The following is a 60,948-nucleotide window of genomic DNA, read 5'->3' on the forward strand; positions in this document are numbered from 1 at the left end:
TCGATGGTTTGACGCCATTCAAAATTATCATCCTCTCCCCTACCAGATGAACGGTTTCAGGAAGGTGTGGCCATCTTTGCTAGTGACTGAATCAAAATGAAAATTTTTCCCACAGACGGCGCCAATGTTGATACCTCGCGCTCTTGGTGTTCCACGTAGCTGCCAAATGGATGGATGCGCGACCTCAACCAAAATAGGTTCTTGATTTAGTCGTTATACCTGCAAAAAGGGCATCCGGATGGGGTGTCCGGATGCACCCTCCGATGGTTTTGTTAGCCATGGTTTTGGGAGAGAGACAAATCAGTTGGCCTTTTACTAGGTATAACAAGCTTACCTTCTTCTTTGTGTGAAGGTTGATAAATATAGTTCCAGGAGCACTGTTCCTCTCATTAATGGTGGGGAGATATTTTATGTTGTCATGATGACATTAGGTGGCAGTATGACCATCATCACCTTACGGGCGGCTAACAGGGATCGTGGTAGGTGATGCGGCTGTCAAAGATCGTGGGAAGACTTGTTGTCACTTCATCCTGTCCTCTCACCCTGCAGGCGGCGGAACGTGGGCCATGACAGGCTGTTGTGGTAACGTGTGAGACTTGCTTACTTCAGTCAATGATCCGGACCATTGTATCCGGATGGCATATGCTAATCATCCGGATGTATTGTGTAAGCCGTCCGGATGATATGTTTATAAGTGTTGTTTGATCTTCCTTGAGGTAGTCCGGAAAAGCGTGCCATGCGTGCTTTATAGGAAGATCCGGATGAGGGTGACTCGGATGACAATGCGTGTCATGTGTCACTGTAAGATGCGTGCCACGTGTTCTCGGAGGGAGGGGTCCCTACAATATAGTTTGTAAATTAAAATAAAGCTTGAACTCTCTTTGCCACTTTCAAGCATTATTTTTTTTCATTCAACAACACTTTTTGCACGTTACAAGACAAAATATATAAAAAACACATTTTGTTATTTGGTGTTCCAATAACTTTATCCATTTAGCAAAATTATTACATGTGCATAGCACATGCATTAGCAATAGTTGATTTTAAAGTGTAAGTTTTGATTTATCAAAAATTAAAATTAATATAAATTTTTTTATATTAAATATAAAATTTTATTTTTCATAATTTTTTTGGAAGCATTCTAGTGAAAATGATCCATATTAAAGGTACTTTCACCTCTAGATAATTTAGCCCATTAACTTTTTCTTTTAGTAATATATTATGAACCCTTTTAAGCAATATAAATACTAGACAATGATCAAATGTGGAATAATTGTTTCTATAGAAGATTTCAATTAAAAATAAACTAAAAAATTCATATGACAAATATGTGCACTTTACACATGATTTAAAAAATTAATAAGAATTGTTTTTAATGTACTTGTCATCTAGTTTCTATGTCCATTTCCAAAAAAAAAAAAAAAAAAAAAAAAAATTAACACAAAAACTTATTTGATATTTGGATATGATTTAAGGTTGACATTACTTTAAAAAAGCTTATAGCATGTTTGATAATATATATTTTTTTTAATAGTTTGTAACCTAGAGCCTATTCTCTATATTCTCGTAATTTTATATGAATAAAATTTTATTTGAAAACTCAATTTTTTTTAAAATTATCCATTTAATACCTAATTAAGGCGAGACAATGAAAAAAAAGAAGTGAAACTTATAACCAATATATTTTCTTAATTTTTATAATATTATATAAAAAAATTAAGTGAAAATACTTGTGATTTAGGATTTAAAATTATGATATTTTGTTAATAAGTCTCCTAAATATTGTTTTTTTTTAAAAAATTATCCCATATATTTTTGAAGTTGGGAAAATTGAGCCATGTTTGATGGCTTTTTTCAAAAATAGTTTTTCACTCCATAAAAAAAATAAAATTAAGAGGACATGTTTGAAAAAAAAAAAAATTTTTATATTCTTAAAAACGTAAAATATGATGTTTTTAGAAAATATATTTTAATTAATTTTAGTTATTTTTATTTATTTTAGGAGAATTATTTAAAAAATGATTATACTAATATGAAGAATAATTAAAACATTGATTACATATAAAAGTTATTTTTAAAATATATTTAAAAATATAAAAAAATAGATTAGAACTATTTTAGATTCATAAACAAATTTTTATTCCACAAAACATTTTAGAATAATTTTAAAAAATTATGCTAAAATGCCTTTTTTTTTAGGAGAAACACTTCCCAAACAAAGCCTTAAAACCCTATTCCTAGAAAATTTCATTTTTGCTTCGAAGTGTTTTCCAGGCAAACAGAACCTATGAAAGGGTAGTATATGTGATTAACAGAATGTGCAAGGGCAATTACAATTGCCACCTCTTTGCCCTAATAGGCTGGAAAAATCAAAGAGTATAGTGTGGCATGACTCTTCGTTCCCGAGTCCTCTGCGACTCTCTCTAAACTGAAGAAAACCATACCAATCAGGGAAAAAAGCCAAAGCCGCCGTTTTCACGGTATCACAAACCCTAATACCTAACAATGACGGATCCCTCAAACGACGCCGCACATGGTCGGACGGCGCCAAAACTTCCGATCCAAGGGAAGCGCAACATCCTCATTACCAGCGCGTTGCCTTACGTCAACAACGTCCCTCATCTCGGGAACATCATCGGCTGTACTTTCCCTCTCCCTCCCCCTTTCTCTTTCCTTTTTCTCTTCGTATGTGCGACGTCTGTTTGTTTGCTCAGAGAGGCTGGAAATTGAATTATAGCGATATTTTCAGTCTTTTGATTTTTGTCGTTCTTGGTCTCCCAAAATGGAAAACTGTTCCAAGTGAAACAACCGATCGTGTTTCTTACCTTCTAACCGGTTTATTTTCCTGTATTTTCTTGGCCATTAAAGGGAGAAGAAAATGTTTTTCTTTTTTAGTTTAAATTTTAATTATTTTATTTTTATTTTTATTATCTTTGAGCAATTTAATGAAAAGGTCAGAACTGAATTATTTGGTTGAGGCTAAAAGGATTGATATCTTATGAAAATTTGGATTCGTTTGGCTTTTGTTTTCTATTTGCAAAAATATTGCATTTGTTAGTTTGTAATGTGTTTGAAATAGTGAGTATAAGGTTTAGGACTTTGGTTTGTTTATTTTCCTACATTTTCTTAGCGTCCAAATGAAAAAAAGGAAAGTGGGGAGTTATTTTTAAAGATATTTAATGAAGTGTTCAGTACTGAATTATTTGGTTGAAGCTAGTAATGATTGATATTTTCTAAAATTTGAAGTTTGATATTGAAGTTAAAGATGCTTTGAAGGGATGATAATGGGAAGAGTGTAAACCTTATCCAATATCTTTGAGATATGGTAGAATGCGGATAATGAGGTAGTATGGTTGAACAGAAAAATGACAAACAATGGAGGAAGCACATTGTGGTATCAATATAAAAGAAAAATAGGAGGTAGTGAAAGATGTGGAAACTGCCTTGAAATCAAACTTATGAGCTGTACTATGAAACTATGGGAGATGGTAATTGAATTGAACTAGGAATGAATGTATGAGAAAAGAAAGGCCACTAAACAAATGTACTAATGCGACCAAGGTTACGTATGATGGAATGATAACTAGTATGAAAACCATTGATGGCTGCTGAGACCAGGCTTAGATGGCAAGTTTTGGGGTTGGGATGGGGACATTATAGGGGTTGATGGCTGCTTGTTTATTGTGGCAGTTGATTTTTGTGCTTTTTGGTATCCAATAGTTGATGCATTCTTTAGTTAGAGAGGTCCTTCTGAGGAAACCAAGATAGGTGAGTGGAAATACAAGAAAAGATAATGCAAATGAATGTATCTATAGGAGGCTAGAGGTAGCACGATGAAGTAAAAAATGAAGGACGAGTTTTTTTCCTTTGGTGTTTGGGTCTGAAGATGGATGGCAACTGTTTGAGATGGGTCAAATATGTGCACTGGAGACCAGTGAATATACCACTGAGGACTGATTTGATTAAAGATGAAGGTGCTCAAAGGAGAAGGAAGACCAAAAAGAACTTGCTCAAGGTAGTGACTAGCGAGAGGAGATTTGACAATCTTTAACGCTAGAGTAAGCTATGATTCATCTGAAATAATGGGTAGTTTGGTCTTATTATGGTTGTTGTTGTTGTTGTGGGATTGTTAACTTTTTCTGAAATTATACAAAATTTTGGATTTTTAGTGTTGAATTTGGTTATATTTGCCTTTTGGTTTCTGTGTTATAGGTGTATTGAGTGCAGATGTCTTTGCTCGATATTGTCGTCTTCGTGGTTATAATGCAATATACATATGTGGAACTGATGAGTATGGGACAGCAACAGAAACCAAAGCCATGGAGGAGAAATGCACCCCTCAGCAGATCTGTGACAAGTAATGTTTCAATCGAAGTTTCATATTTTAATGAATATATGCATTGACTTATGCTCTTAAAGCCATCAAGAGCAATGCTTTAAAAAGCCAAAGGCTCTTGAGGCATTTTGACCAAATGAGGCAAAGGTAGGCCTCGAGGTGAGGCAAAGAAAAGAATAAATGAATAAATACTAAAAAATAAATAATGAGAAAACCATACAATCATGTAATCAAATTAGTTGTATGTCTTTGTCAATAGTTTTTTATTTAGTTTCTCTTTCTCTCTTCTAAAATTCAACTCTATGAATAATCTTCAACATTACCATTACTATTACTTGTAGGTTCCTCCAATAAGACATAATTATATTCAATTGGTCTATTATCCTGTCCATTAATTTTAATGTCCATTCATTCTTCTTCTTCATCTAATTATAGTTATCTTTTTGCTCTTATCTATCTTTTTTTTATAGCCATTTCCTTTTTTCTTTATCAATAGTAAGATAATGATTCTTTTTTGGTCAGATAATAAAATAATGATTGTATATAAGCTTAGTCACAATAGTGGCAAATAATTCCTTTATTTCTTCTTCTCAATCTCTTTTTTTGCTTTCCATTTAAAGGGTTAATTGGTAGCTAACTAAACCCCTTTTTTAAAATGGTTTAAATCTAGTATTGGATGCAAGACAAAACTTACAAATCTACACTAAAGCCTCGCAAGAGCACAGCTCATTAAAACTACTGAATATTATTGGCTTAAACCTCTTATAAAATATATACAAAAGCCCATAAAGGCTTACACTTATACAAAAAAGGTTACTCATGAAATTTCAATAATTGTGGATTTTATTAGGACCCACCAGGGTAGTAGCCCAATTAGTTAGGGCAAACACTGAGAAGTGTAGTCCCAGTAAGTGGTATATGGTCCTGAGTTTGAATCTTACTATTGATGATACCTTGAATTTACTTGGTGTTGGTTGTTGTGGGGCGGTCAACACCCTGAAGTTTGGATCCCCATGAAGAGTTCTAAGGGCTAGGCCATAGAAGGTTCCTGTTCCTTTGTTATTAAAAATAAAATAAAATTGTGGATTGTATCAGGGAAGGCATAAGAGCCTTGGGAAGACAAAAGTTTCACAAGGATGCACATGAAATCCATGGAAATTTGAAATATGAACCATTTTTAATTCAATATGAACCACTCTAATGTTGTGTGTTAGAAAAAGGATGAGGGAAGTAGGAAAACGGTGGTTTGCAGTGGAGTCCAAGTCCTTTGAGATCTCTATTGAGGGGCTTGGAGGGAATCTGAGAGGGGTCATAGTGGAGCGTGGAAGAGGTTATTCCAGGTGGGTCAGATTCGGGGAGTGCAGTCTAAGATGCCTTCTGGCAGGAGTGGAAGCTTGTTGCAGAGATGTTGAGATGCCGAGGTGGAGCAAAGGATGGAAGGAGAATGGAAGGTTTCTTAGGCTGGAATGCCGGGAGAATGGGGCTGGAAGGTTCATCTTCTGCAAAGTGGTCACGGCAGAAAAGAAGAGTTTCTCCCTGGTGTTCCCAGAAGGAGAAGGAATCCATGGGGGATGGCTAATATTGGCTGAGAATTTAAGGGCGCTCGGGGTGGTCCCTTTTTCTGAGGAAAAGGTGGAGCCAAAGGCTGTGTTCGGGAACAGCCGGAAGGCTGAAAGTGGGATGAATGGTGGTGAGAGGATGTCATATGCAAGTGTAGTAAAAAAGAATGAATGTTTGGAGGAGGAGGCTATTTGGTTGCAGATTGGAGAAGGAGCTGTGCAGGGCAGAGAAGAGAAGCTTAGGAGGTGCTTGGTTGGGAAGTTTGAGGAGGGACCTTTGTTAGGTTCAGAGGTTCAGGTGTTGAAGGTGTGGGCTAAGAGCACTTGGCAGCTGAGAGGTGGCTTGCAGGTGCATATTTTTGGGGGGTCTTTAATCCTCTTTGAGTTTGAGGATGTCTTGGAGGCAGAAGAGGTGTTGACGAGAGGATCTAGAAGATTCAGGGAGAGACTCATCGGTTTGGAAAGATGGTATCATGAGACGGGGTGCTTGGTACAGGAGGAGGCTTACAAGGAGGCGTGGGTGAGAGTATTGGGTCTCCCTTTACATTTGTGGAGCCGTGAAGTGCTCATTAAAATCGGGGACTGCTGTGGGGGATTCTTAGAAGTGGATGAAGGTGCGGAGAATGCGGTCCAAATGCAGTGGGCTAGGATCCTAGTGAGATCGAGCGGGAGAAGACTTCCCGGTTCCTTGCAGCTAGTGATCGGGTCTATATGCTACTCAATCCAGTTGTGGTGGGAAATACTCCCGAAATTTTCAGTGGTTGTTCCGAGAAGCTACAGTGAAGGGTCGCCTGAGTCGAAGGTTAGAGGTGACATCGGTGGTGATCCACGCGCGAGCAAGGGGGTGGAGAAAGACCTTGGTCAGGAGCAGACTGGCAAAGAAGACGTGTCAAGCTCTGGAGGGAAGAGTGGCTGTTTAGGGGAAGGAGTGGACAGCCATCTCCAAAAGGTAGTTGCAGGCGGGGACGTTTTTGGAGGCGGTGGCAGGAGGGCCTGTTTGGAGATGACAAGGGACTTTAAGGGAGCAAGCGGGCCGGTGGGGGAAGGTCCAATTGGGAGTCAACAGGGTAAGAGGGGAGTTGGGCCTGTGTTTAAGTTGAGGGAAGGATTGGGCTGGGCCCATTTCGGAGGCCCTCCTATTTTAAGTGAGGGGGACAGCTTGGGGGAGGAGAACCCGTTAGGGCTCATCGCGGGGGATGATCGCGCAGTAGCGACTGTCCCGATGGAGTGGATCGATCCGCCGGAAGCTTGGAACTCAGGCGCCGATGAAGCTCTCCAGGCTGAAGCGGCAAGGTATTCCTCTTTTCCCTGTCCGTTGATGTCTCGGGGGGCTCGGGTTTTCTCTTCTTCTTCTATTTCTTGTCGGAAAAGAGCGGCGAAAGGGTATCGGGGGGTGCGGGCCTCCTATTCTTCTCCTCCTTCATGCCGGAAAAGAACGGCGAGTGGGTCTCGAAGACGCGGCTGTGGATCGGCGACGGCAATGGAGGGAGTGGATGGGGACATTAGCCCCTTGAATATGGTATTGGCTGACGGAAGGGGTGAGGAGGGCTGTTCCGGGGAGGAAATGGCCATGGTTTTGGTCGGAGAGACAAGTACTGATGCAAAACACTCCTTGAGGCAGACTGTGGGTGGTACGGAGTCAGAGGAAGACTGGAAATCCTCTTGTCTTGCTCAGTTTAGTGATTTTCTGGGCATGCCAACCACGGGATGTGAAGAGGAAATTTTAAATATGCTCAAGAGATGGATCATGAGGAAAGATCAGAAGAATCAGAGGATTGGGGCTAAAAGGGCCAAGGTAGAAACCTCAAAGTCTGTAAGGGAACTTAAAAGGTAGGAGTGCTCCATTAATTTTAAAAGCTCAGGGCATGGAAGAGCTCTATTTAGAGAGAGTGGGGGGTCAGTCACTGAGGGCAAATGAAGTTAAGAATAATATCCTGGAATGTGAGAGGGGCAAATGATAGAGATAAAAGAAGGCTCATCAAATCTCTAATCAAGACTCAGAAAGCGGATTTGGTTTGTCTACAAGAGACCAAAGTCCAAAGAATGACGTCTAGTATAGTTCGGTCCTTGGGGGTGGGAAGATCATTGGAGTGGGGTGCTCTTGATTCTCAGGGCATGGCAGGGGGGGTGTTAGTTTATTGGGATATTAGAGTTCTAGAGCTATTGGAAATGGAAATTGGGAATTTTTCAGTCTCTTGTCGATTTAAAAACGTGGAGGATGATTTCTGTTGGGTTTTTACAGGGGTATATGGCCCTGCTGTTGGGAGGTTGAGGGAGGATTTCTGGGAGGAAATGGGGACAATCAGGGGATTGTGGCAGGACCCGTGGTGTGTAGGGGGAGATTTTAATGTTATTAGATTGTTGGGAGAAAGGAACAGGATCTCAAGACTGTCGGCAGCAATGAGAAGATTTTCGGAGGTCATTGATGATTTGGAATTAAGGGATTTCCCTTTGCAAGGGGGGTCTTTCACGTGGAGGGGTGGGTTGAACAATCAGACTCAGTCAAGGCTGGACAGATTCTTAGTTTCAGAGGATTGGGAAGGTTATTTCAGTGGGGCAATTCAAAGTCTTTTACCGAGAATTGTTTCTGACCACTGCCCAATTCTGTTGGACTGTGGGGGAACGAGGAAGGGGCCTTCCCCTTTTAGGTTTGAGAATATGTGGCTGAAGGAAGAAGGTTTTAGGGATTTAATTAGGAATTGGTGGGTGGGATTCAATTTCAGAGGTTCCTATAGTTTCATGCTGTCTGAAAAGTTGAAAGCGCTTAAGGCCTGCTTGAAGGTGTGGAATAGAGAAGTATTTGGGAATGTGAATGCTAGAAAAGAATCAGCTTTGAAGCAGATGATGTTGTGGGATGCAATAGAAGGGGACAGGGTGCTGAATACTGAAGAGCAAAATTCCAGAAAGAAGGCTTTGGAGGACTATGAGAAGTGGGTGATAATGGAAGAGACAGCTTGGAGGCAAAAGTCGAGAGAGTTATGGCTGAGGGAGGGAGACAGAAACACTGGATACTTTCATAAAATGGCCAATGCTCATAGGAGGGTTAATTCCATGGTGAAGATCAAGATAAATGGGACGTGGGTTTCTGAAGAAAGTGACATCAAGGAGGGTGTGGTTCAGGCTTTCCACTCTCTGTTGTCAGAAACAGCTGAGTGGAGGCCTAGATGCAATGGGCTGCAGGTTGGGGTCTTGGAAGGGGAAAATGCGACTATGCTAGAAGCTCCTTTCTCTGAGGAAGAGGTTTTTGGAGCTCTTTCGGATCTCAATGGGGATAAAGCTCCTGGTCCTGATGGTTTCACAATGGCATTTTGGCAATTTAGTTGGAGTTTTTTGAAGGAGGAAGTGATGGGGTTCTTCAAGGAATTTCATGATCAGGGCAAGTTCGTCAAGAGCATAAATGCATCATTTCTAGTGTTAATTCCTAAGAAAGGAGGAGCCGAAGACCTCAAGGATTTTAGACCTATAAGCTTGGTGGGAAGTCTTTATAAGCTGTTAGCAAAGGTGTTAGCTAATAGGCTTAAAAAGGTGATGGGTAAGTTAGTGTCCAAGTCCCAAAATGCTTTTGTGGAGGGAAGGCAAATATTGGATGCCTCGTTGATTGCGAATGAGGCGATTCATTCAATGCAGAATAGTGGGGGAGGGGGCATCCTTTGCAAGCTAGATATTGAAAAAGCATACGACCATGTGAATTGGAGTTTTCTCTTTTGGTTGATGGAAATGATGGGCTTTGGAGCTAAGTGGATCAGCTGGATTCAGTGGTGTATTGGGACTGTCAGCTTCTCTGTTCTGATTAATGGTACTTCCTCAGGTTTTTTCAAAAGTTCTAGGGGTTTGAGACAGGGGGATCCCCTTTCCCCCTACTTGTTCGTGATTGTTATGGAGGCTCTTAGTTGCTTGCTGAAGAGAGCAAAGGAGGGGGGGTTTTTGTCGGGGTGGCATCTCAGTGGTAGAGGAGGGGGGGGGAGTGGAGATCACTCATTTGCTGTTTGCGGATGACACCTTAGTTTTTTGTGAGCCTTCCACTGATCAGGTGTCCTATTTGAGTTGGCTCCTTATGTGGTTTGAAGCAATGTCAGGGTTGAAGGTGAATTTAGACAAAAGTGAAATCATTGCGGTGGGAAGAGTGGAGAACGTAGAGGAGGTGGCGCTTGAGTTTGGATGCAAGGTTAGCAGGCTTCCTTCTACTTATTTGGGTCTTCCCTTGGGGGCTCGTTTCAAGGAGGTGGCTACTTGGGACGGAGTTGAGGAAAGGTTGAGGAAGAGGCTTTCTATTTGGAAAAGGCAGTATATCTCCAAGGGGGGCAGAATGACCTTGATCAGGAGCACTCTGTCCAGCATGCCTATCTATTGTATGTCCCTGTTTCAGATGCCAAGAAGCGTGAGTTTGAGATTGGAGCGTATCCAAAGGGATTTTCTGTGGGGTGGTGGGGCATTGGAAAGGAAGCCTCATTTAGTGGAATGGTCTATTATATGTTCAGATAAACGAAAGGGCGGTTTGGGTGTGAGGAGCTTGGCGTTGCTAAATAAGGCTCTCCTTTGTAAGTGGAGTTGGCGTTTTGCGGTGGAAAGGGAAGCTTTATGGAGGCAAGTCATAAGTGCAAAGTATGGGGAAGAAGAGGGCGGTTGGAGGTCTTGTGTTGTGAGAGGAAGTTTTGGGGTTGGGTTATGGAAAGCGATTAGGAGAGGGTGGGAAGCGGTAGGCAACAATTTGGCTTATGCTGTGGGAAATGGTAGGAGGATTAGATTCTGGGAGGATAAGTGGTGTGGTGATGATAAGTTGTATTCCCTTTTTCCTTCTCTATATGCTATATCCTTGGATAAGGAGGCTTGGGTAGCGGATGTATGGAGTCATTCTGGAGGGGGAGTGTGGGCTCCTAGGTTCTCTAGGAGTATTAATGATTGGGAGGTAATTGAGGTGGAGCGCCTTCTTTTGAGGTTGCAAGGGAGGAGAGTTTACAGTGATGTGGAAGATGAAGTAATTTGGACTAAGGCAAAGGACAAAAGATTCTCAGTTAAGTCTCTTTACAAGGACTTGGACCCGGAAAGACGTGAAGAATTTCCTGCAAATATCATTTGGAATTCTTTGGTGCCGCCGAGGGTAAGTTTTTTTGTTTGGGAGGCCACATGGAAAAAGTCCATAACATTGGATCGTCTTCAAAGAAGAGGGTTCTCCTTGGCTAATAGATGCTATTTGTGTTTGGTAGAGGAAGAATCCATTGATCACATACTCTTGCATTGTGGGCTGGCCAGATGTTTATGGAGCTTTCTTTTCTCTCTATTTGGAGTTTCATGGGTGCTCCCCTATTCAATAAGAGAAGCGTTATTGGGGTGGCTAGGGCCTTGTGTGGGAAAGGAAAGGAGGAAAGTGTGGCGTGCAGCACCCTTGTGCCTCTTTTGGATTGTTTGGAAGGAAAGAAACAGTAGGGCTTTTGAGAATGTAGAGCATACGTTTCAGGGGTGTAAATCGGTTTTACTTTGTAATCTGTGGGCGTGGTCCAGGGGTCTTTTTGTTTCTGGTCCCACTTCAGTTGTAGATTTTGTTGATTGGATAGGCCATGGGTAAAGGTTTTTTTGTATACCTCCTGTATACTTAGGGGTGCTTCCTTGAAGTGCCTCTTTTCATTAATATATTGTCTCTTTATTCATCAAAAAAAAGGCATAAGAGCCTTCCCCACTGCATGTTGGTTGCCTTCTTTCCAAAGTAGGTTAGAGCGTGCACAGGAGTTTCCTCCTTGTCTATGGTTAACTTTATTGATTGGATGAACTCTGTGGGAGTTCTTTTTGTTGTTTCCCTCCACTTTATAAGGCCTTTTTGTGTCTTTGTATGCAATATGTATACTTTGGTGCTCCCTTTGTAAGGCACTGTTAATATAATAAATATTTGCCTATAAAAATAAAAAATTTAGGTATTCCACATGGATAGTATAGCAATTTTCTTTTTCTTTTGCTTTTTAGATCAATTTTAACCATATAAATTCTTGCAAAGGAACAACCTAATTTAATGAGTCTTTTGACATATTGGTCTGCACCAACTATAATTGTTAATTTTAACTGATTATTTGGTTTATCATATGCAGAAGAATGGAATATAATCTTGATGAGGTGGGTATAATGTTGTAGAATATTCTCTCTGCTGTAGTGCTTCTCTGGAAGCTAATATATTTGTTAAGCAAATCTATGCTGTTTTCCAATTCCATGTCAACTCCATGGTCAGAGATCAATGATATGTTTTCATTTGTCTTGAGTTTGTAGATATCATGCAATTCATAAGGAAGTTTATAAATGGTTCAATATAAGTTTTGATGAATTTGGGCGTACATCAAGCCCACAGCAGACCGAAGTTTGCCAAGCAATTTTCAAGAAATTGATGGAGAACAATTGGCTTTCTGAAAACGTTATGCAGCAGGTGCAGGGTTAACTCTTTCTGTGAAATTAATTTGTACTTAATTAATATATACTTATTTCTGTGCGAGATTTTAAATGGTGGAAATTTAGTTAAGCTTGTGCTATGAGTTATATTTCATCATATATATATATATATATATTGATATTTTGTTGAACTTGGATTCCAACTATTATACAGCTTTATTGTGATAAATGCCAAAAGTTCTTAGCTGACCGGCTTGTGGAAGGCATTTGCCCTACTCAAGATTGTAATTATGATTCTGCACGAGGAGATCAGTGTGAAAAGTGTGGAAAGCTTTTGAATCCAATTGAACTAAAAGATCCTAGATGCAAGGTATACCATGTTTTCTTAATGGTTTATGTCTCATTTTATTTCTCGGTTGAATAAGGCAATATAGACAGTCTACTTTTTGGATGAAAATGGTTCCTTGTTAGGACCTTTTGTCGACTGGAAACTTGTTTCATGGTTCTCAACATCATTTCCATCCTCAATTAAATTTTATATAAACCAAAGTGAAAAAGTGAATGCCAGAGCTTTCTTGCTCACATAAGTGAATGGGGTAATAGAGAATGTGGTGGAAATATGCTTCTGTTTCTAACTTCTTGTATTTAATTCCTGGCCGGTCTGGTGTTCAGTTCTGTCATTCAACTCCACACATCCGTGATACAAACCACTTGTTTCTTGAGCTCCCTTTGCTGAAGGACAAACTGGAAGAATATATAAATTTAATGTCTGTGGCTGGATCTTGGAGCCAGAATGCTATTCAAGCTACACATGCTTGGCTTAAAGAAGGACTGAAACCACGATGTATTACAAGAGATCTAAAATGGGGGGTTCCTGTTCCACATGAGAAATTCAAGGATAAGGTTGGATGGTGTTGATTGGATTTACTATGTCTTATAGATTTTCTTTGGATTGTTTTTGCTCATTGGTTTTGATAAAGTGCATGCTGGATCCATCCTGTGGTTTTTTATATTAAAAATTTGATTATTTTTGTTCAATCATGTGATTGGTAGGTTTTCTATGTCTGGTTTGATGCGCCGATTGGATATGTCTCAATTACTTCATGCTATACACCCGATTGGGAGAAGTGGTGGAAGAATCCTGAAAATGTTGAGCTGTATCAGTTTATGGGCAAGGATAATGTGCCATTCCATACTGTGAGTTTCCTACATGTGTTTTTGCCTGTTAAAACTTATTATTATTTATTCAATTTATATAGGATCTTGTTGTATGTGCATGTGAGATTCTCATGGAATGATGGAATGATTAATCAAATATCATATGGTTGTTGGGCATATTATTTTTAGGAGCTGAACCCAGTCCCTACTAAGATCAGTGCCAGAGAAATTCCTAGCTCATGGCTTTTTTAAACCTTGAAATTAAACCCATCTCAGAAATCAAACCTAAACTACACCATTCAAAATACCTAAAAGTTGTGCAGTGGAGAAATCCAATGTCAAACAACTCCTCAATTCCAAACATTAATCCAGGTCTAGCACCAACAATCTAGAGTTCCCAAATTTCAAGCAAAACCCCTCAAACCCTCAAAATTTAAATCCTCAATAATTTTTTTTAATCAGAAACAAGCATATTTGTTCATTGAATGGTAAATGCAAAGGATGGACAATCCTTCCAAGATTAAATCCTCAATCATTACAAAGCTTCTAACTCAATTTCTACAAGATTGTGGGACCCAAATGGGTAAATCAATATACACTTCCAAGATTATAGTCCCACGTAAGAATTCCCCAGATCAGAGGCATCAACAAATCCACACCCATAAGCATCCATACTCACAAGACGAAAAGATGAAGACTGATGGATGGTGAAATATGTCGCTTCTCTGCAGAGGTGCTATTGGTCACTGGCGAGGTTTGTGGGTGATTGTGATGGTAAAGCATACAGGTGCTTCAGTGGTGGAAAGCTGGGCCATGGCAGAGGTGGCTGACATGTGTGGCGACCTACCTTTTCGCTTCTGCTCTATGCCACATCTCTCTCTCTCTCTCTCTTTATTATCTACCTATACATCTATAACTTCTGGTTTTTATGTCAATATTAATCATTCATAACTCATTCTGGAGTTTCAAGATTTATAGGTTTGCTCCAAAATATAAACTACCCCAAATTCCAAGATAATTACCAAAAAAATAAATTGTAAAGGTAATTAATTCCCAAATTCCTTGAGGCTTGGCTTAAGTGCTAAAGGGTTGGAAGGGTTTGTGGGTTAGACTGTATAGTGGGGCTGGATCCGTGGTGTTGATAGACTTCGTAGATTGGTTAGGCTTTATGTAAAGTGCGGTTGCAGTTTTTTGGGCCTTTCTGCTTTTTTTATTTTTGGGTCTCTTTGTATACACTGGGCATACTTTTCTCTTTTTAATACACTCTATTTTACCTATCGAAAAAAAGAAAAAAAAAAAAAGAAGTTTAAGACCCAATGGGGAAAAAAATTTAGCTATAAAAAGAGGAAAAAAATGCCAAATTAACTTGCAATATCTGTGTGTATGTGTGTTTCTTTTGGTGGGTATGGGGTATTACAGAGTGCTTTAGAGGCAAGGTTCAAGTTGGATCCGTCTTGCCCCTTTGATTGAGTTTCAATATTTTTAGGTTTGCTCCAAAATGTAAATTATCCCAAACTCCAAGATAATTCCTCATAAATAAACAATTTCCTTTTTTTTGGTGGTGGTGGGTTCAGGGAGGGGTTGTCTATGGGTTATTTCAGGATGACTTCTTGTCATTCTTATTAAAGATTGCCATGTCTAGAACTGGAAGTCAATTATTCCTTGTGGCATGTGTGCCACCCTGGCAGAAGGGTTATTTAGTCTTTTCATTTACTAGGAACTACTTGGTCCTTCTTACTATCTGGTCCTATAATTTGTGTGGTAGTTTGCTAATCTGTTAGGTTGTATTGAAGCTTTGGAAGGATAGAATTGACATCCTTTTGAAAATTCTTCCATTGGGAGTTATCCTTGTTCACCTAGATGGAAAGGGACCATGTACTGGTCATACCCTCAGATGTTGTAGAAAGCATATTTCTTAGATTGCTATTTTCTCTTTTCATGTGTATGGCCATGCATGTGACTGTTTTGTTTCCTATATCTGATTAGACATATTTTTGTTGTCTCTGAACTTCCCAAAACCTATGGGTACTAGTACTTTGTGGTTTTTGACGGTTGCTTTATCATTCTGGGTTTTGATATTTAATTTTATGCAGCTTGAGTTGATTGAATGTAAATGTATTATAATATTAGGTGATGTTTCCGTCCACACTACTTGGAACTAGTGAAAACTGGACTTTGATGAAGACTATCAGTGTCACTGAATACTTGAACTATGAAGCAGGTTAGTTAAACTCTTTATACATGGTTTATCTAATAGGTAAAGTGGGGCTACGGTGCGGGTTAGTTAACAATCTGTTCCTGGTTTACCCAATGTTTAATGGTTGGGAAAGTGTTTTCCTAACATTTCCATCTCATGTTTTTTCTTCTTCTGCTTTCTTTCTTTCTTCTTCCTTTTTTTTTTTTTTGGTTTTGAAATTTTGTTCTGGAGCTATTGACCTTTATATTGGATTTTTGCAGGGAAATTCTCAAAGAGTAAGGGAGTGGGTGTTTTTGGAAATGATGCAAAAGATACAAATATTCCAGTAGAAGTGTGGAGATATTACTTGCTAACTAATAGGCCAGAGGTAATTATGTTACTGAATCTATTCTTTTTTGATACCTAGTAAGGACACATGGTGGTTGCTGTTAGTTGTGTTCAGTTTCTAATTTTAATGGATTAATTAGGTATCTGACACGCTATTTACATGGGTGGACTTGCAAGCAAAACTCAACAGTGAATTGCTGAATAATTTAGGCAATTTTATAAACCGAGTCTTGAGCTTCATTGCTAAACCTGCAGGTCAGTCAGCTACTTTTGGGAATGGAGCTTTCACTCTGAATTTAGAGGCTGTTCAGCAAATTTTAAGTCTTATAATATAGCATGCATATCTGACTATTATCTTGTAAATTAGTGTTCAAATGATTTTTTTCATGTGTATCTTAGTTATTAAAGGCTAAAAGCACCCTTACAAGTGTGCCTCTTGGAACCTAGGAAATCATCCTTGCCTACGAAAGTAAACTGCCACACAGATAAAAGAACCCTTACATAATTAAATGAGTAACAGGATAAATTATCTCCAAGCAATCAACTCCATAATATGCATATATGCTTTTGCCACTAAAATATGCCTCAAGATGTTCCATAGAACCATCATGAAAGTACTTTATAATTTGTAGCTAAAGATAATCGACTACATTCTTTTCAAAGACAATGAAGTAAGCTCCCTAGTTTGATTCTTGTGAATAGCACTCACTTCCTCATTTATGTAACTAAAGATAATCGACTACATTCTTTTCAAAGACAATGAAGACGTTCCAAGTTTGTTTACCTCGATTTAGTTCAATTGGTAAATCATTAGGAACAAAAAAGGGATGATAAAGGGAAAGTAGCTTTTGGGTAACTTGTGGATTTCTTGATCACTGCTAGACCTATAATGCAGACTTGGGAGGTGGGGCTGGTGGAATGTGAAGAATTAGACGATGAGTGCTTCCCCTCGTGAGTAGACGTGAGATCTATGACTTATTTTTAGCAAATGATGAAAACAATGGAGTAATTGTTGAAAAATTCAACATCTGCACTTGTAAAGTGTCTTGAAGGCTCATGAAAATACCTAAAGAAAAACAATTATGAGGAAAAAGTTTGTTATGGCTGGGATCCTCATTATGAACAACAGCAACACAATCAAATATGTGCAAAGTGAGTTGAAAAGGTGAGAAACTTGAAAATAAAAGGGAAAACAGAGTCTAATTATTCATGACAATGGAGGGCAAACGTTTAATGTGGTGGCATGTTATAAGAACAACATTATCCCAAAAATGATAGCGTATGATCAATATTTAGTAAATGATTATGCTTTCACTTAGAAATGCCATTTTATTGAGAGGTGTGGGCACAACTAGTTTGGTGAACAGTGCCAAGATTAACCCAGTGCACACCAAAAAGGGAATAGATCAAGTTCCACAACATTTTAGCCTTGCCACAAAACAGAAGAAGGTGATTAGTAGATTCCTCCTCTTCTTTGCACAAGTAACACCTATTCAGGATATTCCATCTCGTCCTTTTCTGCTGGTCAAGAGTCAAAATTTTGCTGCATGATGCTTCCTAGGCAAAAAAACTCACCCTCACTGGAGCCCATGACCTCCAAATAATACTACACGGAAAAAGATCACTAGAAGCCCTTGTGTAGGAGCAATAAAGGGATGCAACTGAAAATTTGCCATTCTTGCTTTCTCTTTGACTCAAAATGTCCTCCATTTCTCTTCTCATAGCCAAGGGTTATAGTTTTCGAAACAAAGTCTCCACTTCTCCCAACTCCCATCTCTCAATCATTAAGATGTCTTGAAAAGTGAGGGCTCCAACTACCAATCGCCACCCTCCCATGCTTCTAACACCCAATCTTCTTTATTTACTGCCAATAGACGTAAGTTAGGGAAAACTTTTTTCAAAGTTTGGTTCTCGCACCACAAGTCTTTCCAAAACTTAACTCTTCTCACATTCCCAACTATAAAGAATAAAGAGGAATCTACTTCTTATACCCTCCCATTCATTTCTAATTGCTTTTCACACACCCCAACACCATAACCTCCTTTCACTTCTCTTGAACACCACCCCCCTTCCTTTACTCCAAACTTCCCAATGATGATTTGTTTCCAAAGGGGCTCCCTCTCTTTTGCAAATCTCCAACTCCACTTTCCAAGCAAAGCTTTGTTTAGGGCCACAAGACTACAAATTCTAAGGCCTCCCTCCTTATCTTCACGAACTAAATTCCAATTCACTAAATGAGGCTTTTTCTCTAGGGCATCGTCACCTCATAAAAAATTCCTTTGGATTTTTTCGAGTCTTGAACTCACCTTTCTAAGAATAACAAAAAGAGACATGAAATAAATCGGGGGACTTGATAAGGTGCTTTTGATCAAGGTAAGCCTCCCACCCATAGAGAGGTATTGCCTTTTCCACATTGTTAAATCTTTTTCGGAATCTCTCTTCGATCGCATCCCACATCCTGGAAGATTTAAAAGAGGCACCCGAAGGAAGACCCAAGTAGGAAGTGGGTAGCTTATCTACTCTACACCCTAACATTGAAGCAACATCCTCCAGTGTCTCTACCGCCCATCCTGCAAGAATAACCTTACTTTCTCTATATTCACTTTTAACCTAGAGAATGCCTCAAACCACATAAACACCCAACTCAGATATCTCAATTGATCACTGTTGGCCTTGCAAAAGATTTGTGTGTTGTCAGTAAACAAAAGATGGGACACATCCACCCCTCTTCATTGCTTTTTCCCACCTTAAATCTAGAGATGAAGCTGCCACATCTGGCTTTGAATAACGACTAAGAGCCTCCATGGCCAAAATGAATAGATAGGAGGATAATGGCTCACCTTGCCTCAAGCCCCTAGAGTTGCGGAAAAAGCTTGAAGGAGTTTTGTTGATGAGAATAGAAAAGCTTGTTATGGAAATACACCATTTTATCCAACTTATCCACGTGTGCCCAAACCCCATTTTAGTCATGACTGACAGAAGGAAATCCCAGTTGACATGATCTTAAGCTTTTTCAATGTCCATTTTTAAAAGAAGGTCGGGTCTATTGCTCTTTAACCTAGAATTAACTGCCTCACTAGCAATGAGCATTGCGTTCAAATATGTTTGCCTTGAGAAAAGGCATGCTGAGTATCTGAAACCACCTTCCCCACTACTGTTTTAAGCCTGTTTGCCAATACTTTGGCAAGCAACTTGTATAAACCGCCTACCAAATTGATTGGTTTAAAGTCTTTCAAATCTTTAGCTCCCCCTTTCTTTGGAATCAAAATAAGAAAAGTGGAATTTAAGCTTCTTTGAAAAGTGTCATGAAGGAAGAACTCTCCAAAGAAAGCCATAATCTCTGATTTGGTAAAATCCCAACAAAAATGCTAAAAAGCCATGGTAAAATTGTATGGACCTAGAGCTTTATCATCAGAAAGACTACTTAGGGCTTCAAAAACTTCCTCTGAAACCAACACCACTAGACTTTTGGACCTATCTTCCCCCAATGCTTTGAAGTGTAAACCCCTTATGCTCAGTCTCCAGTCCCCTGTTTCCGAGAGAAGAGTATGATAAGTCCTACACACCCCAACCTTAATCTCTTCATCAACAATCAAAGTAACCTCATCGACTCTCACTTTAGTTAACAAGTTCCTTCTTGCACAAGCATCGGCCAATCGCTTGAATCTCGAGACGTTCTTTGAACCAATCATAGGCCAACTACTGGATTTTCGACAGGCGAGGTCATATCTTGTGAAAAAACTTGGTGTTCTTGTCTCCTTCCCTTAACCAGATTTCCCTAGATTTTTGTCTCCATGAATTTTCTTCTAATAAAGCCCACTTCTTATAATCCTCTAAGGCCCCCCTCTAGCCTTTGTCTCTTCAAGAGAAAGAGGGTGTTCTCTCTCCTTAAATTCCCAAAAGTGAATGCGAGAAAAGGCTTTTGGTTTGTTAGAGGAGACATTGCCAAAAACTTCTTTGTTCCACATTCCAAGATCCTTCTTAAGAGCCTTTAATTTCTCAGCAAGGCAATGACGGCTAGTACTAGTAATAATATACCCAGTCCACTAGTTTCTCATGAGCTCTTAGAATCCATCAGTTATAAGCCACATATTCTCAAATCTAAAAAGGATCTCATCTTTTTGACCCCTTCACCCTCGAGAATAATGAGACAATGGTCAAAAGAGAGCCTAGGAAGGACAAAATGAGAAATACCTGAAAAATGGTCCTCCCACTCATCAAAGACTAAGAAGCAGTCCAACCTTGAAGCTGCCTGAGAATTTAAACCTCCACACCACGAAAACAGATCTCCAGAAAGCGGAAGGTTCTTCAACCTCAACTCCTCTATAACATTTGAGAACCTCTTCATATATGCCATGAATTTGAATTATTCCTTCTTTCCCTTGGAAATCTAATAGAGTTGAAATCCCCTCCTATGCATCAGGGATCATCCCACAAACCTCTAATAGCTCCCAGTTCATGACAAAAATCCTCTTTCTCCCTCCTTAACATTGGTCCATACACTTCTATGAACAGCTAAACAAAACCATCTTCAACATTTCTAAAGCAACTTGAAATGGAGAACCCTCCACACTCCAACTCCATCAGGTCCAAAACTCTATTGTCCCAAAAAATCAAAATGTCTCTTGGCTCTCCTCTGGCATCGATTGCACCCCAATTCAAAAACCTTCCAACACCCAAGCTTCTTACCATTTGTAAAGACATCTCTTGCACCTTAGTCTTAAGAAGGCAAACCAGGTCTGCCTTTTGGGGCCTAACCACTAACTTAATCAACTTCCTTTTCTCGCCATCATTGAGCCCACTTACATTCCCGAAAAGGATCTTAATCTTCATCAATTGACTAGAACCAACTCCCAATTGTTCTTGTCGCTCCTTCTAAACAAAAGAGAAGAACCTCCACAACTGACTGAATAACTCAATCTCCTTAGCTCCCTTTCAAAAAGAGAGGAGGACAAAGGTATCTTCTTCTGCCCTTTACTTGGGGTCCCATGTCTAAGTTTCTTCCTTAATTTCCTCAACAAAGCCCAAATTTCCTCTTCAAACCCCTCGATTGGCATTCCCAAAAATTTGCTAAATTCTGCTTGCTTGGTAAAGTCATTGTCTAAAAGTGAATCCTCACAATCCAGACCATTGAAACCCCCCTCTTGATTTGAGGCTGAAGCACCGTTATCCTCCAACACAACCCCACTCTCTTGAATGAGAGAAATTTTATGGGAAGATAGCTGCTGAACTGTCATGAAAAACCATTGGTAGAGGCCCTTTCACAGCGTGAGACACATTTTCCGACACTTTCCCTCCCAACTTAGAAAAACCTTTCCCTCCCAGCTCATTACCCATAGTCTCTCTATGGTTTCCTCCCTGATCAGAGTTTTTCACAACCCAGAAAGGAGTAGAAGAGGAAGGCCTTTCCCCCCAAGAGAATTGAGTCCAAGAAAGCATTCCTTGGAACCTGAGAGCTTTGTCTAAAATAGCTTTGTCGGCTACAGGCTTTGTCATCGCCTCCGAGAAGGACGACTTTAATGCACAAGGATATGAAGCTTCTACGTTCTCTAACGCGATCAACAAGTTGCTAAGGCTCCAACAACTTTTATCTTTTCTGGAAAGAATGAAAGGAGTAGACCCAAAGGCAAAAGCCTTAAGACCCTTCTCCACTCCCTTTTTAAAGTGCACTTGACTCACTTCCAAAGGAACTTGGGCCTTATTTAACATAGGCCTTATGAACCTCCAACCTCTAGGAAGCCCAAATTGACCCATGACCCATTAGATAGGCCAAAGTCCTCATCAACCGCCCCACTAGGCTCACACCCAATGATGTAAGGGGAGGGATGGGTTTCTGCAAACCCATTAGTCCCCATCGTTTCATGGACAATACCTCCTCTTCCTTTTGCAAAGCACGAGTCTAACAAGGATTCTTGGGCTTCCACCTATTTAGAAAGTCTACCTTCCCCTCTCAATTTGGCACGTGACTTAACCTCACCCTCTTTTCCTTCCAACCTTTCTCTGCAACACCGAGAAGGCTACACCTCACTCTTCCATGCAAAAATCTCCCACCACAATTGAATTGCAAAGCAAGAGGATCCCATCACCACTTGCAAAGAACTAGGAAACTTCCACTCTCTAATCCCAACGAGAATTTTGGCCCATTTCAAATTCCGACGCTTTGCCATGTCCTCCTTGACCACCACAAACCTCCCACAAGCCAAGTAAAGTTTCCTTTCAACTTCCAATTGACTTGAGCCTAGTTCCTTAGAGAGATGAAGTCTAGGAGCTAGTCAGAAAGTCCCTCCCCCCCCCCTCCCCCCTCTCGTCTTCCCACAAGACTTTTGTTCAAGACTTACTCATTTTTTTGATCACCTCATTTTCAATTTCAATCCACACAACATTATAATGTTCAGAAGAGCCAAAGGTCACATTGCCTTTGCTATCGAGCCCTTATTCCAATCGTCACTCCCACTAGGAACCAACACCTTCCTAGAGGTAGCTTTGGGCTCCTCCGCTCTTCTTTTTCGGGAAACACCAAGGCTTCTTAACTTGCTGGATAGGATTTTCCACCCTGCTACGAATCCTCTTTCTTCAGGAAACACCAAGGAGAACCTCTTTCCTTCCACATCCCAGACAGTACAAAACAAATACTGCTTTACTTTGTTAGTAAGTGACTCCAACAAGTATCGTCTCCCCATCTTTAAGAACATTGCAGGTCTCAACCCCTTCCACTAGCAAATCCAAGCCCTTACCACTGAATCTAATTTGTGATGAGAAGTTTGGACCCTTTTCGTAAATCTTGCTAATCACCTTCCCTTTGGTTTCCTCGATTGAAAGCTCAAAGGCCTTTGATTCAACATTGAACCAACACTTACCTCCAAGAGAAACCACCAACATTGTCTCACTTTTCCTATTGATTAACCTAATTATAACTATGAAATATTTAATTCATATTTGACTCATTTAAATTTGTTTTCAAATAAATAGGTCAATTGAGTCATAAATATGTTTGGTTGAGGCATTAATCATATAAACTTATGCAAGATCTAACTTAAGTTGATTATTAAATGGGTTACACGATCTGTTATCTGTTTAATAATTATGTAGTATTTAAGTTTATGTTTTTGATATGATTATTATTTGTATCGGGTTTGGGTTGGCCTATGTAATAGAATACCTAGGCTTTGACACGACACGAATACAACCCACCAACATGAATACGACCCACCAACACGAATTGCCACCCCTACTTGTGATTGATTGTGTACACTCTAGTGCATTATCCGCTCAAATACCTTTGATGTCATTTACCAAATTGAGCAAGAATTCATTGTAGAATATAGAGAAAACATGAGTTAATAATATAGGTCACTTTTTCATTAAGAATAATCTTGTCATTCAAGGGAAATCATCAACAAATATAATATGACAAAGTAAAGAAATTCATTCAAATTGGAGTTTGAGGTTAACCCCAAATATATGTGTTGACCACATTAAAAGATTCAGATCTATGACTATGACTACTTTTTATGAAGGAACAAGGATGATGCTTCACAAGCTTTACGTTCTAAACAAGACACATGACTCAACATGAGCACAACTCAAGACAACTTTGTTAAAGGTGGATGGCTCAAATGAAAATGACATTAAAGAGTAGGGATAGTAACACTCGATATGGATGAAAGAGGTTTATCAAGATCTGGATAATATAATCCGTCTTCCTCATGCCATGAACCAATCATCCTCTTTGTCCTGAGGTCCTGAAAAACACATGAATGGAGAGAAAAAGTTAAGAGAAAAAGTTATATGAGACAATTTAAGGCTTTTGAGTATCAAATGTAAACAAGAGAAGGATTTCATCTTGCAGAATAGAGTGGCCAAAGAATCTTGTGTTAAAAGTTTTGTCACAGTGAAGCTTCATGGTAGAGGAGAGAACTTGGAATCTGGGAAGTGGTTTGCCTTAAATGGAGAGATGAATCGAAAATATACATATAGGGTTTTGGTAAGCCTTAGTTGGGCAAAGACAGAGAAAAAGACCTAGAGTTTTCAAAGTCAGGGAGAGGCTCAAAGGAGATTGTGCAATACATAGAGACCGAGCAGAGATTGCATGATGAGGAAAAGTAATCACATGAAAGAAAACGGAATTGCTAGAGGCTGAAAGGGATATGTCTTTTTTTGATGTTAAAAATGTTCTGATGTTTTGCTGAAAAACATGACCACTGTAATGGTCCATCCAATGGTAAAAAGTGCCCCATCTCTTGGTAAGACTTGAAAGAAAAAACAATATAACTGAAAGATGAGTCTTTGGTACATGTTGAACCAGGTCCAATGCGTGCGCCTTGAGCTGAAAAAAAGGCTCCTTTCACCTGAACCAAAGTTAAGTGCCGCTTGTGTACCTCTCTGCATCTTGCCCGTGACATGTGCCTCATTGTGTCTTGCCCATGACATGTGCCTCATTGCGTCTTGCCCATGACATGTGCCTTGTGTCTTGCCCTGACATGTGCCCTGACATGTGCCTTGTTGTGTCTTGCCCTGACATGCGCCTTGCTGGGTCTTGCCCTAAAAACAATATAACTGAAAGATGAGTCTTTGGTACATGTTGAACCAGGTCCAATGCGTGCGCCTTGAGCTGAAAAAAGGCTCCTTTCACCTGAACCAAAGTTAAGTGCCGCTCGTGTCTCTCTGCACTTTGCCTGTGACATGTGCCTCATTGCGTCTTGCCCATGACATGTGCCTCATTGCTTCTTGCCCATGACATGTGCCTCATTGCGTCTTGCCCATGACATGTGCCTTGTGTCTTGCCCTGACATGTGCCTTGTTGCGTCTTGCCCTGACATGCGCCTTGCTGGGTCTTGCCCTGACATGTGCCTTGCTGCACCTTGCCCTGACATGTGCCTTGCTGCACCTTGCCCTGACATGTGCCTTGCTGCACCTTGCCCCTGACATGAGCCTTGCTGTGCCTTGCCCCTGAGATGGACCTCGTTGCGCCTTGTCCCTGAGATGCACCTTGCTGTGCCTTGCCCCTGAGATGCACCTTGCTGCACCTTGCCCCTGAGATGCACCTTGCCCCTGAAGTGCGCCTCGCAGCACCTTGCCCCTGATATGTGCTTTGCTGCGCCTTACACCTGAATGTGCTTCTCTGAGCCTTGCTCCTGAATGTGCTTTTCTGCGCCTTGCACTTGATATTGCCACACGCCTGACACTGCCCTCTGTGCCTTGTGGCTGACATGCGCCTCAATGTGCCTTGTGATTTCCCCTTTCCTATCTCCTCCCTTCCCATGTTGATGCTAAATAAAGGCACTGGAACCTTTAACTGGAACTGTTATTCATTTAGTGCCTTTTTTATTTATTTTTTTGGTTTTTTTGATAGGTGATGCTCTTTTGTCTTTTCCTTTTTGCTATCACATGCAATTGAACCTTAAACGACCCCTGTAACTACCCCTACTCCTTGCCACTTAATCTAGGCCTTGAGGACCACTTAGTGCATCCTTTTCTTTTGGACCAAAGAAAACATATTTGGTGGCTGCTTTAATTGTTCTGCATTTTTGCATTGTTTCTCTTCACAAGTTGTATATATTTAAATTTTCTTTTTACCAATTATGCCCTTGATAGAGACTTAACAAGAAAATTATCCCTGTTGTGGAGTTAATCAGATGCCAAGTATCCTTCTAATGTTACATTTTGATTCCCATAAACAAGATAAATGTTGATTGTGGATTTATTTCTAGAGAACATGCTTGTCTGCCAAGTCCATGTAATTTTTTCAATGATGTTGCATCTCTTAATAGTTTTCCACTCATCCACAGGTCTAGGATATGGTTCTGTTATTCCTGATGCTCCGGGTGCAGAATTGCATCAATTAACAAAAACATTAGCGGAAAAAGTTGGTAGATTCGTGGAACAATATGTGGAAGCCATGGAGAAGGTGGTTGATGCCATACTGACTAATATATTATTTTTCTTACTGCTGCAACTTGTAACATGCTTTTACTTTAGAATGACCTCCCTGTTTGAAATCTGGCATAGGTTAAACTAAAGCAAGGACTTAAAACTGCAATGAGCATTTCTAGCGAGGGAAATGCATATCTGCAAGTAAGCCTGCTGCATTTTTTTGGCTTTCTGATCTGGATGCTTGCTCATTTATATGATATACAATATATTAATTGAATAACGAACATTGTGAGGCTACATTGCAGCTCAAGACTTGCTGTATTGATGATTTTTTTTTTTCTGTAGGAGAGTCAATTCTGGAAGCTTTACAAGGAAGACCAGCCTTCTTGTTCAATTGTTGTGAAAACCTCATTGGGTCTTGTGCATCTTCTTGCATGTTTGTTAGAACCTTTTATGCCTTCCTTCTCTCTTGAGGTATATTGGTCGAGTTATGTTCTATTTGTAGCAATTTTAAGCATTGTCCATTGTTTGAAAGTTACTTATTAGGCTTGCCATTCTGAGACATTTTATGCTTTTGATGGACTAAAGGTACTCAAGCAGCTTAATATGCCTCCTGAAACATCATTTTTGCTCTGTGATGAAAAAGGAGACATTGAAAGGGCAAAGAGACCTTGGGAGATTGTACCTGCTGGCCACAGAATTGGGACTCCAGAGCCATTGTTCAAGGAATTGGTATATTGTTTTTTTGTTGTAATTTTTAGAGCAATTTGTTGTGAAAAAAGCCACTTGGTTGATTCTGACTCATTTAATGAGTCTTGTTTTATGTGCAGAAAGATGAAGATGTGGAGTTCTTCAGGGAGAAGTTTGCTGGAAGTCAAGCTGATAGGATTGTGAAGGCAGAAGCTGAAGCAAAGAAAATTGCCGAGCAACTGAAAAAAACAAAAGTTTCAGGTTATTTTCATCTTTCCCTCTCTCTCTCTCTCTCTCTCTCTCTCCCCCTATAATTTTAATTTTTTAGTATTACTAAGTAGCTGGTCATAGCGCTTTGCACATCCAACTATTATTTGCTTCATGTTGGACGGTTTAAGTATCTTAAGTCAGTTTGGGAAATTTCCATTTGTTATTCTCTAAGGAAAATATTCTAATTTGATTCTTTTCTTTCTCTTTCGAGAATATGCCCACTAGTTAACTGCTTTCTCCACTTGTTTTATCTGATGAGTTGTCTTTGATGTGCAAAGACGAGTGACAATCAAAGTGTTTCTGAAATTGCCACTGCATTGCATCATGTAAAGGCCAGCCTTAGCATGAGCTCCTTCATGCTATGTAATCACAATGGTAAATGCAACACTGGATAGGTCAAGTAATTGAAAGCCATTAGAAAAGGAACACCAAATAGAATAAAAGTGAACAAGAGGTTCAAGCTTACATTGTTTTAGCAAACAAGTATTTAGCTTCTAATCTTCTGAGACTAAGCATCATTAGCCTTGACATTGAAAGATTTCAATGGGTAGATGATACTTTGATTTTCTGATAAAGATGTGCTTAAAGGCTTAACTGTGGGATGCAACATGGTACTGATAGAATCCATAATTTGATGATGTTAGCGTGTGTGCATACACAACTTAGGTGAGGGTTGGTTTGACTTTTTATATTCAGGCAGAATGTCTGAAAACAAGACTTAGAAAAACAAATAAGATTAGAGTGTTGATCATACATTTGAACATAATATAGACCAAGATATACCAATGCCATTGTCATCATTTGCAGTGCCTTACCATTGTCATCAAAGCAGAGCCATCTTTGGCTTGTGTGCACATTTTTAGCCTTTACATATTGTAAATCCATAGTACATATTCTAACTTAAAACTTGATGACGTTGCCTATTTTACAAATCATATTTAGTGCTTTCCACTAACCTTCTTTTTGGCCCTTTTAGCTGACTCTGATTCCTTTGTTCTTGGCAATGGTGCATGGGTTGGTGTGGTTGTTGGGTACATGCATGCTTCTATTTGTCTGATCCTTCACAAATACAAGTTTTAGGTTACAACAGCTCAACTAAAAAGATCTTAATGATAGATATAGCAACTTGGATACAATAAGATAAGAGGAAAGAACAGGAAAAAAAATAAAATTGGAAGGAAAGCTATCTTTGATAATAACTCCCTTTTGTTTCTCTTTTATCTCTATTCTTTTCCCCCTTATCCCTAAATATTCTTATAAAATGAAATTGCTAACTCTCATTTTTGTGGGAGAGTGTCGGGGTTGTACATTTAGAATATTGGCTAAACTAGGGAAAAACAAAAAAGGAAATAGTGTTATATTTTTTTTGACCAATTAGAATTGCCTCCGAGGATCTAGAATTGCCTCAAAAGGTCCAATATACATGTGTTATTAGACCTTTTGAATAAGAGTCAAAAAGATCTTTTCAAAATTTAACATTTTCTCATAGAAGATGTAAAACAGTTATAGGGTATTCTAGAAAAACATTAACAACTGATTTACCCAAGAATAACAAATAGATTGAATTTTTTTCAGATGGAATTCAATCAAAATCAAATAGACATATCGTTAGGAATATTTGACTAGGATCCTACCCCACAGGCATGACTTACTGTGTTGACATGGGTGTGTTAGGTGAAGTTGAAGAATTCCGGGTATCATGTGTTTTGGCCCATACCTTTTTTGTACTGATTATGCTAGTGCAAAGTATTTCAGTTAGTTTCTGTAAGTAAATGCTACAGCTGCCAATTGTAATGCATGTTTTGGGAGTTATTCATGATTAGTCTAGCCAGTGGCAGAGCTAGGAAATGAACTGAGGGGGGGCAAAATATGAGAATATATTTCAGAGGGGGCATAGATGAATGAACTTATCATGTGACATTTTTTCCTTTTCTTTGGTAAGGGGTTTAAATCCCCCTAGTGTCAATTTTTTTTTTTTTTAATTTAATTTCAGGGGGAGCACTTGCCCCTCCTGAGTCTAGCCAATGCTTATCCTTTCTTTGGGATTCCAGTTCTTTTCTCTAGTGTACTATTAGTATGTATTTGATGCACGAGCTTTTGTAACAGGTACTTGCATTGCTAGCCTTTTTGTTTTTTTTTTTTTTTGGGATAAAATTCATGCAATGTGGTGATAATGACTGATGAGATTTCAAATTGTTGCTAATATATGGTATGCCATTGTTTGTAACAGATGGGAATGGAAAGAAACAACGACCAACAAAATCTGCCGAAGCTAAACCTAAGGCTGCAGCAGAGGCAGAAATTTCTATTAGTAGACTTGATATCCGTGTTGGTCTTATAACGAAAGTTCAGAAGCATCCTGATGCTGATTCCCTATATGTTGAAGAGATTGATGTGGGTGAAGGGTCGACTCGGACTGTGGTTAGTGGCCTTGTCAAGTTTATACCACTTGAAGAGATGCAGGTATTCCTTTGGTTGTTCATAACTTTCATAATATTGGAGTGTGCTCTCTCGATTTTAAAGTACCATCCAATACACCACTTTCTTCACAATGATAATTTGTTTGGCAGAACCGCAAGGTATGTGTTCTTTGCAACCTGAAGCCAGCCACAATGCGGGGTATTAAATCTCAAGCAATGGTCCTTGCTGCTTCCAACAGTGAGCATACCAAGGTAAAGTGTACTGATGATTGTTTTAGTTGTCCTTTGCATTTTTTCTGGTGGTTCTTTTCAGTCACTTTTGAAAGTGATCATCTCTAGAAATGAGGATGATCTTCGTCACTAAATATGCTTGTAAAACAATCTTGAAGCAAGAGAGATATGCTGACTTAGTTGAATATATTTTCATGGATATAGATGTTGAGCTACTTGCTGATTTTTAGACATTGGAGGTATTGACATTTGTTTAGATCATTAATACCTTACCTGGGAAGAAGATGCATTTTAGACTCACTTAACCATACCCCCTTTCCTAGGTATAGCAAAAACTCTTCCTGTGGTTTTAGCGACTGATTTTAGTAGTTAATACATTTATTTCTATAAGCATAGATGGATCAGAGATATAGTGTACACTTGAATTTGATTAGTTGATACAAAAGAGGATTAAGTTCAAAGCATGATAACCAAGCATCATTCATTATGGTGGAATTTCAGGTTGAATTGGTTGAACCACCCCAGTCTGCCGCTGTTGGAGAACGAGTGACATTTCCTGGGTTTGAGGGTGAACCTGATGATGTTCTCAACCCTAAGAAGAAGGTCTGGGAGACACTGCAAGTGGATCTTCGCACTGACTCGGAACTGGTGGCTCTCTACAAAGATGTGCCCTTCACTACAACAGCTGGTATTTGCAAGGTTTCCTCAATTTGTGATGGATCAATACGGTAGATATACTAGCCTAATGGTGAACAGATCCAAGATTTTGACTCATTTTTTTTATCGTTGGGCAAAGTGTTTTCTATTTGAAGTGGAAAAAACAAACATTTATCACAATATGAAAGGTGTAAAATGATCGTTAATTGCACAATAAATGCTGAATGTATTGTTGGATAGATGAAAAATTAAATTATTGCTGCTTGTGCTTGTTGCTTCCATTGCCTGTTACTGACAAAAATTTACCTGATGCGGCTCAGCCTCAGGATTTCAGGATTTTCTGGTTAATCCTTAAGAATGGTTTGTATGAAGCTGACTTTTACAGTCCCTCAGAAAGTAGTTTTTGAAGTGCATAACTTACAACATCATTCTTAAAAGGATTCATAAGGAAAAGGATCTTTTATAGGCCTTTTTTGAGTATAGATTATTAGATCTGCAGACTGATGGCATACTTTCAGGGTACTTGTGTTGGATCATATGGTTATATATATGATGGGATCAAGCACATTTCACCCAGGTCACCTTACACCAATTCCAAAACCCTTTTCAAGGGCCAAGTTACCAAATTTATTCAACCCATTGATAGAAGAAACTACATTCATATTGACTCAAGGGGAAACATATTTAAAGGATCTTTGTCCACTGATATCTATTTCCTCTGCCAAGGTTTTATTCAGGCCATGTTTGGAATACTAATGTGGATAATGAGGATGAAAAATCAATTTCGTGCTCTTTTATTAATGTGTTTGGATTGTTTTTTCGGTAGGCTTTCTTCATCATTTGAGAAGATTGACATACCTCCATATGCCAACTCAATAATTTTTTTTGTAGAATTTCAACTTAAAAGAAGGTTCATTAAACTTGGATGGCACCATAAAACATTGCCAATGAAGGGTGTAACTTAGTCAATTCATATGTTAAAAACATATTGATGGTACCATCTATATGTTTAAGGGATGAGGTTTTTTTCAGAGGTAGGGTTGGGACAAGGGTGACCGTCCTGAACCCACCTTATTGACATTCATAGCTCCTCATTTTCATGTCCTAAACAGATCCTCTGACATTACTTCCATTGAAAATCCTTCTTCGAAACTAAACAATCTCTTTCATGGCTTGAACACAAGTCTCATTTATGTTGCCCAACCATGCATTTCATGTATTCTATTGTAGATTAACATCCAACATCCACCATTCCTTGTTGGTATTTATTTTCATGGTCGTATTGTATATTTCATACTATTTTGTATCCATGAATTAATTAATAAAATGTCAAATTTTTCTCAATATACCTAATAGAAACAAAATTTATTTCTAAGTAACACCTTCCTAAGTGACGTGAGAATCCATTGATGGTTCACAAATTTGTTTTCCATTATTGAAATCGTATAGAGTTTTCTCTTTTAATTTATTTATTTTTTTAAATAAATAAAATATTTTTCTCTAACATAAAAGAGCTTACCATCCCGATAAAAAGGAATTATCTTATGATGACTCTAAATGAAATTATTTAGATAAAAAAACTATCTTAGGATAAAGTAGAAAAAATTGTCTTTTTTTTAAGCTATATTAAATATTTCCTTTATTTCTTTTATTTTTTTAATTAAAGATCTAATTTTTTTTAGTCGGTTTTTATTTTTTTATTTTATCATAAAGTGATTCTTATACCATAGATGAATCATAAAGACGATTGGACTAACTACGCCTAAATGCTATATTTGAAAGTGTGGAAAATTTTTTATAGGGTATAAAATCAAACCCACTTTCCTTCAGGTGGAAACTGGGCCCACTCTACTCGGCGGTGGGACCCACTATTGGGAGCCACGGTAACCATATGACCCTCGGCGCAGAGGATCTAGAGGTGGCGCAAAAATTTAGAGCCCACCCTCTTGCCTTTGGTTTCAGAAAATACAGAGGGGAAGCAGAAGGGAGCAAAAACCCTAGCAAGTAGAGGATGATCTCAAACATCAGTAAGCTCAATCCATCCATGTTTCATAAAAAAGTGGTGTTATTATTGAATTTCTTTGCGTTCTTCCATGCTTCTGATTCTACGTTTTTTAGGGGTACATTGAATTGAATTGTTTTGTATGAATGTGTGGAAGAATGGGGTTGGGTGGATTTATGAACTATAGGAATGGATTTTATGTGTAATGTTTTTGTTGAAAATTTCAGAGTTTCTCAACACAGTATCGAATGTGCCTGGCATTGTGTTGGGGCTATTTGGGCTGATAAATGCATTGAGACAAGGGTTTGAGAAGCGGTTTAGTGTGCTTCATATTTCCAATATCATACTTGCCATTGGAAGCATCTTGCACCATTCATCCCTGCAACGCCTGTGAGTACTACTACTATCTGCCTTTCGTGTTTTTTTTTTTTTTTTTTTTCATTTAGTTTGTGGGTTTTGATGGAGATCCTTAAAATGTTGATAGGGATATTGGTGATTATAATGATGGGTCCAATTTTCTGTAATGGCCCATTTGGAGGGTGGATTTTATGCAATCCATTGCACTGTTAAACTCAGTGGAGCCATCCATTTAGTTTTTGGGTTTTGATGGATGTTTCATAAAATGTCCATATCAGTTGATGGAGATATTGATGGATGTTCACCCCAATTGCACTGTAAGATAGGCATTTATGCATGTGGTTATTATGTAAATGACAGTACTGGATTTCAGACAAGAATATGGGGAAATTGGGTATGTTGGACAGAGGTCAATAAAACAGTTTTTAGGCGATGAACAAGCCCTGTAGAAGGAAAAAAAGTGAAGAAGTCTGGACCGAATGTTGGATGAACTTACAGGAATATGCTGATTGCAAATGATTTTATTGACAGTGGGTTCCTTTCTTTTTTTTTTTTTTGGTGTAATCCATTAGATATTTGACTAGTTTATTTGTTTATTATTTCCTTAAATCTTTGCTTTGAGAAATGGGAAATCTATTGAATCCAAAAGCAATACTTGCCATATCAAGTCTAATTATATGGTAGTGCCAGTATTTTTGGAGCAAATCCATGGTTTATATTGGTTTTTGAGGAGTTCTGATTATATATATTTTATACACTTATGAATTGGTTATATTTCTTCAACATCTGCTTCATGCCATGGGATCTTAATGGTGCATGAAAAATTAACAATGGGGTGGATAAAAAAATATCTGGAGTGGGAAATCAACCCAGTCATTCTAATATTCAAGGACGACGGACATCTTTGCTGGCTAGTTCTACATCCCTTTAATAACCTTTGGAACCTTAAGATGGGTATTAATTATTTGTTTTAGTTATTTTATTGTTTAAACACATGTTTCCTCTTATTTATCATTTCAGTCTTTTCAAATTTTAGAAGCCCTACTTGTTAAGGATCAGAATGTCTGATACAAAGCTGTATTAGTGTCCACGATCCTGACACTGATATCAGTATTTTTCTTTTTTTGATAAATTCAAGCAATACGACCATGGTCCCTGTGGCATGAATTGGAATTTTAGTACATTTAATGCCAGTGTTCTTGAAAGGAGAGTTTTGATCATGACTATTCAAAGGGGATCACAATTATGGGCAAAGAAGTCTGTTCTTAAGCCACTAATCATTCAGCATTCATCATCTTAAATCTAGGGTTCATGCTTGATTGGATGTGCAAGACTTGGTTTGATCACCCTGATTTGGAGAGGGCAAAAATGGTTTGATTTTGGCAAATTCAGAGAGGTGATGAAAGAGTAGATCTAAATGAAATTGCTATCTGGAATATTAGTTCTGTGCATTTATGAGAGTAGTAATAGTCAATTAAAGTAGTATCTAGAAGAGTATTAAGAACCTTTTTTACCCTTCTAATGCATTTCCATGGAGTTGCAAGCTATTCTATAAGGGAACTTGTATGAATTTGAGAAGGAAATAATGAAGAAAAATGAGTATAGAATCGGTGCTTTAATTTATTATTTCTTTATCCATCAAAAAATGAATGAACTCCATATCTAACTATTTTGTGATTCACAGATTTATCCCTCTTCAGTATGATGCTTTTCTTTGCCGGTTTAGGATGATTCTTGTATGTTAGTTTCCTTTCTTCATTAGGTCTGATTCTTTGGAGGCTATGCCCTATTGGTATAGGTCTAGTAGGTTTAGTTCTCCTTATTCAAGTAGGAGTTGTCCTTAGTTCCTTGGTGAGTTAATATATAGATTCTATCCCTTTATTGTTGTTGTTGTCATTCTTCTTCCTTTTTTATTTTTTCTGTTGATTATTTTTCTTTACTTTTTTCTTAGTTATAACTCTACCAGCCCAAAGGTTCCCATCAAGGTTCTTCACTTTTATTCTCTAACCTCGAGTTTACTTTTTTCTTTATTTCTCAAGTTCATTCCTCTTCACATCCCATGTCATCATGGTAATGATTATGGTTGGCAACTTAGCTAAAACTACAAAATATGTGCTAAACTTTCAGAATCAGGGGTGGCTGCATGATCTGATACAGTAGTGAGGTTGGTTGAATGTTGATTTCTCATAGTTTCAATAGATTCTCTTGTTGATGAATATTTGAAAGGCAGCTGAGAGAGCTACCCTTTTTCTTAAACAAATAATCAGAAATTCAAAATATTCATTATGGTGATAAAGAAGTTGCGAAAGTGAAGTTCACTGTTCATGAGAAAAAAATTGGAAATTCAAGATGGTCATTATGGTAACAAAGAAGTTGTGAAATGGAACTCTGCTTTTTCATAGCCATTTAGTGCTTCTTTGCCTTCTGGTTAAATTTGCGTCAAGTCGCGTGGACTTAAGATTTTCTTTCTGTTCTTTTTTTTCCTTCTTGTGTGGGGAGAGGGTTGGACTTTCTGTATGAAGCTGGGAGAAAAACAAGACAAAATCTTTATAAACTAGAGTGTTGAGATGAGGTACAAGATTAAAAATCTTTCTTATTATTTAGTTTCTTTGCCCACCAAAGAACATGAAAAATTGCTTGTCAAGGTACCCAGTTGGTTAGGGCGAATGTTAGGATGTGTGGTAGAGGCTCAGGTCCTAGGTTTGATTCCTACCATTGGTTTAGTGTTGTGGATTACCCGGTATTAGTTATTCCAAGCATGGTCAGCACCTAAGGTTTGGGTCCCCATGGAGAGTTCAAAGAGGTTAGCCATGGAAGGTTCCTTGGTTATCAAATAAAAAGAAGAAGAAGAAGTAGAAGAAGATGATGAAAAATCAATTTTTTTTTTTAGTGATACAATTTAAGAAACCACTGATATGGATGAAGAGTATTTAAAAATAGGTAAAAGCTAATTAATATTCACACACCACTAGAATAAAAGGTGGCAAACCCTTGTGTTTTTTTGTTATCATATAAAAGAAAGAAAAAAGGAATTTTGCCATCAGTTTTTCCAAAACTTGGAAAATATTCTTCTTTTCTCTTTTTCAATTCAGTTATATAATGACTAATAAAAGGCAATATCTATATCATGCTTTCTTCTTTCTCTAGTTCAGAACAAAATTTGGAGTCATTTATTTAAATTGAACTTTTAGCTATTGGTTCATTAGTGCAGAAGACAATGTCTCTGACCTTTAGAGTGTCTGTTTCTCTTAGTTTTAACTTCCAATTGAGGTTATTTTCCTGCTTTAAACTGGCATCAGAATAAAAGTCTATTTGAGCCAGTACCTCTGCTGACAAAAATTTAGGATACTGTTCTAAAAAAGGGCTGAAACATGATAAAGATGAACAGAAGCCATATAAATAATGTCTTATAGCTTTTATAAGTATATAATTTAGGCAACTATAAAAATATATTCAACATCGAGGGTCCCAAAATGAAATTCATCTAACTTTGGTGGGGTCATGTAATAAATTCTTCAGAATTAGAAAGCCCAATTAATATGCTATAAAAGGACTATTAGCAGCGGGGTAAACCACCTCTATGATAGGTATAATCCACTGCTAAAGGTTTTGCTGCTAGTCCTGCTTTTAGCCTCAAGCAATAACAGGTGCATCTCCTTGGTAATTGTACATTAACTATGCAATAAGGTGGCTTGTTCAGAACAAATATCTAGACATTTCTTCAACAATGTTTGTTGTGGTTTTGAAGTAGTTGCCGAAGTGACTTCTGTTGTCTCTGCTATAAGCATTTGTCTTTGTAGTCTTGTTCTTGAAGGTTGGCTTCCTTACATAGGCAATATTTTTTTTGATAGACCCTTGCATAGGCAACATTGAGGAAATTTGTTTAATTTTTTTTTTTTTGATAGGTAAAGATAGATATTTACAACCTTAATTTTGTTAACTTTGGAGATTTCCAACTTAAGAGAGTGTTAGCAATGTGAATTTAAGGATCACTTGTTGTATTGTTAAATGCTTACTATGAAATTTCCTTTCGGGGATGGATTAGAAGGTATATCTTTTTTTTTTTTTTTTTTATGGGAGATTTCCCTGGGCATATTTTCCATAAAGGTGGTGTCAGTGTGTTTGACATTGAGCTAGCTTGGTTACTTTTACCATGTTGGGTTTGTGCTGGGAAATTTTTTTAGAAATTACCTGTTGACTGGTCGGAAGGCAGAGCTATAGGGATTCTAACTTTCATCTACTCAATTGGTTACTTTCATGTCAAAATTTTTTATGCATCCAATGGTATAGTGCTTTTTGAGAGGTTTTCCCTTGCTTTATGATTAATGAAGTATGGAGGATTTTTTTTGTGTGTGTTCTTTTATTGAACAAAGATGAAAGAAATGTCTGTTATGCTGGGTTTCTCTAGAATGTTATTTGTCTGGAGCCTGCAACTGTTGTGCTTCAGTTATTGAGAAGTGTTTGTATTGCATTTCTTTGATATACATTATGTTACCACTTAGTCTATTAAATCCAATTAAATTATGTATTATGTTATTTTTCCAACATAAGATGCATGAAATTTTTTCAGAAATCATATGTTATGCCTATTGAGCCGTATATACAGAGGAAAAGTTTGCTTGATGGATTAGTAGGTTTCATCATCAATTTGATTGCATACCCTTTCTTATCAAATCATCTATTTGTCCAAAAATTTTGAACATTTGAAAACCCACACCACAATGAACCTCTTCCACCATGTCTATCGCATGATTGCCACAGAGAAATTCCCCTGTCTTGCTTGTGGATATTATAATAGGTTGTCTTGTGCAATGGTTTTCATCTTCTTGATCAAGTGGTCATTTACCTAGACCCTTCTTCAAGAGCTTTACTTCCTCTTCTAGATGACTTAAATAGTTCAGTGATTCTTATACATACAGTGTTTGTATAGTGGGAAGTAATTATGCCTAAGAACATCTTCGGTTATGCCTTAGAAGCTTCTTGATTTATCATTTATGGGTGTCAATTTTTTGAACTTGTGCTTCTTTAAACCATCCAAATACTTGGTTGCAAAGGTCTTTCAGGATTTTACCAAATACACTTGGTTTGTGGTGGGAGATGGGGCGAGAATTCGTTTTTTGGGAAGACTTATGGTGGGGGGATAAACCTTTGGATTCTCAATTCCCAGGTCCATTCAGAATTGTCACTGTTAAAAACCTTCCTATCTCATCAATTTTGGGTTTTCTCATCTTTTCTCTTGGAATTTTAACTTCTGTTGTAATCTCTCTGATTTTGAAATAAAAGATCTAGAAAGACTAATGCTCTCTCTTGCTTGCATTTATTTCCATCCGCTCTAGATGCGAGAGCTTGGTCTTTGTCTTCTTCAGGTTTATTTACTACTCTTTGTAACCTTGTCTAATCATTTTGACCTAGTTCCTTTCCTCCCTACTAATTTTGTTTGGAAATCTCAAGTCCCTCTTAAGGTTTTGTCTTTTGCTTGGTTAGTGGCATACAAGAAGGTGAATACCAATGACATGCTATAGTTGGGAAGATTTTACAAAGCCACCGGTCCAAATGTTTGTATGTTGTGCATGGACCATGGAGAATGGGTAGATCATCTTTTTTTGCGTTGCTCTTTGACTATGGGGTTGTGACACAAATTATTTGGATTGTCTAAGCTGTATTAGGTTTTTCTTAGGAGTATTTGTGACATGATGACCATTGCATATAAGGGATTAGAAAACTCCGATAGAGGATTAGTACTATGGCAATATGCTTGTTTGACTTTGATTTGGATTGTGTGGGGGGAAAGAAATGTCAGATTTTTTAGGATGCAATGAGGACATCAAAGGTTCTTTGGGATACCATTTATTTCCCTGCTTCCTTTTAGGCCCTCTTGCACCACAACTTTTAAGGTCATTCCCTTTAATGTGATTCAACTTGATTGGTTGTCAGTGTGTAGGCTAGCTAGTATAGGTTGTTTTGTGTACTTTCTTTACAATGTATAGGTTTATTTAGTATTTTGGATGTCCCAATTGTTTAAGTCTTTGTTTTGGGAGGATTTCTCATCCTTCCTTCCTTTTTACCTTTTGATTGTTATTTAATATATTATATTGTTGTTTCTCATTAAAAAAAATATACTTAGTTGCATGCACTTTTGAGTCGTAAAAAATTCTTTTATGATATTAGAAGGTGATATGCGACAACTTTTTCAGTGCTTATAGCTACAATCAACTAATGGTTGGCTAGGGCTTTGATTATTTAGGTTCTAGGGATAGGAAGATGGAAATAAGTTTATCAATTGAATAACCATATGACGTTCAACAGGTTTATGGGTTGAAATTAAGGGAAAACGCTTGCTAGAATTTCTGGGCAAAAAGGGAGAACTAGATGTAAAACTTTAGTTCTTCTAGGGGGTGAGAAATGGTTAGATTTTAAGTCAAAAGGTTGGGTTTTTTTTTTTTTTTTGATAAGTAAAAGATATGCATTAAAAAAGGCAAAACGCCGCACAGCATACAGGAAGTATACAAGACAGCTTAGACCTCAAAAAACAAAACAAAGAAAGAATCACCTCCCTTTAAGTGGAGGCTATCCACTCTAAAAAGCCTATAAGGGAGAACGCCTCCTCACCTACATACAATTTGGCCCAACTCCACAAGTTACAAACAAAAGAATTCTTTAACTTTTGAACATTCAAAACCCCCCCCCCCCCCCTAAAAGCTAATCTATTCCTCTCCTTCCTTACCGTCCAAAAAATACACAACGGAATGACATCCCATATCTTTTTCCTTTTCTTTCCCACAAACGAACCCCTCCAACTAGCTAAGACCTCCTTTACAGTTCCTGGAAAAACCCATTTCACATCAACTAAACCAAAGACAATATCCCATAAGGCTCTAACCACTGTACAATATATAAGGATATGATTTACACTTTCTTCTTCACATTCACACAAGAAACAACGATTTGGAAGTTGAAATCCTCTTCTTTGAAGACTATCCAAAGTTAACACCTTCCCCCATGACGCCTCCCACGCAAAAAAAACAACTTTAGTTGGCACTCTTGCCACCCAAATGCTTTTAAAAGGAAAACCCATAACATCAGATTTCGTCAACAAACTGTAAGCTTCCTTAACCCTAAACTGACCACTTCCTTTTCTCCATATAACTGAATCTTCCTCCAAAGAAGGTTTAAAGCCCCTCAATATGTGGAGAAACTCCCCAACCAACTCAATCTCCCAATCATTGAAGTCCCTCAAAAAGTGAAGATTCCAGTTTCCTTGACCCGAATTTTGATCCCACATTTCCTCAACCGTCAAACTCTGATGCGCAGCCATACCAAAGAGATGAGGGAAACATTGAGCCAATGAAGATTCTGAGCACCACACATCTGTCCAAAAGCATATCATGTTGCCCTTTCCTACTCGGAATGTCATGTTATCCCAACACCAATCTGATTCTTTCCAAATCTCCTTCCAAACCCCTACACCAACCGCCCCATTTGCCTTTTTGGGCCTCCAATCAAGACCCTCCTGCCCATACTTCATCTTAATCACTTGTCTCCACAAATTATTTTTGTCACATGCATACCTCCATATCCACTTGCCAAGTAAAGCTTTGTTCAACAAAGCTAGCTTTCTAAGGCCTAGCCCACCTTTATCTTTGTCTGTACAAACCACCTCCCATTTAACCAAATGCACTTTTCTCTCCATGTTTCCCCCTCCCCACAGAAAATCCCTTTGCACTTTCTCAATCCTTCTAACAACAACCTTGGGCATTCTGAAAATGGACATTTGGTAGATTGGCATGCTAGCCAAGGTACTTTTTATTAAGGTGACTCTTCCTCCTTTAGAAATGTATTGCCGTTTCCAAAGAGCTAGTCTCCTCCTCACTCTTTCCTCCACCCCATCCCATATATAAGATGCTCTATTTGGAGCCCCTAAAGGAAGACCCAAGTACTGAGAAGGTAAAGTCCCCACCCTACAGCCGAGCTCAACAGCCAACTCCTCCACCTCCTCCACCTCACCAACTGGAATGATTTCACTCTTGGCTAAATTAATCCTTAAGCCTGAAGCCGCTTCAAACCAAAATAAAATCCACCCCAAGTAAGTTAGATGATCCTTTCTGGCCTCACAGAAGATAATTGTGTCATCAGCAAAAAACAGGTGAGAGATGTTCAAAGAGGGGCCACTTCCACCCCTTATGTTGCATCCTGATAAGAACCCCCCCTCCACAGCTCTCCTGATAAGCACATCTAGCACTTCCATCCCCATGATGAAGAGGTAAGGGGACAACGGATCCCCTTGTCTAAGGCCTTTAGTGCTAGGGAAGAAACCTGCAGGCACCCCATTAACCAACACTGAAAATTTAGCTGACGATAGGCAACTCCACATCCACCCCACCCATTTAGACCCGAAACCCATCTTTTGTAACACCTTCACCAAGAACTTCCAATTGATACTGTCATAGGCTTTCTCTATATCCAACTTGCATATAATGCCCTTTTCCTTTTGTTTTTGCCACATGTCTATCACTTCATTTGCAATTAAAGACGCATCAAGGATTTGTCTTCCCTTCACAAAGGCATTCTGAGAAGTGGATACCACCTTCCCAACTACTTTCTTCAATCTATTAGCTAGCACTTTAGCCAATAACTTGTAAAGCCCCCCCCAAGAGACTAATCGGTCTGAAGTCTCTAAGATCCTCAGCCCCACTCTTCTTGGGGATCAGCACCAAGAATGTATTGTTGAGACTCTTGAGGAAAGAACTATGGACATAGAAGTCTTTGAACATTTCCAAAATCTCCTCTTTAATGAACTCCCAACAACTTTGCCAGAATGCCATTGTAAAGCCGTCCGGACCAGGGGCTTTATCCCCATTCATCTCCATTAGTGCCACATAGATTTCATCCTCTGTAAAGGGCCTCTCCAAGGTCTTAGCCTCTTGTTGGCTGATCTGGTCTAACTGAAGGCCCCCTATGTCCGCCTTCCACCCCATATCTTCTGAAAGCAAGCTTTGGAACGTGCTAGCAATTCCTTCCCTGATTTCCTGCTCCTCTATCAGCCACTCCCCATTAATCTTTATTCTCTCCAAATAATTATTTCTACGGTGAGCGCTTGCCATACGATGAAAAAAGCCTGTATTTCTATCCCCCTCCTTCAGCCATATTTCCCTAGAGAGCTGTCTCCAATGAGTTTCTTCCATAATCACCCATTTCCTATAATTATCCTTTGCTTCTTTCTTAAGCTCTGTTTCCTCCACAGTCAGAATTCTCCCACTTTCCTCCCTATCCCAAAACTCCACCTGCTGCAAGGCTAAGGATTTATTGGTCTCCAGCTTCCCAAAGACTTCTCTATTCCAGACTTTCAATTTCTGTTTGATTTCCTTCATCTTAGTAGCCAACTTGTAACTACCACTGCCCCTAACCTCAATTCCTTGCCACCAGCTGCGCACTAGCTCTTTGAAGCCCTCAACCTTAAGCCACATATTTTCAAATCTGAATGGAGTTGGGCCTCGTCTTATCCCCCCCCCCCCCACTAGCATAATTGGGAAATGATCGGATACCGGACGGGACAACCTACATTGATTAATCCCATTGTATTGATCTGTCCAACTTGGGGAAACAAGGAACCTGTCCAGCCTTGCCCAGACCTGATTGTTTTGTCCTCCATTCCAAGTAAATTCTCCCCCTTGAAGGGGGAGATCCATCAGCCCCAGATCATCCACTACTTCCGCAAATTTCCTCATTGCTGAATTCATTCTCCTCTGGCTGCTCCTTTCCCTCGGAAACAAGGTTATGTTAAAGTCCACCCCTATACACCAAGGGTCTTCCCACAGCCCTCTAATCGCCCCCAACTCATCCCAGAAAGCCTCCCTTTCCACCTTGGAGAACAGACCGTACACTCCCGTAAAAATCCATATTGCCCCATTTTCTACATTCCGGAATCTACAAGATAAGGTAAACTGGCCCTCTTCCCAATCTAGAATCTCCAGGGACCTTTTATCCCAGCATATCAGAATCCCTCTCGAAGCTCCTTCCGCATTCACAGCCTTCCACTCTAGGAATCTGCCGGAGCCTATGCTTCTCGCAATGTTATCCGACATAGCTTGAATTTTAGTCTCCTGAATACAGATTACGTCCACCCTCTGATTCCTTATAAACGTCTTAATTACTTTTCTTTTAGAGCTATCATTTGCTCCCCTCACATTCCAACTCAGAATTTTCATCTTCATTGGACAATCACAATCTGGCACCCTTTGCCCTGTACCGAGCCTTTCTGTTTAATCCCCCCCTCATAATTAATGGAGCATTCCAGTCTTTTTAACTCCCTTTCAAATTTAGATTTTTCCAATAGCTCTTTACTATGGATTTTCTCCCTTCTCTTTCTGATTTGAGACAGAAACTTCAGTATTTCCTTCTCCAATCCCTCCGTGGGGAATCCCAGGAATTGACTAAATTTTGCCAGATCGCTCTCCTCCCATTTATCCTCCTGCATTCCTCTCTCTGTTTGGGTATCATATATAGCACTGACCTCAAGAATCCCCCTTCCCTTATCACTGCTGTTTTCCTTTGCTCCCACCTCCTTGCATCCATTGCTCCTTTCAACACAGCCCTCATATACCGTTAGCCACATTGTATTGTCAGCCCGAGCTTCCTCATTCCAATCCCCAGAATGATCGAAAGACTCCCCTCCCGGAGTCCGATCAAAATTAAAAGAATTGAGATGAGAGATTCCCAAAACCCTTTTCCCCCAAGAACACAACCCCCTTCCATACCTCATTGATTCCTCTTCAAGCGCCTTATCCGTCTCTGATATCCTAGCCACACCATTTAACTTCCTCATGTCCTCAGTCTCCCACGCAACAAAAGGCTCTGGCGCCTGAGTCTTACCTGGATCAAGCCCCGTCAACAGAAAGTCCTTCTTCTGAGAGACATTATGGTCTTGGCCTGCTGATGAAGAAGATGGGCCCTCCCTTGTATTTACACTTATATCAGACTGTGAACCATATCCCTTTGACCTTGGGCCTTTGTTTGATGGCGAGACTGGGCCTATAGTGGAACATCCCACCTCATCAGGCCTACGCGACGGGCCTGCTTCTGGACTTGAAGCCACCCCTTTCATTTTTAATCCCATTACTCCACTCTTCAGCCCAGGCCCACCGTCCCCTTTTAATTCCTTTGGGCTGGCATTTGGGCTTAAGTAGTGTACTGCACCAGATTGAGCCCAAGACGGGATTATAGGGCTTCGGCCTGCGTTGGATACAACCCGACCCAAATCAGCCCTCTACCCACCCGTCCCATCGCCTGACGGATGCAGGTTCTCGAGCCTCACGCTCACCCACCCCTTCGTCACTCGCTTCTCCGCGCGTGAGGACTCCTCACCCCCAACCTCGCTGCTACAACGGCCGTCTGCTTGTCTGGAAGACCTCCTTATCACCGGACGGCATTCCCACCATAATGCTACCTCATAGACCTCCTCCTCCACTACGATTTCCAGAACACTCGGTCGAGCATCACCTCTTCCTCTCACTAAGATTCTGGCCCACTGTAGCTCGCCCAACGTCTGCGTTTGTTCGTCGGCTGTGATAAAGCCGCGGCATTCGTCCCCCACTTTCTTCAAAATCTCCGGGCTCCAAAGCGAGACTGGAAGCCCAAATAATCTCACCCAAATTTCCTTTGCCTTCTCCTCCTCTGTCCAGCACCCACTCCTCGGACTCCAAAAATCCAGCCCTACATGGGCTCCTTCCATCGTGCGATTCCCAGAAGATACAACACGACGCGCCTCTTTCAAGTCTTCAAAGTCCAGTAGAACCCTTCCCTTTTCCATTTTAGCCAACCCTAAGCTACCTTTAAGCTCCCACGATTTTGCCCAAAGCTGTCCCAGCTTCTCAAGATCATCCTCTCCCCCTAAGTTACCCCTCCTGCTCGCCACAACACAGTGTTCCAACTTCTTCAGCAATCCCATCGATTCCTCTCTTTTCACCTTCACTACGATCGCGTTTGGATTTCCCAATAAAGCACGTTTTGCTATTGTTGCATACGAACTCCCCCCAACAATTTTCCCCATAGCCTTCCCTTCCTGGGTTTCTGATTTACTGACAAAAGAACCTATCACCTCTTTAATCTTTTCCGCCATGGTCATCCACCCCCGCTTTTCCTTTCTGCCTCTCGGGATGAAGATGCAGAAGTGTTTCCTCTCTAGATCGGAGACCCCTAGCCGGATATACCCCCCCGCTTTGTTTAACCCTCGTGACATAGAGAATGTTCGGCCCTGTTCCTTCCACTCCCTTCCCCATCTTGTTTCTTTCACATCCTTAATACAGAGGTTCAGACCTTCCAAGAACAACCCTAGACTGTCCGAACCCAAACGAACCCATGATGAAACCCCTCCCTTCTTCTCCACAATGAGGACTTGGATTTTTCCTTTCCTCTCGTCCCCAATAATCTCAAACTCCTTTGATTCCACGCTGAATTTGCATTCCTTCCTTCTGCTTCGCGGCGCCGACCCCTCCTCACCATCGCACTCTCCTGCGCACTCTCTCTCACCTTCTTTCGCTCTCTCTCTCTCTCCCATTCTTCGCTCAAAAAATGCAGGTTTGGTTGGATTAAAGAAACTTATTTAGGCCTTGTCTATGGATGAATTAAGTCTTTTCACTTGGGCCAGTTGCCAATCGCTTCGTTACTACTACTCAACTTCAACTAAAAGAAGGTAAACCAAGTTGTTGATGTATTCAGAAATGCAAATGAAACATTCCCATGAGTGAGGAACTTTTCAGATAGGGTCTATTGGAGAATGCGATCCTATAAGAGATCTAGATAATCAGTCATGACTCATGACTGTGGCAAAATAGCTAGCAGGACCAGTCATGACTAGCTGCCTTTTTACCAGATTACTCATGACTTGTTTATTCTTCAGCTAAGGTTTATTGTGGTGATGATGAGTGGCAACACATCAAAGCAAGTTGGTTTCTAAGCTTCTTTGCATGAAAAGTCAGTTTTGAGTTGAGGCATGTGCTCTAAATCAAAGAAGTTTTTAGAATGTGATTGCTAAATTGATTTGTGTTAAATCTGAGAGTGGAATTTGTTTTAGGTACTGGAATTATTTGCATGAACACATCAAACATCCTTCTTATATCAGAGAAAATGCAGACCTTAGCAGAAGCCTTATTTCTTTTGAAACTGTTATAATTATATTGCTGGTCTAATCCATGTGATTGTTTCGCATTGGTTGTACAGTTTGTAAGACTCTTTGTTAAGGGTTTCCTTCTCTTGTCTTGATCAGAGTTGTATATTGTGGAAGGATGTCTCGGCCTAATTGATAATTCTAATTAATATAAAAGATATAGTGTGTTTTTTATTAAAAAAAAAAAAACATGATTGTTTACCATTGCAATCTAATGTGGTGGATAATTTTTAATTTCTTTTTCAGGCAACAGCAAAGTGATGAAACGCCAATGGTATGGGAAATGCTCCTATACATCTACATTCTCCACTCACCGGACTGGCACTACCAGAGTACAATGCCCACCTTCTTGTTCCTATATGGAGCGGCATTTGCCATTGTCCATTCACAGGTTCACTTTGGAATTGGCTTCAAGATACATTATGTGATTCTGTGTCTTCTCTGTATTCCTCGGATGTACAAGTACTACATCCACACACAAGATATGTCTGCAAAGCGGCTTGCAAAATTACATTTAGGTACTTTATTCATAGGGAGTCTCTGTTGGCTTTCTCATCGATTGTCCCACAAGGATAGCTCGCACTGGTATTTCAGCCTCCAAGGTCATGCTTTATGGCATGTCTTGATGGGGTTTAATTCATATTTTGCGAACGCATTTCTGATGTTCTGTCGTGCTCAGCAACGGGAGTGGAATCCAAAAGTAGTTCACTTTCTGGGTCTTCCATACGTGAAGATTCAGAAACCAAAGATACAGTGAGAATTTTGTGCAAGGAGATAGAAGTCTCCTTTATTGATTCTGAGATGAGTGTATGGTTTTGAACAGGTGAGCACAGGGAATATGTAACAGTCCAATTTTTGTTTTTTTGTTTTTTTGGTTTTTTTTTATGCCATAATATAAAATTTCCCATCTTTTCCAAATTTGGATATAAATGATGATTCAATATGGTTGTAGTTGTTGGGATATTGGTCAGAAATGGCATATTTATGCACTTCTATTGACAGGCTCACAATGGGATGGTTTATTAGTAAAGACATGTTTGAAATTGGTGTTGGAAGGAACACCCTTTTCCATCTGATACTGGAGATGTGCAGTGACTTGAATCCATGATTGTTAGCCTTGGATGTATATCTTTTTAGGGTATGGCCACCATTTCTATTGGACTATGTTGTCGATTTTGTTGGCAATGGGGCTTTCTCATCATAGTCAACTGCAGATGTACATGCATGAATTTCTAAAGGGCTGCTTTCTATTTGGAAGGAACCATGGGTTGGAAAAATGGCATTCGTGCCTGCCTAACCTGTTCTGACCCTACAGCTCAGGACATGTCCCAATTGCCAGATTTATACCCCACTCTATAATAGCTGTTGCTATACTTCACACAATTTTTCTTTCCCAACCCTAGAGAAACGATGCATCAAATAGGAGTTAGATGATTATCGATAACCACAAACAAATAACTAAAAAATTAAACTTGATTTTGAAAATTTGCCAGTTACAGAAAATTTTGAGCTGTGAACTAAAGTTTATGAAGTGTTTTTATTCAACTAAACATCCAGGCTCTCCAGCATCAAGAACATATTCCAAAGCAGTTCCTGAACTTTGGACGGAGTGGGCTTAGAGGTGAGTTGTATCAACAATGGCTTCCAGTATCTTCTTCTCTAGATCACGTTCATCAATCCAAATGGAACTTTGCCGCCGCAAAAGCTCATTCTTTTCCTTTCTCTTCTCATCCATCATATTTTCTTTCATTCTCCAATTTTCAAGCTTCTCTGTTCTCTCTTTCAACTGTATTTGACAAATGGAAATACCTCAGTCGGTAAAGATGCCTTGCCAACACAACAAAAAAGACAAGGAAAAAAATAAAATAAAATAAAAACAAAAACAGAGGGAATGATCCGAAGCCAGAAATGAAACATTTCAATGAAGGAGATTGATAATCAAATTTAGGATGCCACAAGCAAGTCTTTACATGGTAGAGATGATTCATCACCAAAATAGTTTACAAACACGGTTATGTTCCTGGGGATTGCATCAAGCACTAATGTCATGGATTTATAGATATCAGATTTTAATAGTAGATAAGCATAAAGAACATGCCAACAAATCCAAATAAGTTTATCCATATATTCATGTCATCCGATCCAGTCCAATGCTTTAAAAACTAAATCAATTGTACTGGAAATGTGACCATGTTGTAGGCAGTTCAACACTTTAGATAAATGAAATAGACAAATGAAATCATAATAAGATATCATTGTGATACCATAAATTTATCAGTCATTTCAAAGGGCACGTTGGCTTCAGACACGACCAATATTAAAGGATTGAATGCAGTTATTGCTTTGTCTACGGTCCTAGGGCTTTTAAAATGATATCCAGAAATCCTTTTTTGGGTATAAAGAGAGGATAAAACACCATTCCTGTATGAAGGGTCACTATTTAAATGTCAACTGATATGTATGTATGCATAAATACACGTAATATACTGATGATATGTATCCAACTCATATAGCTGCATAACCAGCACATGTGTACTTATGCAGCTTGTGTATCATATCATCAATATATTAACCATCACCATCAGTATCTGTGCATGTGCGTGTGCACACGCATGCATGCATGTATTCTTATTTGTTTTCACTATTATATTGACCATTTACAGATGGTTGTTAATTTTAAAGTAGGATTACCAATATTTTTTTGTACATTCTTGTATCTCAATCCACTTTTTCTCAATTTATTTTCATTTTCTTTTTGTGGAATAGAAAAACTTGAATTTCTATCTTTTATGGGTGTCTATCTAGGAGCTAATATTCCTGTGCCCATGGAAGGGGGATAATACTGGGTGCATTGAAAAATTGAAAAAGTGCAAGGCTTGGGTTCTGGTGTTTCCATCTATATATATATATATATATATATATATGATATAAATAGATAAATTGATTGGATCTCCTATAAGAGATCACAGGGACGCATGAAGAACCTCAAGATTTAAAATCTCAAAGGGATTGAAAATATGAAGATGGACTGAAAAAATAAAATAAATAAAAGTAAGACTATGTCATTAAAATGTTGAAGAGAATTTGGAAAAATGGAGCCAGGTGAAGAGAGTTGGGGTAAAACTTTTAGGATTATGGTGATTTTATGTGATTGTGTCATAGATTTTGAGAGGATAAGATAGACCAAGTGGTGAAAGATCACATTCACCCTATCACTTCTTATTAGTATATATTTGTACATGGCTTTCCATTTCTTCTTTTTAAAGATAAAGAATTACATAGTTTACCATGGCACCCCCATCGAGATACTGGTTGTGACTAGGTGTAAGGACCCTGTTGTGAGGACCTTTAATGCCTTCCAGGAAAGTGGGAATTGTCAGGGAAAAAGGGCCTTTAGGATTTAAGGTCATCAGATCAGCATGTTCTTTTTCTATGCTCATCACAAAGATGTTGATACATTGGCAAAGTGGTTCTAAGTTGCAGGATGTGATTGAGGGGGTCTGGAAAAGTGATTGTAACAAATGAAGAGAGATTCCAGAATTAGAGGCAGAATCAGTCGTCTTTGGCACAAGCTTGAAATTACATCCTAAGCCATATGGACTTGACATTGAGCCGGAGGTGATGATTTTTTTGTGGATCTTCATAATCAGGTTTTCTAATTGGACGGCTTTAGATGCTATGGGCACTGCAGGAGGGATTCTGGTGTGTTGGGATAAGAGGTCTCTGGAGGTGATGGAGACGGAGGTGGGGAAATTCTCAGTCTCGTGTAGGATTAGGAATGTGGAAAATGGGATGATTTGGATATTTACTGGGGTGTACGGTCCTTTTACCAAAGAAGACAGGGATTGTTTGTGGGAAGAGCTAGGGGCGATTAGAGGCTTGTGGGAGGAGCCATGGTGTATTGGGGGGGACTTCAATGTCATCTTGTCTCAGCGAGAAAGGAGTAGACAGGGAAGATTGTCTGGGGCCATGAGAAATTTCGCCCAAACTGTGGATGACTTAGAGCTAATTGATCTTCCTATGCAAGGGGGCATTGCCACTTGGAGTGGGGGAAGGAATAATCAATCCTGGGCAAGGCTAGACAGGTTTTTGGTGACCCAGCAGTGGCTAGATATGTTCAGTGGGGTAGCCCAATGCAGAATGCATAGACCTACGTCCGACCACTTTCCTATTTTGTTGATGGGTGGGGGGTTAAGGAGAGGCCCAACTCCGTTTAGATTCGAGAACATGTGGCTGAAAATGGACGACTTTAAGGGTCTTCTCCGGGGGTGGTGGCAAGGGATTGAGGCAAGAGGTAGGGCTAGTTTCAGATTGGCCTATAAGATGAAGGTTGTGAAACAAAATATTAAAGTCTGGAATAGGGAGGTGTTTGGAAGGGTGGAAGTCAATAAAAATTCTGCCCTTCAGCAGTTGGAACATTGGGATGGAGTGGAAAGTGAGAGGAGGCTGTCCATGGCTGAAGCTGAGCAGAAAAAAGAAGCCAAGGATGCTTTTTATAAATGGGTGCTAATGGAGGAAATTCAGTGGAGGCAGAAATCTAGGGAGCTGTGGCTAAAGGAAGGGGATAGGAATACCGGTTATTTTCATCGTATGGCCAATGCTCATCGCAGGAATAATTCTTTGGATAGGATTACAATTAATGGGGAGATGTTGACTGAGGATCAAGAGGTGAGGGAGGGGATAGTGAATGCTTTCCAGAATTTACTCTCAGAAGAACCGGGGTGGAGAGCAGATATTGAGGGCCTGCAGCTCAAACAGCTTAATTCCCGGGAAGCTGAAAATTTGGAGGTGCCCTTCTCTGAGGAGGAAATTCATTTTGCACTAATGGAGATGAGGGGTGACAAAGCTCCAGGTCCGGATGGGTTCACAATGGCCTTTTGGCAAGATTGCTGGGATGTGGTGAAGGAGGAGGTAATGGAACTGTTTAAGGAATTCTTTGAGTATGGATCCTTTGCCAAGTCTCTTAATACCACCTTTTTGGTTCTTATTCCCAAGAAAGGAGGTGCTGATGACTTGGGGGACTTTAGGCCAATTAGTTTGCTTGGGAGTTTGTATAAACTTTTAGCCAAAGTCCTAGCAAATAGGCTAAAGAAAGTGCTGGACAGAGTGGTCTCAGTTGACCAAAATGCCTTTGTGAGAGGGAGACAGATTTTGGATGCTTCTCTAGTAGCTAATGAGGTGATTGATTATTGGTATAAAAGAAAAGAGAAAGGGTTGATATGTAAGTTGGATATTGAAAAAGCTTATGATAGTATCAATTGGAACTTCCTTATGAAGGTTCTTCGGAAGATGGGATTTGGGTCTAGGTGGGAGGAATGGATGAGGTGGTGTATTTCTACCGCCAAATTCTCTATATTAATCAATGGGGTTCCAGCTGGTTTCTTTTCGAACTCAAAGGGGCTGCGGCAAGGAGATCCCCTCTCTCCTTATCTTTTCGTTTTGGGTATGGAAGTGCTTAGCACCATGATTAGCCGGGCTGGTGAAGGGGGCTTTATTTCAGGCTGTAGGATGCGGGGAAGAGGGGGGGATGAGCTGACTGTTTCGCACCTCCTCTTTGCTGACGACACTCTAATTTTCTGCAAAGCTAGAAGAGAGCAACTGACCAATCTAAGTTGGATTTTGGCGTGGTTTGAGGCTGCCTCCGGCTTGAGAATTAACCTGGCTAAGAGTGTCCTTATTCCGGTGGGGGAAGTGGATGGGATGGAGGAGTTGGCGGCTGAGCTGGGTTGTAAATTGGGGGCTTTACCCGCTGTTTACTTAGGGCTGCCCCTTGGAGCCAATCATAAAAACGCCTCTTCTTGGGATGGGGTGGAAGAGAGAATGAGAAGAAGACTGGCCCAGTGGAAAAGACAATATATCTCCAAGGGGGGAAGAATGACTCTTATTAAGAGCACTTTGGCCAGCATACCCATCTACCTCCTTTCACTTATTCGAATTCCTAAGGTGGTGGCAAAAAGGATTGAAAAAATCCAAAGAGATTTCTTGTGGGGGGGAGGTAGTTTGGAGGGGAAAGGCCATTTGATTAATTGGCAAGTGGTTTGCAGCCCTAAGGAGGAGGGGGGATTAGGCATCCGAAAGATAGATTTGTTGAACAAAACATTGTTGGGCAAATGGGTATGGAGATATGCCTATGAGAAGGATAATCTATGGAAAAAGGCGATAGGGGTGAAATATGGTCAAGAGGGATGTGGGTGGAGGACTAAGGAAGTTTGTGGGCCTTATGGGGTGGGGTTGTGGAAGGAGATAATGAAAGAGGCGGAGTGGTGTTGGGAGAGCATGGACCTTAAGGTTGGGAAGGGGAATAGAGTTTTGTTCTGGATGGATAAGTGGTGTGGCAATGAGGCGCTTTCTCAAACTTTTCCTCAGTTGTTTACCTTGGCGGGTCATAAGAATGCCAAAGTTTGCGAAGTGTGGGATGCTAGTTTGGGGCAAGGAGGGTGGAATCTCAGTTTGGCTAGAGATCTCAATGATTGGGAGATAGATCAGATAGGAGAAATGCTGAATCTTCTGAAGGATTTCAGGATTTCTCAGGAGGAGGACTCAGTGAGATGGAAGCGGGAAGGCAACGGCGTTTTTGGGGCCAAGGGGGCCTACAGAAGTTTGAGCGGCTACTCAGTTGGTGCTTTTCCGAATAGACGCATATGGATGGATAGGGTTCCAACAAAAGTGTCTTTTTTTGCTTGGGAGGCAGCGTGGGGGAAGATCCTCACTTTGGATAAGCTTCAAAGAAGGGGATGGCAGCTACCTAATCGGTGTTATTTATGTGGATGCGAAGAGGAAAATGCGAATCATATTCTCTTACATTGTACAGTGGTTAAAACTATTTGGGAGATTACCCTTGTCATTTTCGGAGTTCAATGGGTGTTCTCAGAGTCGGTTATAGAGGTGCTTCATGGTTGGAGGGGTTCTTTTGTGGGAAAAAAAAGAAAAAAAATATGGAATTCCATACCGCTGTGCATTTTTTGGACGGTTTGGAAGGAAAGGAATAGGATAGTGTTCAGGGGAGGGTCTTTAGATATTCAGAAATTCAAGAATTCTTTTGTTTGTAACTTGTGGGGTTGGGCTAAGGTGTACATTGGTGAGGAAACCTACTCTCTGTTAGGTTTTTTGGAGTGGCTTGGGACCACTTGAGGGTGGGTGAGGTTTTTACCCTTTTTTGTTGTTTTTCCAGCCTTCTTTGGGGCTGGTTAGTATACCCCCTGTATACTTGCGGCTTTTTTAGCCTTTTCTAATATATTTGGCTGTTTATCTATCAAAAAAAAAAAAAAATGTTGAAGGAACATTATCTAGTTTTCAAAGCTGAAAGGGATGCAGCAAAAGAGTTCCTCTCTCCCCTATCGGTCTTGCTGGATGATTTAGCAGATGATACTAAGATAGGGGGGGTTAGAGTGTCTTAAAGTGAAAGTGATGGAACAACAAATTAGGAAAAGTAGAGATCTGAAAGAGAATTCATAGAGAGTGAATTAAATTTAGGGAGAAATATGCTTCCATGTACTGATTGAAAAAAATATACCTTCTAAGAATTTCAACTTTCATCCTAAGCATATAATGGATAAAATTATTCCCAATATATGCACTTGAATCGTAATTTAATAAAAATTCCAAAATTGCCCATTTTAAAGATCTTTGATATGATAAGTCATAACTGAAAGAGTACCCTTTGTCTGACATATTTTCTTTCCCTTTTTTTTTCTCCTCTACATGACCTTCTCCATGCCTTAGACACCTTTTATTTTTTCCATATCTATATATCCATATATATATATATATAGATATATATATGACATGACTACACTTTCTCTCAAAGATGTGGAGAAGGTGATGTAGAGGAGAGAAAAAAAGGAAAAAAAAGAAACAAAAGGTGTCAAGAAAAGTGTACATTTTCAATTATGACTAGTCATATCAAAGATTTAAAAAATGAGCAATTTTGGAATTTTCATTTGATTTCTATTCAAGGGCATATCTTAGGAATAATTTTATCCATTTTACGGTTGAGATGAAATGTGAAAGTTGAAATTCCTAAAAAGTATGCTTTAGAAATGTTAAGAGTCTTTGAGGATAAGTGGAGGAAGGCAAAGATACTGGGATCTAATCCACTTCTATTCCTCTTTCTACTTTCAAAGACATTCCTCCCAATAATGTTCAACTTGATTGGTCCTTGGTGTGTAGAAACAAAAAGGGTTGAATGACAATGAGAGGAGTTTTCTATGGATTACTAGGGGCGCTTTTGTATTTCTTTTTTTTGAAAAACCATACCGGTTGACTGGTCTCCTTGTATTGTGGTAGAGTTTAGCCTTTTTTTAATCAGTTTTTGTAACTATATGGAGGACTCCTCATCCTTCCCATGTACTTTTATTTGTTTTAATACAACTATGTTTTTTATTTTTAAAAAAAAAAAGTATAGTTTTTCCAACCAATGCATGGAAGCATAGTTCTCCCTTAAATTTATTGAAGAAATTATAATCTCATAACAAGAGAGTTGTGCATGCATATGTGCATGTAATGCATACTCCTAATTAAACAGACTCAAAATCCACCATGTATATATATCAAACTCCAAATTAACAAAAACTGCTATTGCCTTCTAGCAACTTTAAAAGACCTTACACCAACACTGATTATAAAATCTAAAATAAAGTGTGGTTGTGTTTGGCCTCAATAAGCCCCCTTTCAATGCTCTTGCATCAAAAAGGGCGGATGGAAGGTGGAAGTTAATTTCTCATCTATTGCAAGAGAATGGCAATTGTGGTGTTTTGAGAAATTAATGAAACCAAAAGATATATCTTAACTACATTCTTCTAGCTTTTGAGGTGGTCTTAGAATTAATACATACATACAAACATACATGCATATGTATATATTAGCACACACACACACATTAATTAATTAGTTAATGAAAGGAGCTATACAACAAGGTACACAAGTTGTATACTAAAGGAAAAACAAAAGGTATAACAATGGCAATTCTATTTCTCGCCTTCCACACCAATGATAATGTATTTAGTTTGGATATGTTGAAGCACTGGCAAAGCCAAAATGTAGGGCAAAGAGGCAAAATAGAAAAAATTCATTTCAGGAGGGCCAATGTGACATAAAGATATAAATTTGGCTTAGTTGTTAAGCCTTTTTTCCCTTTAAGTCTGATAGCTTAGTAGTTCATTTCAGAGAGGACAAACAAAAAGGCACTCTCTCCTTACTTGAAGCACAACCGATCCACATGATCTATCATAGACATAGAGTGGTCCTCTATATACACCCTAACTGAATTCACAAAAGTATGAATTAGATTTAATTGCTTGGTCTGACTGCTATTAGCTACTGGCATTTGATGTTCACCAGGCATTTAAATCTTTTATTTTTTATATAGGTAAATGAGAAATAATATTAAAAGCACATAAAAGGAGACTCACCAAAGTACAATGATATATTCAAAAGACGTCTAATCTAAGCAAGATGAGGACAAACAAAAAGGCACTCTCTCTTTACTTGAAGCACCACCAATCCACATGATCTATCATAGGCATAGAATGGTCCTCTATATACACCCTAGCCCAATTCGTCGAAGTATGAATTAGTTTGATTGCTTGGTTTGACTGCTCAACATCATTAAACAATCCCTTGTTCCTGTCCCTTCAAAGAGTTCAAAACAAGCACAATTGGAGCAGCCTTTCAAGCTTTTTTCTGCTTCTTCCCTACAAAAGATCTGATAATAAACTTTAATCTGTTTTAATTTTATTGTTGGTGCTGCATCTCTTATATCTTGGATGTCAAACTAAAAATTTCTCTTGCGCCTATTTGGCATGAACTACAGTAGCATTCCTGTTTCACTAAATTTGGTGAAGCTGTTAGCTCACACAAATGCTCACATAGACATTGGGGTCACTAGCGGGCACTTTGCTTTTTGAAATTGATTTTTTTCCCCCTGTCGTGCCTATGTTTCATTTGTTCTGGTAATTTTGTCTGTGCGTTGTTGGATAAGTTCATCTTTCTTTCGTATACTCAAGAATTTTAAAATAGTTCTAAAAATTTTCAATTCAGGATTCCTGGAAAATCATCGGTAAGAGATAGAAAGAGGAATAGGAAAGTAAACCCTATAATATATATTTTTTTTCTTGTAACTCCAAGCAAAAAGAGAAAAAAAAAAAAAAAAACCTACTTTCCACCCAAACACCAATAACCTTTGTTTTTCCTCCGGGAATCCTAATAAAATAACAGAAAAGTAAAAAAAAAAAACCAGTGCGGAGGGGGAAAAAAGCCAAAACTTTCTTCCATTTTCCTTCACATTCTCAGCAACCAAATAGAACCAATTAACAACAACGGAAAACATAAAATATAGATGAAAAAATAAAAATAAAAAGAGGGGAGCAAGAATAGAGAAACCCGTACCAGGGTTTGGCGGAACTCCTCCTCGAAAACCTTGCGCTCGGCGGCTCTGGCCTGGGCGGCGGCGGCTTTGGAGGCCTTGATCTCGGCTTGGGCACGGCGAGCAGCTTCGCGCTTGGCCTCGTCCTTACGGCGCTTGTCCTCCCTCTGCAACTCCACCTCGTGGATGTACTGCAACCGAAGCTCCTTGACCTTCTTGGCGTAGTCGCGGCGGAGTCCCGTCAGCTTGGCCTGCGCAACCTTGGGATCGGCGGGAGCCGTCCAGCTTCCAATGAAGGAGTTGGGGTCTGTATACGTATGGTCTTGATGAGTTGAGTGGGTTGATGTTGAGTTAAATCGGAGTGAGAGAGTTTGAGTGAGTGTAGGTTTGAGAATTTCGGCTGAATATCGTTGGAGGGTGTTCCGAGACGCTGCCACCGCCATGATCGTAGGAAATAGGGTAGAAGAAAATGCAGTCTGGGCTTTCTTGTAGATGTTGATGGGTATGCAATTACAAATGTGCCCTTCATTTCCACATCAAAATAAAAAGCATTTTTTAACAACAAATATTTAACTTTAAATTTTCATTTTCGGTGTGTTGATGTATTAATAAAATTATTATTTTTACATGGATGTGTGTAGACCCCCATTTAGGCATGGGTCACTTTTTCTCTATTTGTTTTTGCAGATCACATTTTTAGCCAGGTGTCACTATCCCAGTGGGCCACGTGTCACTATCCCAGCGGGCCACGTGTCACATCCTTTGTGGTCATAAGGAATCAACCTCGCTTTTTGAAGCTACAGTAGGACTTTGACACGTGGAGGAACTTTTTGGAAGGGGACCCCCCCCCCCCCCCCCCCCCTTCTCTGACCATGAATCCCGCCCAGATGGGACGCGCAGCCATAAAGCCGAGGGTTGGATGCCGGCTGCAGCAGCAGGGAGAGTGGTTGGGCAAGCTATGCTTGCTGACCAGTGAATAGCAGGGCAGAAGAGTGGCAAAGGAGGAAAAGAAGGCAAGACACCAGAGAAAGAAAAAAGAGAGAAAAGGAAAAAGGAGGAAAAACGGCTGGGGAGGAGAACGGGGGGAGGTTTTTTTAGAGTAGGGAGCTAAGAACAGAGGAGCGTAGAGTTGCTGGGAAGAGTCCAGGACATGGAGCTGAGAAGGGAGATTTCCAGGTATGACCATTTGTTCTTTTCTGTACATTTTCCATTTTTTTTTATGCTGTCCAGGTCTGATTCTCAGTGATTTTTCATTTCTGTTTGTTGGGTTGTTCTGTTTTGGTGATTACTGATTAAATATTGGAAGAGCTTGCTGTGTTTTATGCCCTATTCTGACGAGTATTTTCCATCTTAACTCACTGGATGTTGGACCCATGGATGAAATGATGAAATGGGTCCGATATGCTGGTTAAAGTCTTCATGTTCTTCTTCTTGTTGCTATCCTGTTATCTCCTTGTTTTCTTTTCCTCCCTGAGTGCCTACTCAAGGCTCCAAAGTCTCAGCTGCTTTCCGTGAAGCTTCAAGCCATGGCCTCCTTGTGGCTAGAATCTGGGTTTCTAGTGATGATGAGAACATGCCTTTTTCAGTTTTCTCCAAGCTTTCATAGTCAGCAAGTACCCAAGGCGCGTCGTCATCTCATCCCCATGTTTTTTTTCCCTTATCCACCATACCCATCGTTCATCTATCCACCTCTCTCTCTAGGTCGTCATACCCATTTCCTCACTCAAGCTTGCAGCAATCAAGCATCCTCCACCACACCTATTTTCCTCTCATTCATTCTCCATCCCACTCCCCCACTTACATGGAGTCTCACGGGTGCATGCTATCCTTCACTCCTTCACATACCCATTAAAACCACTCACCCAAGCCTCCACATCCATACAACCACCAAACCCGTTTCTCTCTCTAAACCTTCACTTACCTGTGGGATCCTCCCTAAAAAATGCCACATGGCTCTCTCTCTCTTGCGCACGCAGACGGTCCCCCTTGCGATGCGCGACATAGCTCATTCCACCCGGGGGAGAATTCTGTCCGGCCAACATTCAACCTTCTCCGGATGTCTCACATCCGGAATCCTGTCCGACCAACATTCAACCTTCTTTGGATATCTCACATCCGGAATCCTGTCCGGCCAACATTCAACCTTCTCCGGATGTCTCACATCCGGAATTCTGTTCGGCCGACGTTCCACCTTCTCCGGATGTCTCACATCCGGAATTCTGTCAGGCCGACGTCACACCTTCTCCGGATGTCTCACATCCGGAATCCTGTCTTCTCCGGATGTCTCACATCCGGAATCCTGTTCGGCCGACATTCCCCTTTCTTCGGATGTCTCACATCCGAAATTCTGTCCGGCCTACGTTCCACCTTCCTCGCATATTTCGCATCCAGCGCCTGATGCCGGATGGGAGAGAAGGCGATTCAACTTCCCCCGTCGGACATGTCCGGATCCTCTGATAGCGCTTACCCGGAGAGCATCTGCAGTCGACAATTCAGATTCCCCGGACAGCTTGGCTCGTCAGACACTCGTGATTCGTCGGATCCATTTCCGCCCACAATAAAAAAGCAAACTCTGATAATACTGACGACCAAGTCTACTGAACTGTCACTCTCTCTATGTTTCATCCTTATTTGTTCTTTTTTATTTATTTATGAATAATCTCTCATACTCCTATTTTTTACATCTTTTTCAAATTCAAGCTTTTAAACAGTTTTCCAATCCCTAAACCCTTTCAATAATTTTAGCTTTTTTAAATTCTCATCCTTAGGGTTTCAGGTCCTAAAAATCACATTTTTAATAAAAATTGGTTGCCACTTTCTTTTTGGCAAGCCATTTTTGCACCTCCTCTGTTTTAAAAATGTTTTGAAATAAGCAAAGAATCAAATTTTGTAATTCTGAATAATGGAATTTACGGATTTGGTCTATGCAAAAATAATCGGGCTTTGGTGGGGGCCCCACATACATGATCTTATGATCGATCGATTGATTGATTGATTGATTTAGTTGCCATGCATGATTGTTTATATTCTGCCCTATGACATGCTTGAAATTATTCTTTAATTGTGCACTAACCTCACTTCTTGATAGCGCATTGTGGCTCGTCACCCAGGTACGTATCTATTCCCATTATGGTATTTCTATATGCATGTTTTGATTCTCATATGTGCATGATAGTTCTGGGTACTCACTGTTTTACTCGTCCCTTGCCATGATTGTTTTACTTTATTAGTAGAGACCCGACTTTAGGGGCTTAGAGGGTGCTACGGTCTTTACCGTACCTTCCCGATAAGTAACCTGACCCCCGAACCCGATCTGGTTTTTCACAGACCACCTTTTCCACAATAAGGAGTCACACTTAGGGTTTTTCTTTCTTATTTTGTTTACCCTTTAAAAATAAAACAAAAATAAGTGGCGACTCCAAGTCATTTTCCCTAATCCATAAAATCAAAATTTTCAAATAAAAAAAATCGAGCTCGCCATCGAGTGGGAAACGCATTGAGCCGAAATGCGGGGTCCACAAAATGGCGACTCCACTGGGGACTTTTAGAGGGTCAAGCTTGAACTTAAAGTGAAGCAAATGTGGCGTTTGGTGAGTCGATCAGTGGGTACTCATCTTTTGATTGCACATTGAGAGTTCCCGAGTTTTCACTTGGGACATTGACATGTTGATCATGTTGGTTGATTATTTTGGTTGGGGGTTCTGATATAGCTAGTTTCTTCATGCTTCATTGATATATTTGTTTGAGATATTTGACATGCTGATTATGATGATTGATTCGTCTTGATAGAGGATTTTGAGATAGGTATTTTCTCTGTGCTTCATTGTCATATTCATTTAAGATATCGACATGCTGACTGTATTGATTGTCTATCTTATTTCGCTTAGCATAGTGATTCTGATATTTGCCATGATTTTTTGGATCGTCTGGCACGTATGGATTCATTGTTATACATCGTTTGATTTGACATGTAGATTCTCTGGATTATATATTCTCTTGATCGTCTTTGAGCATGATGTCTGTATCACTATTCATTTTGACTATCATAGTTTATGTGTGAATGAGTGATATATCCTATACTCTGCCTGACTGCATGTCGCATGATTGCTCTTCTTCTGCTTGATTGCATATCGCTTGTCCATGTGGGTCGCACTTCTATCCCTTTACCTCCAAATCTCTTGGTTTCGGTCATTCCTTTCATCTCAGTTCTCACTATTGCAAGTGTGAGACCTTCTGTGTGCTTGCTCTCTAACCGAGCCAGAGATTAGGAGTAGGGTCTAGCGAAAGGCTATATCGATGCACGGGAGCATCCTGGAGGTGACCGGCACACTGATGTCGGGAGGAGTCCGATCATTGAAGACCTGTATAGCCCTGAGCTAGGTTTCATGGATATTTGTGCGACCAGTGTGTTTCATTTCTCGTTTTAGCTTTTTAGGGTTATCGGATGCACCCACACCGTTCACTGTGCACTTTAGTTGGCTTTTGAGCGTTGAGAGTTTGAGAGGTTTCACCATAGGAAACCCCCTAGGATGTCGAGGTAGTGCATGTGTGGAGGTGATGACCACCTTGCATGGAAGCGCCCCGTCTCTTCGGAGGCGTGCAGAGGGTTGCATACCGCCGGAGGGTATGATCGCTTCTGCTAGGGATCTTTTAAAATCCACCCATATCCATTTAGAGCCACCTTAACCTTGTAGGTTGATCCGTAGATCCTTCGATTAGGACCCCCTCCCTACATGTGGGTGCATCTGAGGGCCTTCAGAGCCTCTTTAGTTACAGTTCGGATCTAGTATTCCCTTCTTTTAGTCTCCAGTTGAGAGTGCTCGGAGATCGGTATGAGTTTGAGTATCGGTTAGATCACCTTTCGTCTTGTCGCCTTAGTTTGTGTTTTTCACTTGATGAGTTTAGCATGTTTTCTCCCTAGGGTTTTCGTTCTCTTTTCTTGGCTTGGCACATCCCTTCACTTTGTTGTCACTCACT

At 39.7% G+C, this 60,948-nt stretch overlaps 3 protein-coding genes across 3 annotated transcripts; 2 read left to right on the forward strand and 1 right to left on the reverse strand.

The window, feature by feature from the left end:
- Positions 1 to 2,260: 2,260 nt before the first annotated feature.
- Positions 2,261 to 30,366, forward strand: LOC100257273 (probable methionine--tRNA ligase). The gene is made up of 17 exons (XM_002269636.4): positions 2,261 to 2,641; positions 4,213 to 4,357; positions 12,148 to 12,301; positions 12,479 to 12,634; positions 12,937 to 13,167; positions 13,318 to 13,461; positions 15,553 to 15,643; positions 15,880 to 15,986; positions 16,087 to 16,201; positions 25,735 to 25,853; positions 25,955 to 26,020; positions 26,165 to 26,293; positions 26,408 to 26,551; positions 26,650 to 26,770; positions 29,010 to 29,242; positions 29,350 to 29,451; positions 29,932 to 30,366. Exons 1-17 carry the CDS (start codon positions 2,506 to 2,508, stop codon positions 30,160 to 30,162), a joined length of 2,424 nt encoding a protein of 807 aa, XP_002269672.1. The 5' UTR covers positions 2,261 to 2,505; the 3' UTR covers positions 30,163 to 30,366.
- Positions 30,367 to 31,920: 1,554 nt separating this feature from the next.
- On the forward strand, positions 31,921 to 46,551 carry LOC100264169 (alkaline ceramidase). The gene is made up of 3 exons (XM_002269846.5): positions 31,921 to 32,114; positions 32,317 to 32,479; positions 45,855 to 46,551. The coding sequence occupies exons 1-3, from the start codon at positions 32,099 to 32,101 to the stop codon at positions 46,363 to 46,365; spliced, it is 690 nt and encodes a 229-aa protein (XP_002269882.1). The 5' UTR covers positions 31,921 to 32,098; the 3' UTR covers positions 46,366 to 46,551.
- Positions 46,552 to 47,063: 512 nt separating this feature from the next.
- On the reverse strand, positions 47,064 to 56,508 carry LOC100246892 (uncharacterized). The gene is made up of 2 exons (XM_002270563.4): positions 55,995 to 56,508; positions 47,064 to 47,394 (listed from the first exon to the last, which is right to left on the reverse strand). The coding sequence occupies exons 1-2, from the start codon at positions 56,412 to 56,414 to the stop codon at positions 47,224 to 47,226; spliced, it is 591 nt and encodes a 196-aa protein (XP_002270599.3). The 5' UTR covers positions 56,415 to 56,508; the 3' UTR covers positions 47,064 to 47,223.
- Positions 56,509 to 60,948: the final 4,440 nt, after the last annotated feature.

Source organism: Vitis vinifera, chromosome 5, assembly GCF_030704535.1.
Source record: "Vitis vinifera cultivar Pinot Noir 40024 chromosome 5, ASM3070453v1".
In the NCBI taxonomy this organism is placed as follows: Eukaryota; Viridiplantae; Streptophyta; class Magnoliopsida; order Vitales; family Vitaceae; genus Vitis; species Vitis vinifera.

Excerpts from the sequence above, each read along its gene's own strand:
- LOC100257273 (XM_002269636.4), top strand. The coding sequence starts at position 2,506 with ATGACGGATCCCTCAAACGACGCCGCACATGGTCGGACGGCGCCAAAA. Across the intron at positions 4,358-12,147 it reads CCTCAGCAGATCTGTGACAA|ATATCATGCAATTCATAAGG; the intron begins GTAATGTTTCAA and ends TTGAGTTTGTAG. Across the intron at positions 29,452-29,931 it reads CCAACAGTGAGCATACCAAG|GTTGAATTGGTTGAACCACC; the intron begins GTAAAGTGTACT and ends GTGGAATTTCAG.
- LOC100264169 (XM_002269846.5), top strand. Across the intron at positions 32,480-45,854 it reads CATTCATCCCTGCAACGCCT|GCAACAGCAAAGTGATGAAA; the intron begins GTGAGTACTACT and ends TTTCTTTTTCAG.
- LOC100246892 (XM_002270563.4), bottom strand. The coding sequence starts at position 56,414 with ATGGCGGTGGCAGCGTCTCGGAACACCCTCCAACGATATTCAGCCGAA. Across the intron at positions 47,395-55,994 it reads AGGAGTTCCGCCAAACCCTG|TTGAAAGAGAGAACAGAGAA; the intron begins GTACGGGTTTCT and ends TGTCAAATACAG.